The following is a 72,089-nucleotide window of genomic DNA, read 5'->3' as shown; positions in this document are numbered from 1 at the left end:
CTCATAAAATTCATACAAATTACCCGGCCAGAATATAATTTACATTGCTGGAATTCTTACAATTTGATGATCATTTTTAATATAAACATCATACATTTTGCATTAGACATACAAATTTTAGATATAATGTTTACTCTGAGTAAATATGTTATCTTTTGTGCAAAATATATGACATTTATATTCAAAATATTCCTGGTCTTACAAGGAATCCAGCAATGTCAATTATATTATCCTAACTTTAATCTGAGGTATTATTTAATACTAAATGTTAAAATCTAGTTTTTCACCCAACATTTCTCTTATAGGGAGGGTTGGTGGGGGTGGGGGGGAGGGTTGGGACGGACCGACCATCTGGCGCGGTTGGAAGAGGGGGGGAGGCAAGGTGGGGTACTTTGATTGACAGATAGTGTCGTGAAGAATATTTTTTTTTTTATTAACTGAAGATATTTGTTTTAGCTCATAATATTCATACAAATTACCCGGCCAGAATATAATTTACATTGCTGGAATTCTTACAATTTGATGATCATTTTGAATATAAACATCATAGATTTTGCATTAGACATACAAATTTTAGATATAATGTTTACTCTGAATAAATATGTTATCTTTTGTGCAAAATATATGACATTTATATTCAAAATATTCCTGGTCTTACAAGGAATCCAGTAATGTCAATTATATTATCCTAACTTTAGTTTGAGGTTATTATTTATTACTAAAAAGGTAAATATTCTGGTTTTCCCACACATCTGGTAGGGAGGGTTGGTGGGGGGGGGGGGGGGAGGGACCAACCGACCATCTGGCACGGTGTGAAGAATATATTTTTTTTATTAACTGAAGATATTTGTTTTAGCTCATAAAATTCATACAAATTACCCGGCCAGAATATAATTTACATTCCTGGAATTCTTACAATTTGATGATCATTTTGAATATAAACATCATAGATTTTGCATTAGACATACAAATTTTAGATATAATGTTTACTCTGAGTAAATATGTTATCTTTTGTGTAAAATATATGACATTTATATTCAAAATATTCCTGGTCTTACAAGGAATCCAGCAATGTCAATTATATTATCCTAACTTTAGTTTGAGGTATTATTTATTACTAAAAAGGTAAATATTCTGGTTTTCCCACACATCTGGTAGGAAGGGTTGGTGGGGGGTGGGGGGGAGGGAGGGACCGACCGACCATCTGGCACTGTGTGAAGAATTTTTTTTTTTTATTATTAACTGAAGATATTTGTTTTAGCTCATAAAATTCATACAAATTACCCGGCCAGAATATAATTTACATTGCTGGAATTCTTACAATTTGATGATCATCTTGAATATAAACATCATAGATTTTGCATTAGACATACAAATTTTAGATATAATGTTTACTCTGAGTAAATATGTTATCTTTTGTGCAAAATATATGACATTTATATTCAAAATATTCCAGGTCTTACAAGGAATCCAGCAATGTCAATTATATAATCCTAACTTTAATCTGAGGTATTATTTAATACTAAATGTTAAAATCTAGTTTTTCACCCAACATTTCTCTTGTAGGGAGGGTTGGTGGGTGGGGTTGGGACGGACCGACCATCTGGCGTGGTTGGAGGAGAGGGGGAGGCAAGGTGGGGTACTTTGATTGACAGATAGTGTCGTGAAGAATATTTTTTTTATTATTAACTGAAGATATTTGTTTTAGCTCATAAAATTCATACAAATTACCCGGCCAGAATATAATTTACATTGCTGGAATTCTTACAATTTGATGATCATTTTGAATATAAACATCATAGATTTTGCATTAGACATACAAATTTTAGATATAATGTTTACTCTGAGTAAATATGTTATCTTTTGTGCAAAATATATGACATTTATATTCAAAATATTCCTGGTCTTACAAGGAATCCAGCAATGTCAATTATATTATCCTAACTTTAGTTTGAGGTATTATTTATTACTAAAAAGGTAAATATTCTGGTTTTCCCACACATCTGGTAGGGAGGGACCGACCGACCATCTGCACTGTGTGAAGAATCTTTTTTTTTTTTTATTAACTGAAGATATTTGTTTTAGCTCATAAAATTCATACAAATTACCCGGCCAGAATATAATTTACATTGCTGGAATTCTTACAATTTGATGATCATTTTGAATATAAACATCATAGATTTTGCATTACACATACAAATTTTAGATGTAATGTTTACTCCGAGTAAATATGTTATCTTTTGTGCACAAAATATGACATTTATATTCAAAATATTCCTGATCTTACAAGGAATCCAGCAATGTCAATTATATTATCCTAACTTTAATCTGAGGTATTATTTAATACTAAATGTTAAAATCTAGTTTTTCACCCAACATTTCTCTTGTAGGGAGGGTTGGTGGGGGGTGGGTGGGAGGGTTGGGTCGGATCGACCATCTGGCGCGGTTGGAAGAAGGGGGAAGGCAAGGTGGGGTACTTTGATTGGCAGAGAGTGTCGTGAAGAATATTTTTTTTTATTAACTGAAGATATTTGTTTTAGGTCATAAAATTCATACAAATTACCCGGCCAGAATATAATTTACATTGCTGGAATTCTTACAATTTGATGATCATTTTGAATATAAACATCATAGATTTTGCATTAGACATACAAATTTTAGATATAATGTTTACTCTGAGTAAATATGTTATCTTTTGTGCAAAATATATGACATTTATATTCAAAATATTCCTGGTCTTACAAGGAATCCAGATATGTCAATTATATCATCCTAACTTTAGTTTGAGGTATTTTTTATTAAAAATCTAGTGTTTTCCAAAATTTCTCAAGAGAGGGAAGAGCCGGCAGTGTAGTGTAAGAAGAAGGGGAGGAGTTGAGTTCCATATTTGAATGGACATTAACTATGCGACTGTATTTCTATTTTAAGTATTAATTGTGTGCATGTACCATCATAAAATTAAGATGTTATTTTTACTAGAACATAGGTATTGTGTCGGAAAAGTAGAGTTTGGGGGTCGGCCAGTCTATTGAATTAATCCCATATGTTATGTTGTTCCATTTATGCGATTTCACTTAACGGTACCCTGTGGGTTCAATTGACCGCAAATCGGGGTACTACTGCATATTAGAAAATGCTGTAACTGTAGGAAAAATCAACATATGGCAACTGATGCGACTGCCCTGGGCCCCGCGTCTACCTCACCCAACAACAGATTTAGTGACACTGTAGTGAATTCTCCCCCAAACGCTGTTTGTCGCTGCCCAGCCACGCCTACCCGCTATTAAGACCTGACCTCGTGATCTGTCTCTTTCTACCACAGCCGCAGCCAGCAACACCTCCTCCGCCGCTGCCTGGCGGCCTCGCCTTCCCTCCGCTTGCCTGGCGGTACTTCTGCTGGCGAGCATGGCGACCACAAGCCGTCCTTTCCTGAGCGTCCTCACCAAACCACAGCTCTCTACATCACGCTTGTAACCATGCTGCCTTCCCAGCACCAAGCTGCATTGTACATCCAATACAACATGTATATAGAGAGACATTGTGAGTTTTCTCCATCCCATCCTGAGCGGAACCAAACATCTTGAACCCCACAACACTGTTAAGCTGACCTCACCTTACCACCCAGATTCAGGATTAGTGATCAGCACAGTTAGTTAATGCATCTGCTGACATGAGGTCAAAGGTAAGATTAAGCCACCCCATTTACCACCCAGACTGAGAACAATGTCATTCTTTACTGTGCTCTGTAAAAGAAAAGTGAGGACGTTGCCGTAATTCTGAATCTTCAGTTGTCCGTGATTTGTTTTGTGAAATTGTTGATATACATTATTTTACTCTCGCACTCAGCCCTCGTTTTTTATTATACCATGGCCAGCAGGTCAGAAAAAAGGTTCTAAATATTAATGTTGTTTTCAAGTATGACTCAACCATTACCAATATGTTAATAAGGAATAGCCCAAGTTTGAATGTAAATGGAAGTGTTTATTGTATTCCATGTAGCAAATGTAATTGCAATTATGTAGGTCAGACAGGAAAAACACTGCAGCTCAGAATCAAACAACATAAGTATAATATCAGAACAGCATCTGAAAGCAGTGCCTTGTTCGTTCATGTTAGGAATAATAATCACCCCATTGCTTGGGAAAAAAGCTTAAAAGTATTCAAATCATCTTGTGTCACAGAAAGACTTCTGGTTGAAGCTAGTTTGATTAAGGAATTAAAATCAATAAACCTTAGTGATGGTCAGTTCAAAACTGATATGTTACATAAATTTATTTGTCAGTGGCCCAAGGTTAAAAATGCTTTGAAAACCTTTGATCTAGATGTATGATAGTTTTTTTTGTGGGTCCCTTTTTCTGACCTGACCTGGCTAGTCACGTCACCACCCTTCTCTTAAGCTCCTCTACGTGTGTGTTGGTGTGGGGATTAGTGGATGTCATCATTTTGACCTGACCTCATGTTTTTAGGTCACCCTGTATATTTAAGCCTCTCTCTGTCCATGTAATCCAGTTGCCTCTGAAGATGTCTTGAATAAAGACGAAAGCTAAGGTACTCCGTTGTTTCCATTTTCCCGTGTGATTTTATCAAGATTTATCTTATCCACGTTTCATTGTGGATACATGATATATATATATATATATATATATATATATATATATATATATATATATATATATATATATATATATATATATATATATATATATATATATATATATATATATGATAGAGAAAATTGAAAAACATAATTATAACAGATATGTAAGATAGACAGATAGCATTTGCAAATTAAACATCTAGTTTAAGTCAATACACATTATGGATGAATGGGAACAGGGTTACTACCACAAATCAATGTATGTCACTTGCATCCATGAATGAAAAACGGGAGAACATGCCGCGAATGATCCCAGTGGATGGTTAGTGACTCATACGTCTGGCAGAGCTGTTCTGTTCGCCATTGAGGGATATTCACGGGCCGAACCTATGATCCCTTGGAGGAAGTCCCGAGGGCGTATGATTACCACTATTGAGGTTACGGCGGCTTGCCAACGCTTCTGCTCCACCGGGCACTACATCTTAACTCCCGCTCATATCTCAGGCATTCTCCTTTAATCAGCGTATCAACTTTTAAATAAACATACCCGTTGGTGACGAAGTTCAAGGTCTTGGGGAAAAGTAAATATTACCGGGAAAATTAAATAAAAGATTTAATCAAAGAAATATTTTTATTTTGTTTATTTTCTTCTAATCTTTACTTTCATGAAATTTATTTCACCAGAAACTTTAACCAGGTAGGCCTACCTCGTTCCTTTTCGAGAACTTAGCAGCTATTGACCTACTAAGCCCAACTACCTCATATTCGGGTCCCTGATAAGGTCCTCAAGCGAACCGAGAAACATTATAACACTTGAGCATTCTACTCATATTACCGCGTTAACGTACTTTTCAAAGTTCCGATGCGGGCAACTCAAAGAGGTAAATTTTCTAATAACTAGAATCTAAGCGTAATTTCGACGTCATTAAGTATTTAATAGGCTACCTAAAAGTTCTCCAAAGACTATTACAATATTCTGAAATTCCCTGTTACAGAAAAGATTTGACTTGCACATTATCAAAAAACATCCCAAGGTCCTCATTCTGAAAGACTCTTATACTGAATTTTGCCCCTAAATGGATGGTTGATGAAACATCTAACTGGCTCTCATGAGTGCACGTTGCACTAAGGCTATACCACTACTGAATGTTTTCTCTTCTTATTCTTAGTTAGGGAAATAACAACACGGAAACTTTTTAGCGTCTGATCCCGATTCGTAGACTGCTAATTTTGTCACGTGTTTCCACTATGAGCCACACCAACTGCCGCCGCCTTGAGCATCAACAGAGGGTGGCGGACGCTGTCAGGTGTCTTTCTCTTAGGATAAGATGACATATTTACACAAATAAATTTATACAAAACATACATTTTAGTGTGCTACAATACACACAATTCAGTAAAGCACATATTATTTAACATTGATAAAATTCACTGCAAAGCTATAAAATATGACCGAGTTGTCGAGGTTACAGCATAAAACGCCTTTCACAACTCCCCTCTCATCACAAACACGTCAAATGAGCCACAATTAGCAACATTTAGTGATAAGTCACTCCAAAGGTTAATTCATTCATTAAAGAAGAATTATTTAGTAAAGGCCATCCTACACATTGGAAGAAAACGAGAAAGAAAAAGAGTGAGGACAGAGAGAACGAATGAAGAAGCGGAGCAGTGACAGGAAGTAATGGAGACAGAAAGAGCATATAAATGAGGTGTGAGACTCAAAAAGAAAGGAATAAAAGACAATAGTCCTATGAGGTAATAAGGATGGAGGGGAAGAAAACAAAAAGGAAAGTATTTATGGAGTCAAGAGATGGTATTGAGAATAAGTTGGGGAGAGATGGAGAAGTGTGTGTATAGGGGGTGGTGTCAACATGTTAAAAAGCAGGAAGACAGTCCCAGTGAATATATAAAATAAATTTACACATTCACAAGAATACTAACGAGACAGGTAAGGACGGAACGTTACACACATTGTACCTGTAAAATAAGTCTTATGGAGGTCAATGCTGTAAATTCTTGCATTAATTCACTCTCAGTGTGAATTGCGTCTTCCAGCACCATGCCTCAAAAACTGAGGGATCGGTTTCACTAACAAACTGCCCTCGGCATAGTACCATCTTAATACATGTCATCTAACGTCAAAAGTAGTAGTATTTTAAAGTCACTGGGAAGATCATAGTATATATATATATATATATATATATATATATATATATATATATATATATATATATATATATATATATATATATATATTATATATATATATATATATATATATATATATATATATATATATATATATATATATATATATATATATATATATATATATGCTTGACTCATCGTTGGTAGTGGCGTCATCAGGAGGTCGTACGCACAGTCCAGCTGCTCACTGGCCGCGCCTCACCTCCTTAACAGTAAAATATCTCTTACGGTTTTAATGAAGGAAATATCTGATTACCCATAAGATCTAAGCACAAGAGGCCAATGCCCAGATGTCGTGCAGGTTTCTTGTTAAGGGTCAGAGAGAACCTCCGCTAGATGGTGTCAGCAGCGACACCACGCAGTCGACGTGGCCTTCTCACTGAGTGGTTCATGTTGTCTTTAGCACGGCGAAGCGTAAGAAAGTTGTACGATGGACAGATCAGACTTACAAGGGAAATAAAAGAGAACACCAGAAATGAGGAGAGGGAGGTGATAATGTGGTATGGAGTGTCAGGCAGGGTGTGTTCTCGGACCAGGCGTCAGGTGACTAGTATGCGGATGTGTGGCTGCTGACATTCCTATGTGTGCTACGGACAGTCTGTAGGAGGGGCCTGTAGAGGACTGCTAACGGAGTCTCAACTACATATGCAAATGTAGGTCGGGAAGAGTTTTTCCTACATGGCTAACAGAATAAGCGTCTCTGTGAGTTTAACTTTGTCAATAAAATGATGGGTGGCAGAGTAAAACACTGAGGTCTGATAGTAATAACCTTATTTGGCTGCGGCTGGTCAAGATTGCATGCCGGAGAGTGAGAGCTGTAACTATTCTTGGATATATATACATAGTAAATAAGGTTCAGATAAATTTGTGTGATATTCAAACGCTGAGTGTATATTGATGACAGTAATTAGGTCCATGAATTCCACACAGCCAGCTAATATCTCATCAACACAGCTTATCGGTGAATCCGCAGGTTTTAACTCCGTCCCTCCCTGAGGTCTGTAAAACCTCTATACTACAGTACAGTATTTGAAAGAACTTGAGTCATGAAGGGGAGACGCCATGTATTTTTTCTCCAGTTTAATATTTAACTTACCTACAACTATCAGAAACACTTAACTTACAATAAGATTAGGTGGTGAACGTCATGTCAACACTTTCCTTAACTGTTACAGACAGATACTGTTCGGAGACCCACACCACCACTATACAAACTTGCAGGCAGCATTATGATCATGTTTGGTAATACTGCACCAGGTGGAGCTGGTAGTGAGCACTAGGCCAGCTTTCCCTTCTTCCAGGATAAACCCGCCCCTCATTCTGTACCTGGAGACACAACTCACAGTGACGTCACTGACTCTAAACCCTCCCCTCCCCCTCACAATTGATTCTGAGAATGGGTCGCCCCGGATGTTATACTTTCCGTCAATGAGAATAGCATGGTACACCTGGTGACAGGAAGAGAAGTAATACGGCGTGACGTAGACGAGGAGTGGAGAGGCAAAATGCTGATCCGTGCCCTCTGGGGGCCCGGGTCACTGCCCCTGCTGGACATGATCTAAACTAGAGGCTGGTCGTAAACCCGTAATAACTCAGCCATTTCTTCTAGGTTTCAACTGAGTTGCCTTAACTTGTGGTACAGATGCTCAAAAAACTATTTTTACTGGGGGTAGGGGGGGGGAGGCAATGAATTTCAGAATGAACACTGTAACTCCCAGTTTTTTGAGCGACTGTACGTTCTATGTATATCACCCCTTTGCTATGTCATGAACAAAATATGAGGAAAAAAGCGTCAAAGCACTCGGTCACGATTGTGTCCAAATTTCAGCTTTCCAGTTAAAAAAGTGCCTGAGATATAGCTCGGACAAAAAAATAAGAAGGCAAACAAAAACATATAAAAAACGGAACAACCACTGAGTACCTCACTTTCCTAAGCACTTTCCGCGGCACCTAGAGATAAAATGGTGAAGGGGGGCTGTGTTCAATAATAAAATATTAAACCAAACGGTAAATATCTCAAACACATATCATTGACTCAAATATATGATACCTGCTAAGGACAGCTCGTACCTCACATGGGGTCCAGTAGTCTTACAATGATAATTTTAAGCACAATATATAGCGGGAGAATTAACAGCAATGTGACTCACAGTAGCTATGGGTGGTAAAATATTGTTAAGAGATAATATAAATGTAAACTTCCTGAGTTGGTAAGTCGAAGCCTAATTACGACTACGAATACAAGCCGACTGAGGCAAGTTAAAGGGTGGAAATGAACCTTTCCACGAGAATAATGTTTAAGAGGTTGACGAGAACACAGGCTGCTGAGATCAACAAGAGAAACTGTCAAAATGGATTCCTCTGGAGAAACTAAACAGATTTATTTGTTTGAAAAAATTATTAGACCACTGAGTACACCAAACTATCCGTGACTTATGGGTGAAATTTAAATTTTATGTTTATTTAACTAGAATAATAAAGATACATAGTAAACCACATCAGGGAGGTACTACCGCCTGGGAAGATATTGGAAGCATAATGTGTTGTCTAATGGTTGACCCTGCTGCCATATGGCATCACAAAAATTGTGACCGAGTCCCAGGTTGCTGATCTGACTTTCTGCCTCATTTACACACAATTGCAGGGTCTCAATTGTTTCTCTTACTTTGACAACACAACGTACATAATGTATATCGTTTCTCATTCTTGATTTATTTTTTAGTTTTTGTAATTATTTATGTTTATTATTATTTTTATTATTTTATTTTTATTATTTTGTTATTAATCTTTATTAATTATTATAATAATAATAGTTATTATTATTATTATTATTATTATTATTATTATTATTATTATTATTATTATTATTATTATTATTATATTTTCGCCCCCCCAGGCCCTGATGTGGGTTAGTGACCTGTGCCCGGGTGGGATAATCCCCGTAAAAAAGAATGACGTAGACACCCATTATATAAATAAGTCTGTGTTGATGAGAATATCAGATCTACGATTAAAGTAAAGGATATTATTGCCAGTGTTAAGTATATGGGTAAGGATGAAACTAGCCAGACCACATAATTTGTCCTGGAGAGAGACCGTGAATTACACGAAAGCGCTTGGGAACTTCGTGTTTTCTTCTTTCCTTGTGGTTATCAGCACACACACACACACATATATATATATATATATATATATATATATATATATATATATATATATATATATATATATATATATATATATATATATATATATATATATATATGTGTGTGTGTGTGTGTGTGTGTGTGTAACGTGAAAAAATACCTGCTCAATTTGGCCTATTATACAATATGGTGTGCAAATACTAGTCGTCTTACGCAAGTTATAATAAAGTTGACTGGTTCCTTACAAGTAACACAATTACATAACGACTTTCCTCGTATCCTACGTAGTTAATGCCTTACCTCTAGCACCTCCACATTTTTCTAAAGGTTCTTTTCGCCTCCCCCCCCCTTCTCAACCCTCACTCCCATCTTTCTCGCCCTCTTAATACTGCTGGCCCAGTGACCGAACCTTCCGGGTTGACTGCCACCACGCTGGATATGATCACTTGCCAGTTCCTGTGTTTCAAAATATTTCATCTTTGTACAAAAACCAACCTCTCATATTCTGTTTACTTTTTTATAAATTCTTCAGTATAATTTAGTTTTCCTCAAATCATAAAAGCTTAAGGAGAAAACAAGAACAAACTAAAGTCGCTAAATGATATAATACAGAGAACCAATTCCCTGGAGGTTGAACGCTCGGTGAGGAGCGGCAGGAAGTATGCTCCTGTGGGTCAGAAGGGGGTAGAGGTTCTTCTCTGACGTATACTGTTATGCTCTCCCTCTGTTTTGTTTATGTTTCTTTACTCCACTCAGATACACACGCAATATTACCCGAACAACAAAACATAGAAGGGTATAAGAGGTGTGGGTATCATTACTGTAATATTAATGATGGTGTGAGAGGTGGATGGTAACCGGTGGAGGTTGTGGTCAGTCGGGAGTAGGTCAGCAGGAGCCGTCGTGAGACCTCGGCTCCAACCTCCACGCCAGTAGCCAACTTACTACGGCCCTGAAAGAACGCTTCTCAAGTGAGTTTCCTCCGTTTGGTTGCCTGTTATGCTGTGGGTTGTTACACCTCAGTGATGTTGCTTTTCTGAAACACATTACTCTGATGTGACTCATTTTTATTTAATCAATTTAACATTTTCAACACATGTAAATATTATTTGTCAATCATGTCATAAAATAATTATTAGTTGACCCAATCCTGTCAACAAAACCCGTTCTGGTGACAGCACTTAGTAAGATTACCAAGGTTATTTGGTGCTCAAGGTCATCGTGGCCTTAGACTGTGTTTATATTAGATACACATATAATATTTTTACGCATTCCATATAGATTTGGCTTTCGTGGAACTGTGTTAGGGTGATGTAGCATGATTGGCATTTTCTTCTTTGGTCCTCACATTTCGTTAAGCCCCGAGTCTCGCCAAGGACTGTCGTAGTGGGACATACACAACATAGCATCTACACCTCACACTCGCAGATCAAGCAAGGTACAGTCAACAGAGGCGCGGGTACTGGGAGACTCCAACACTGTCAGCATCGCAAGTAGTGATCAACCAGGCCCGTCCTCCCCTTCATATGTTTCTTGGTACTTCTCTAAATTGAAGGCTGTTACAAAAAGATAAATTTATAGCTTTATCACACTGCTTTTATATTTTCTTTTATTGTCATTCAGGATATAGCTATAGTGTCTGTGGATGTTATATGATAATCAAATGTAGATATAGACACAAACGTTAAACATTTAAAGACTTACATGAATGAAATATCAAAAGTAAAAGTTTACCTTAAAATAATATCTGCTCACTGAGACATAGTGATGTGTGACTTTGCTTTTCAAGTATTCTTTACAGCCATTGACAAAATTCTTCTGCACGTTAGAGGTTACGATCGAATCTGAATAAAATATAATGCCAACACTGGTTCCGACCCAATCAATAATAAGTAACGGCGTTGTTGCCTTACTCTCCTTGTGTCTTATCACAACAACATGCCATTGACAGCTTGGATGTCTCTTTTTAAATTAATCGTAAGAATCTGTTGCTATATATCACCATTCACAAGTCAAATGATTGTCAATTTGAGGAGCGCTGACAGTAACCAGAAAATCGTAGCTAAAAGGAAAGTGTTCACTATTGTCAAAGGCATATTTTTTTGTGAAATAGATTGTTAAAGGTGGTATTGTGGGTCTTATTGAGGCAGTGACGGTTATTGAGGTTAGTTACCTGTTATTGCTGTTCGTGGTGATGCGTCTTTTACAAGCGTATGGTTGGTACTTGTGAGGGTAGTAAACTATAATCGTAGCGAGGAAACGGAGAAACGATGGGGTGTTTATGCTTATATAAACGAGTGTGTATCTGTTCGCGGAAAAAAATTGTAATAATGACCTTTACTTGTGATAGCTGTAGTCTATTTACCTCCTACGATGGTACAAATTACGCGTACAGTACTCAGTGATTTATTTTCTCAGCTGCGAGAGAAAATCCCAAGGCAGAAGTGAGGAAGCTGACAAGTGATCTCTCATGTTTAATGCCACCACAAGGTATACTTTCATAGGATGAGACTTCTGACTACTGACCTTTAGGAGACGTAAAAAAAACTTACCAATTAGAAAGTTACAGATCGCCAGGAAAGCCAAAAAAAAGTGATAGTAAGAAGAGGATCAGTGTGGGTGTATGATAATAATAGGGGATATATCACTGGAGTAAAACCATGAAAAGAAGAATACTGAGCGACAGACATAACAGGGAGAGCAGATGAGGTTTGATAAGACACTCCCATTTAACCCATCCAGCACGATGACTAACACATTGAATATGACAACACTGTACTCAAGGGACTTACGAAATCGTACTCAAAGGGTAAAGTTATCGTACTCAAGGGTTTATATCATAGTTCTGAAGGGGTTAAGTCATCTCACTGAAGGGGTTATGAATGCACGTGACTACCACAAAGTATAAGACCCTGCTAAGAGATGGGTGGGGACCTCATGAGTAAAGCTCTGGGAAAACACCCTGGAAATTGGTCACTGATATACAAGGAAAATAAATTAAGGGAATAAATTCAATTCTGAGGAAAATATTGTTTACCTTCGATAGAAATACAGTCGTTTACTGAGAAAATTAATGCTGTGCTAAGGGGGTTAAGTTGTTGGGCTAAAGAGGTTGAGTGTCGTACTCAGAGGGTCAAGTCATCGTACTCAGGGTTAAGCTTCCGTACCTAAAATGCATAAGGGGTCGACGTAGTACTTAAGATTAGAAATAATGATTATGCATTAAACTATTGTATTCATTAGGATAAATTACCGTACTCAAGGGTCACTTAGTACTCAAGACATACAATCACTGCACTGAAGACTAAGGGTACTCCAGTTGCTTTTTTTTGTCGTACTCAGGTGGATGACTATTTGTATCCAAGGAATCCATTGATTGTTCAAAGACGTCTACACATCTTATTCGAGGGAGTTAAGTTGATGCCTTCAAGTGTACAGAAAGTTGTCCAAGTGACCCTCTTAGAGTTTCATTTTATTGCAGTGATCCCAGTGTGTTCCTCATGCTGTAACCACAATGTGTTCCTCATACTACACCCGGTGTGCTCCTCATACTGTAGCCACAGTGTGTTCCTCATGCTGTAACCACAATGTGGTCCTCATGCTGTAACCACAATGTGTTCCTCATACTACACCCAGTGTGCTCCTCATACTGTAGCCACAGTGCGCCAGCCTCTCAAAACCGTTGCTTTTCCGCCTCTTCCCTGCCAAGCAAGTCATATACCTACAGGGTCCATAGAATAGTGCACAGAAGGCGACCTCATAATCTTAAGCAGTCACACCTGGGCCTCCGAGGAACAGGTTCCTGGGAGGTGACCTACATGTGGTCCTCGCGACCCGCAACACCGTTCTTCCGAGCACCTACATAACTGACCTCGTGTCTGGCAGTCCTCAATACTTTCAAAACCACCAGCAGCAGCAAGTAAGAATAACTGGGTTCACCTGAGGAGGTCACTAAGGCAAGGTTGTTAAAGATTCACATCAGCTTATTTTGCCAGAAACCTGTCACCGAAATATCGTGACTGGCTACCGTTTAAATATGTTAAAAGGTGATGCTGTGTGTCAAATAAACATCAGAAGGTGAATAGTAAAATTTTTCGTTCAGGACTCACGTGTTAATTTACAACAATGTAAACTAAGAATTTAAGAAATGTTGAGTTGTGTTCAGCTGCAATTGGAAAAAATCCGTCAATTGTGACAGACGTTTTCGGTCAGGCCGAGAAAAGGCAGAAATTTGGTTCGTAACGCATCAAATAAAATATTTTGATGAAAATCACAGACCAAAGAAATATCAGGAACGACAGCAAGAGGGACAAAGATTCTTATGCCCAACATGTGCACTCATGACAGTTATTATGAAAGTAATACTTATCTACAGTGTAGAAATATGGAAGCTGTCCACAGAGACCACGTAGGGATCCCTTTTGAGAAAACGGAGTTCTGCAGTGTAAGAGTTCTGTACGACAATGTTTCCAGTGTTATGTTGCCGGCGGCAGAGCAGGGTGGTACCAGACATGGCGTTCCGCGTTCCTCCAACGTTTTCTAGGTCACCCAGAGTCAGGACGCTGACCCCAAACGCACCAAGCCGGCCGGGGTTGGTGAAGAAGTATGAGGGGTACGGAGGGGGGGGGAGGTGTTCAAAGGATGCGTAGGAGTGACCTCCTTCCCCAGATTCCTTGTGAGAGGAAGTTCTGCCGCCGGGCATTTGGTCATCTACTTGTTCATCATTTTATTTTTAGACTGTCACTCTGTAATACAATGACTCAGTACATAAGAACATAAGAAAATAAGGAGTCTGCAATAGGCCGGTTGGCCTGTGCATGGCAGCTCCTGTCGAGAGTTACTACCACTCTCTATCATCCACGAATCTATCTAGCCTCCATTTGAAACTTTCCAGTACAGACTAGTCTGTACTCACCCCTGAAGATGTGAATTACACGAAAGCGCTTGGGAACTTCGTGTTTTCTTCTTTCCTTGTGGTTATCAGCATATATATATATATATATATATATATATATATATATATATATATATATATATATATATATATATATATATATATATATATATGTATATATATATACGCGAGTATCTAAGGGGTGCGGCCACCTCTGGCTGGTAACGTTTAGGACAGTGCTACTCAAAGTGTGGTCCGCGGACCGGTGCCGGTCCGTGAGCCATCGTCTGCCGGTACGCGGAGAGTTTTCAGAAAAGAAAGAAACAATAGTCACGTTCCACACCACGTGACACTGCCGGGACATCTGACTCGGTCTTTTTTTTTTTACATTTTCATTGTAGTTTTTTTATTTATTATGGCTATATTATTCATTACTCACTCATGTTAAAAGTCATTGCTATGCAACTAACGAATGCGATATAATGAACAGCAAAACAGCGAACTGAAATACGTATAACAACACCTTCATGATGATGTGGCGTTTGACTCTGTGGGAACCACACCTGAGGATATCAATAGGGCGCATCACCTTGTGTTGCCAGAATTGCCACGTTTCTCGGCCACCAGTTACGCCATATCCACCCAAAACATAAATCTTTTTATTTTAAGTATGGTAGTTATTTAATTTCGGATAAAATAAATGTATGCATCCCATTAAAAGAAATGGCCGATTTTTTACTATGCGTGCCAGCCGTGAAGGGTGTCACACAGCTGGCAACCCTGCTATTCCACACGTGTGGATCAGCAGTCTGTGATGTCAGGTCACAGGTCAGTGGTTAGTTACCATCAAGAAGTGGAACAGAGAGCATCATACGGGTATCTGCGTGTTTGTCATTTGGGACCCCATCCCAACCCACTGATCTGAAAATGTAAGTACTAATAATCTTAAAGGCCAGTTCACACTATTCCTGTGTAAATTTGAAAAACAAAAAAGTATTGTGGACCGGCCTTAACATTCCACCAATTGGCAACAGTCATAGTCGAAGCAGGCGAAGACCTTAATGTTGTGTCTCTGCAAAATGTCATCAAAGAACACTTGAATAATTTGGCAGATCGTTTTAAGCATTACTTTCCAGCAGAAGAAGATCCACGGAAAGGGACTGGATGGATCCGAAATCCGTTTATGCCACTGAGAGATGACTTTTTCTTAAGTGTCACTATGGAGGATAAATTGTTGGAGCTGGCTGCTGACGAAGGATTGAAGATAAGTTTCGAAACTTCAACATCACTTGCATCTTTTTGGATAAAAGTGAAAGCAGAATATCCTGAGCTTAGTGAAATTGCTCTGAAAACTCTTCTCCCCTTTCCTTCAACCTACCTCTGCGAGACTGGCTTCTCAACAATGAGTGTCATTAAGACAAAATACAGGAATTGTATGGATGTTCATTCTCCATTGCGCGTGGCACTGTCCTCAATTGAACCACGATTGGATAAGCTGACAAAGAAGAAGCAGGCTCACTCTTCACATTAGTAAAGGTTAAGGTTTTGACATGAATATTATTGTGTTAATTGTGTTATTGTGTTAATTGTTATTACTGTGTTAAGTTGTTTCCAAAATCAATATAAATTAAAAATGTGTCAACTTTTATATTCATTATATTTTTCCTGTATAAAACAATATTACTACGAATGTTCAAATAATATTTTCTCTGATCGTAAACAATTAATTGTATGGCACAAATATGGTACTGGTCCCTGGCACACTGGGAAGACTTGTTACGTCAATGATGATTGGCCTTAGAATGAATAAGACATCATGTCTTCATGTTTAGTACAGATAGTCTCAAAATGCCCCTGAAATAGGACATATCTCAAAAGATTTTCCTGGGGAGGGGGGGGACCTATAGGCCCCGGGATTGGCTCGCTTCGCTCGCCGGTCCGTGGCACATTGAAAAAAAACCATGCCGGTCCGCTACATCAGATAGTTTGAGAAGCGCTGGTTTAGGAGACCCTTCGCCTCAGAGAAGAGAACATAGGGGGTGTTCAAGGAAAATTGGAATCATTTTCCTAAAAGTCTAGGTGGATAATGTCTTCTCCTACCACCCCTATTTAGTCTTTATTTTTAATTATTTTACACCGTTTTTATTTATTCGTATTTACATACGTATTCACATCACATTTCGGAGACTCCCTCGACCTCCTCAGGTGAAGGACGATCTGTAGTCTCTGGAACCCAACTCATTCAGCTCAATGACAAAAGATGATCCTTTCAACCATCACTTCCACAAGAGATGCAAAGGCTATTATCACACTCTTAGAGCAGAAGAGAAGTATCCAGAATCCATAAATTATTTGGTGGTAAATATGCCGAATTTAACCAAAACACTGCGGTTTTATCTGTGGGTTCTTATAAGAGGCATTGATAACTTTAATAGAGAAATCATCCTGGTGATTGTACAACCAATCTTAAGAAAGTACATCTTGTCTCACATCAACCTTGATGTGACACACACACACACACACACACACACATATATATATATATATATATATATATATATATATATATATATATATATATATATATATATATACCTTACATACATACATACATACATACATACATACATACATACATGCATACATACATACATACATACATACATACATACATACATACTGATAATCACATAGAAAAAAGAAAACACAAAATTCCCAAGTGCTCTCGTGTAATTCACATCTTCAGGGGTGAGTACAGACTGGGTAGTAGTTTATAACAAGACCAATATATACAGTAAAGGAGAGTGAGAACAAGTCCCCATGGTAATTTGAGCCGTTGTTCTTAAAAAAATTCCTCTCACGTGCACCGCTATGAGAAGATAGGGTCTCGCCAGTTGTTTATTTACATTTGATTGGTGTCCGGCGAAATTTACTTCTTCGTTTCCTGCTGTCTCTCAATATGATTCATAGCAGTTCACAACAATGTCGACAGGAACTTAAAAATCCAAAGTACTTGAAAATCCTATCATTTACCGTCTATGCTTTCCGGGTTTCCTTTGGCCAATCTATGGTAGGCAGGAGGTTGAGTGAGCAGCTTGGTGTGTATAGATTCAGGACTTATGTGTACAGTATATAGATTTGTGTTTATGTGTGCGTATTATGTTTGTTATAATTTATCCTTTATTTTCCTCTCTACAGGATGAGGTTACTATGGTGGGTCCTGCTTGCGGGACTCGTGATGGCAGCAGCGGGGCAAGCCGAGCAAGGTAAGTGACCACCACCATCACCGCCCCTACACCTCACTGCCCCACTTACAACAATCCTTACGCTCACAAAAAAAATAAATAAATAAAATAATGTTAATATTACTAATAATAACAAAATAAATAAATTAAACCCTCACTAAACTAGCTCAATCAATAAATCAACGTAATAATCATTATTCAACATAACAAGCAACCAAATTAAAGTGTTGTTAGGTTAGTGTGATTATTAGCCGTAGTTACTGTATTCTGCTACTTAAAGTAAAACGTGATTGTAGAAATCCAGACACACGCAGCTGACTCCAAAAGTGATGGTGCATTTGATAACCCTGCGACCCTGACCTTTCGTCACAAATAAAAACCTAGCACAGTTTCCAGAAGTTCATAAGGTATATAACGACAGTATAGAAAATATGTTGATGAATATCAATATTACTAGTAACGATGTGCTTAAAGTAATTAACAAACTGAAGCCTCATAAATTGCCTGGTCCAGACGAGGTATATGCTAGAATATTAAAAGAATGTAGAGATGAGTTGAGTAATCTATTAGCAGTTTTATTTCATAAGTCATTAGAATCGGGCCTAGTGCCAGAAGCTTGGAAACTTGCAAATGTAGTTCCGATTTTCAAAAAAGGTGATAAATCAATTGCATCAAATTACCGTCCCATTAGTCTCACGTCAATCATAGCAAGTTGCTAGAGTCAATTATTGCTACGAAAATCAGAAGCCACCTTGAAACATTCAACTTAATTCATTCTTCTCAGCACGGGTTCACCCAGGGACGTTCTTGTCTCACAAATTTGCTTAGCTTTTTCTCAGAAGTATATGAAGCGGTAGATAATGATAAGTCATATGATATAATTTATTTAGCTTTCAGTAAAGCATTCGATAGAGTCCCTCATGAGAGATTGATAAGGAATGTAGAAGCACATGGAATAGGTGGATCATTATTAAAATGGATTAGGTCATTGTTAACTGGTAGGAAACAAAGTCAGCATAAATGGATTTAAGTCAGACTGGGGTGCGGTCAAAACCGGAGTTCCCCAGGGATCTGTATTAGGCCCTCTGCTGTTTGTTATATTCATTAATGATCTTGATTTAGGTATAACTAGTAGGATTAGTAAATTTGCAGATGATACCAAAATGGGGAGAGTGATAAATTCAGACAGTGACTTTGAACACCTTCGAAGAGATCTAGATACCTTACATGAGTGGTCAGTAGACTTGCAAATGAATTTTAATACTGATAAATGCAAGGTACTACAGATAGGGAAGACGAATACAAACGTTAAGTATAAACTAGGTAACACGGAACTAGAAAACTCAGATTGTGAAAAAGATCTAGGTGTATTTGTTAGCAACGACTTGAAACCTAGAAAACAATGTATTAGCGTTCGCAACAAGGCAAACAGGATTCTTGGGTTCATATCTAACAGAACTGCTGACGTTATCTTGAAACTTTACCTAGCATTAGTGAGGCCACACATGGATTATGCGGTTCAATTCTGGTGTCCTTATTATAGAATGGACATAGATTCTTTGGAGAGTACAAAGAAGAATGACAAAAATGATCCATAATATTAGAAACCTTCCATATGAAGAAAGACTGAAAAGCTTAGGCTTGCATTCATTAGAGAGGCGTAGAGTTAGGGGAGATATGATAGAGGTGTTCAAGTGGGTAAGTGGGATTAACAAGGGTAAAATGGAAGATGTTCTGAAGCTCAGTAATAACGAAATAACTAGAACAAATGGCTTTAAATTAGATAAATTCCGATTCAGAAAGGATATAGGCAAGCACTGGTTTGGTAATAGAGTTGTGGATATGTGGAATAGGCTACCGAGTGCTATAGTAGGATCGGGGCCGCTAGGGAGCTTCAAGACGAAGTTGGATAGGCACATGGAAGTGCTGGGGTGGGTGTGAAAGGGACCTGCCCTGTATGGGCCAGTCGGCCTCCTGCAGTATCCCACTTTCTTATGTTCTTATGTTCTTAAACTCATGTGTTGTATGAGGTAGATCTTACTGGGGATTATCCCTATACCAAGTTTAAAGGCGATTATTTCTATTGTGCTAAAAGTGGATAATCGAACACTGTCATCGACCCATTTACAGACTACCAACATATACGATTAGTATTAAAGCGGAGGTTCGTGATTTATGCTCATGATTTTAAATTTTATTTTAGAAGTTTATGAGAAAAAGATTCACAAAAGTAAATAAGTTCATTTTCAATTCTAGTCGTTAACCACATACGTATCATATTGACAGGCTCAGTTTGTTTAACTTCCATTGAACGAGTGATAACTCAGGTAAGATCTGATGATTCACAAGTGTGTTAACCACCAGACGCGGCAGTGATTTGAGTATGCAAATACTTAGAGAGAAAATACAACACGGGATAATCTCCATTGTTCTCATCACTTTCTTTCACATAAACAAACGGGTCTAGGGGAGTTGTCTGGCCGGGCTGGGTAGTGAGATGAGGGAAGAGACAGAAATATAGTGTCACACTCAGACCACTGACACACAATATATATTGCCTTAACTGTTAACACGCTAAACAAAGCAAAAATATACTGTCGGTAGCCTAATAACATAAATCCAAGATGATTAAAGAGCACACTAAAATAAATAACACTACAAAGCTGACCTGTACTGACCATGAGCTAATACTGCTACTAACACACCACCTATAATCTAAAACGGGTTATACATCAAACTCTTCCAAAAATTTTCAACTGTGAGATTTTGGAGACTAATCTCAGCCACTAATGCCAGTTAAAGGCGATGCTGTTGGTGGTTCGTGTTCACTCTCCTGGCAACACCGTATACACAGTCTGGCCTGGTATCACTGCTGATTGGGGGGGGGTGACCACTGACAGTCAATAATATATATATATATATATATATATATATATATATATATATATATATATATATATATATATATATATATATATATATATATATATATATATATCAGAAGAGTAGCGTTTTACCAAATCCGGCTTCGAAACACGCGGTTCCATATATATTTCATTAGCCCATAAAGCACGCGGACTTCTACATATAATCAAAACCTCCCCGCCAGGACTCGGAGCGGATTTGGTAAAACGCTACTCTCTGATCCTTAAGTGGCACAGAGCAATTCCCTTGGAGGTTCACGGCGCCATAAGCTCGATGAACAGGCCTTGTGTGAAATATAACAAAGTCTAGGATTGCTTTTAGTGTCCTAGTGGTGTAGAGGTAACGTTCCCCGGTCACACACAGATTGTGGGTTTGAGTCCTGGTGGGGTGAGTTGTGTGTTGATTATTAATATATATATATATTTATATATATATATAATATATATATATATATATATATATATATATATATATATATATATATATATATATATATATATATATATATATATATATATATATATATATATTGGGTAGTGGGACTTATCTTGTGGTGTTGTGATGTTTGAAACTGTCCACCAGGCAGATTGATGCCCCGGAGAGTGACTAAATTTTATTATTTTTTTTTTACAGGGATTAGCCCACATCAGGACCTGGGGGGCAAAAATATAATAATAAATAATAGTAATAATATCTATTATTATTATTATTATTATTATAATTACAACAATTAATAAAATTAATACAAATAAACATAAAATAATAATAAAAAAATAATATTAATATTAATAATAATAATAACAATAAATAAATACAAAAACGAAAAAATTAATCAAGAGTGAGAAACGATATACATTATGTATGTTGTGTTGTCAAAGTAAGAGAAACAATTGAGACCCTGCAATTGTGTGTAAATGAGGCAGAAAGTCAGATCAGCAACCTGGGACTTGGTCAGAATTTTTGTGATGCCATATGGCAGCAGGGTCTACCATTAGACAACACATTATGCTTCCAATATCTTCCCAGGCGGTAGTACCTCCCTGTTTGGTAGCTGCTTTCTACCTACTACTTTCACCTCATTTCTTACTCCAATGAAATTTGTCCAGACTTATTTAAAAACTTCTTTACAATTGCATTACTTATACCCCTTTCAGCTGTATACGTTAAGCTCTTTGTTTAAAACTACTGTGCATCTGACAATAGTCGATTTACCTTCTCTTAGTTCTACATTAGTCAAAAGGAAGCATGGGTAATAGTGGCTCTGTTATCTTCTAGCCAACTATTGAAAATCACTGGATCAACTTTGACACAAAACTTGAATCAAATCACAGGGAACCTGCAACCACAATAAACCAACACTCACAATAAAACACATACTGTACTGTCACAATAACACACCTACACTCACAATAACACACCTACACTCACAATAACACACTACACACAATAACACACCTACACTCACACACATAACACACACACTAACAACACACCTACACTCACAATAACACACCTACACTCACAATAACACACCTACACTCACAATAACACACCTACACTCACAATAACACACCTACACTCACAACAACACACCTACACTCACAATAACACACCTACACTCACAATAACAAAACCTACACTCACAATAACACACCTACACTCACAATAACACACCTACACTCACAACAACACACCTACATTCACAACAACACACCTACACTCACAACAACACACCTACACTCACAACAACACACCTACTACTACTAATTTGCTGTCACTCGTAATCGAGTATAAAGATCATGAGTTATTAAGAACGCCACCTTCGTTGGTGAGCTCTGAGGCTCTGAGGCGACTAGAGACGCCGATACAGGACCGGCAGGGTCGTCCACAGATGTTGCACGTGTGGGGGCTACATCTAGTGCGGAAGGGGCGGCGGCAGCGTTTTTCCGGCGTCGGCGCTTGTCTGCCTCGGTATGCAGTCTGGTTAACTCGAAAGTATCGACACCTTCACGTGTGGTGCTCCTCCATGCATTACGGTGTGGAGTAATCGTCTCCCAGGTGAGGGGGTCGATTTGGAACTTTTCAGGTTTGTCTTAAAACTATCCTTATACCTTTTCAGTTGCCCGCCAGAGTTTCGTTTACTATTTGTTAGGTGACTGTAAATAGCTGCTTTGGCAGTCTACTGTCGTCCATGCGAGTAACATGGCCAGTCCAGAGTAGTTGTTCATGGATAATGGTAGTAGCCTCGATGCTCCTACAATTGGTGTCAGCGAGAATACGGGCATTTGTTCTTTTCTCTCCAGAGCGAACTCAGAGGATGGAATGTGAACTACATTGGTGAAAGTTTTCAAGTGCCTTGAGGTGCCTCCTATATGTGACCCATGTCTCACTGCCATACAGCAGGTTTGGGTGGGCCACTGCTCGATACACGTGTAACTTTGTACGTAATTTCAGTTCCCTACAGCTGAAGACGCGGATATGGAGTCTACCAACGGCTTGAGATGCACATCTGATCTAAAGTTGAATCTCTTCATCGATGTCCGCGGTGGTGGACATGTGGGAGCCGAAATACTGAAAGTGGGTAACATTAGAGAGGGTAGTACCGTTAAGTTGGATGGATGGTGGAGGTGTGGCTGAACCTGGGGCAGGCTGAAAGAGAATCTGAGTCTTACGTACATTCACCCCAAGGCTGAAGTGTGCATACGCATCTGCGTAGGTGTTCAGGCAACGGATTTTGGTGAGCAGCCAAAATGGTCTGCCAGAGGGCTTCCCTGTTGACTGAGTCGAAGGTCTTGGTTAGGTCGATGTAGGCCATGTACAAGTCACAACGCTATTCTCTGCACGTTTCCTGTATCTGGTGGGCAGCAAAGATCATCTCAGTGGTGCCACGTGATGGTCTAAATTCAAATTGGGATTCTGGGAGGAAGTTTTCCGCCTCAGGAAGAAGTCTGTTTAGGAGGACTCGGGCGGTAATCTTGCCAGCTACGGACAGCGGCGAGATCCTGCAGTAGTTGCCACAGTCTGAACGGTTTCCCTTGTTCTTATAAATATTGACGATGTATTCTTAAAGACGCCTCGTCTTTAAAAACTTGGGGATTTCCTCCTTTTCCCATATACTCTCCAGGAGAGAGTGGAGACGGCTGGTCAGCAGAGGTCCTCCTGCTTTATACACCTCGGCTGGGATTCCATCAGGCCCTGAGGCTTTGTTTTTCTTCATCTGTTTGATGGCAGTAGCTACCTCATCCAGGGAGCGAATGTTAGTGCTCTTTCTAGTTGAGGGATGCCTCCTTTGTCTTTAATTAGAGAGTTACCATCGGACGAGAGGCGGGGGGGGGGTCTGCGCCATGAGTAATTGGCCCATAAAATGTTTTAGTGTTATTGAAAAATTCGTGCATTGTGTTGATCTGCAAGTTTTTGCATTTCACATGCTTTATTTTTATACCATTCGTTCTTTAGATTGCGAAGTTCGTGCTCGGTTGACACTTTCTACGTGTGGAAGGTGTCCACTTTGGTCCGAGACTGAGGGTTGTTCTGCCAGTTAGTTAATGCAGCACGTTTATCATCGACGAATACGTTGATTACCGGGTCATTTTCATCAAACCAGTCCTGGTGTATTCTTTCGATCTGGTCGAGGGTCTCTGCAGGTTTTTGTCATGACAGTGTCGAGAATATCCTATTCGGCACTGGGATTTGGGTTGTTTGTTGTTGGGTTGTTTATCAGCCCATGTTCGAGCTGCTCTCTGAAAGCATGTGCTACCGCTGGGTCTTCCAGACGTTTAGTGTTAAAACCTCTTCTGGAGACTTTTTGCCTTAGACGTTTTGGGGCGTAATGAAATGAGAGCTTGGTTCTGATGAGCAGATGATCAGTGTCGCAGTAGTCTGAGCCACGCAAGGCTCGGGTGATGAGGACATCTCGGCGATCACTTTCTCTGACAATGATGTTGTCAAGGAGATGCCAGTGTTTGGATTTTGGGTGTTGCCATGTACCTTTGAACTTGTCGGCCTGCCTAAACAAGGTATTGTTGATAGTGAGGTTGTGTGCAGCATACTTGCTGAGGAGGAGTAGGCCATTGGGATTACAATTGCCGAGTCCATTTCTCCCTATGATTCCCTGCCTAATACCAGCATCTCTACCAACTCTGGCAGTGAAGTCATCAAGGAGCACAACCTTATCTTCCCTGGGGACAGAGGTTAGCATTCATGTCAAGGTAGGCGTAAAAGGATTCCTTGATGGCATCTTCTGCCTCCAGTATTGGGGCGTATGCACTGATGAGGAAGGCATGACATGAGTGATTCAGTGGGACTCTGAGCGTATTGAGGCGCTCGTTGATCCTAACAGGCATTTCAGTTAGCCTGTGTAGGATGAATTGGCGAATGGCAAAGCCAACTCCGTAAATATGGTTTCTCTCCGCTGCAGGCTTACCCTTCCAGAAGAAGGTATAGCCAGACCCCGTTCTGTGAGTCGACCCTCGTCTGGGAACCGGGACTCACTAATGGCTGTTATTTCGATATTATACCTAGCCAGCTCTTTTACCACAAGGGCAGTTCTTTTTTCGGGACGATCATTTGTGCCATTGTCCAGAAGGGTACTGACATTCCATGCAGAGACCATAAGAAGTTGTATGGTTTGTTTTTATTTTGATTTGTGAATATGATTAAGTTTTTGACCGCATAAGGATGACCTAACTGGATGCGGTTCTTGAGGCAGGCTATGTTTAAGGCATCTTTTCTAGCCCACTCCCCATGTGGGGTGAGCGGAGTGGCTCTTCGAAAGGACTGCTCAGTCGCACACTCACAATAACACACCTACACTCACAATAACACACCTACACTCACAATAACACACCTACACTCACAATAACATACCTACACTCACAGTAACACACCTACACTCACAGTAACACACTTAAACTCACAATAACACACTAACACTCACAATAACACACCTACTCACAATAACACACCTACACTCACAATAACACACCTACACTTACAATAACACACCTACGCTCACAATAACACACCTACACTCACAATAACACACCTACACTCACAGTAACACACCTACACTCACAGTAACACACTTAAACTCACAATAACACACCTACACTTACAATAACACACCTACGCTCACAATAACACACCTACACTCACAATAACACACCTACACACCACAGTAACACACCTACACTCACACACACACCCACACAACACACCACACAACACACCCACACCTCACAATAACACACCTACACTCACAATAACACACATACACTCACAATAACACACATACACTCACAATAACACACACACACTCACAATAACATACCTACACTCACAATAACACACCCACACTCACACACACACATAGCATCACACACACACCACACTCACACAACACACACTACACTCACACATAACACACCTACACTCACAATAACACACCTACACTCACAATAACACACATACACTCACAATAACACACATACACTCACAATAACACACCTACACTCACAATAACATACCTACACTCACAATAACACACCTACACTCACAATAACACACATACACTCACAACAACACACCTACACTCACAACAACACACCTACACTTACAATAACACACCTACACTCACAATAACACACCTACACTCACAATAACACACATACACTCACAATAACACACATACACTCACAATAACACACCTACACTCACAATAACACACATACACTCACAATAACACACCTACACTCACAATAACACACCTACACTCACAATAACACACATACACTCACAATAACACACATACACTCACAATAACACACCTACACTCACAATAACACACATACACTCACAATAACACACCTACACTCACAATAACACACCTACACTCACAATAACACACCTACACTCACAATAACACACCTACACTCACAATAACACACCTACACTCACAATAACACACCTACACTCACAACACACACTCACAATAGCACTCGTACCGACATACCAATACCAACAACTCAACATAGACTAACACAACAATCTCCTTTTGTAACTTTTTACGGAATATAGACATACACAGCAACAGCAGGTCTCTGTAACACAGGAACACAGCAACAGGTACAACACACTGGCATGGCTCAACACCTACGGTTAGCACTACTAAAAGTTTTGATTTTCAGGGCGTAGCTCCAGCAAATCCACAGTGATACACCTGGTGTCAAGCCCCTTCCGACAGGTGCAGAGTCATCGGGCACATCAGGAGCGCCTTGGTACGACCCTCTTCCTCCCTCCCTCCCTCCCTCCGTGGCTGCCTGCATGTGCATGCCCCCCTCGCCCGTTCCTTCCCTCGTTACCCACTCCCTAACCCTTCATTCATTCCATACCTCCACATCCTTTCCCTCCTCACACTCTCTCTCCATCCCCATCTCCTCCCTTCAAAGTCACCTTTTCCCTCCATCCTCGCACACTCTCTCCATCCTCATCACCTTCCTCCAATGTCCTCCTCACCATTTCTCTCTTTACCCCGCACCGCTTGGCTTCCTCTGCTTTCTAGGACTATCACTTTCCGAGTTTCTGGCGAAAACGAACACTAATAACACTTTAGAAGTTCTTTTTCTTCGGGTTTCTGTTGGTGTAGACCATCTGCTCTCCAAACTTATTCTACTTGATAACCAGAGCAGAAATAAGCTTTGTGAGTTGTGACGCTGCATGTCTTTACTTTACTCACAAAAACACAATTTTAGTATAAGTGACGTAGTACGTAATGAACTATACAGTACGCTAGCTGACGACCTCACACACACACACACACACACACAAAATGCCACCCCGAAGACCGTGTCTTGAAGTGCTCACCAAAAAGAAAACATGAAAACGACCACTTTACGTATGATTTAATTTCTGTTGACTGAAGGTAAACGCTCGTCAATGTATTGGTAAACCCTCTTCTTCAAAGGTTGTAAATATATGACTTCAACAAGGACCAGTTTATCACTTCAGCAGACTGTCCCGTTTACCTTGTAATAGTCTCCCCCTGACCACAAACTACAACATATGGACACGAACTCTATTACCTCATCTTAATATTCTGGTTATTCTCAAGCTTGCATAATACCTAACCATCTTTGATAACATAATCCTCAAACACAATACAAAAACACGAATGACTACTACCTGTATATTGAGTAGGGAAACGTATAGTATATCGAGATTCAGTTGATAATTATGAATAACATGGAACAGAAGGTTTAAGTACTCTAGTCCAAGAGGATGACCAGATTGTCTTACCTCTATGTACACCTGCGTGATACAGAGGTCCTGGCCGAGCTGGCGTCCATGGCGGTGGCTGCATCTGAAACCGATTCCAGAGACCCGTCTGTGAAGCCCTCAGAAGAGGCCTCTCAGGGAGTCCTCGATGCCGTGGAAGCTGTGATAGCCTCCATAAAGCCAGTGAGTATACTGTCACACCATCATCATCACCCCCTTGAGAAACACACCGTCACCACCACCTCCTTGAAAAACACACCATCATCATCACCACCTCCTTGAGAAACACACCATCATCATCACCACCTCCTTGAGAAACACACCATCATTACCACCTCATTGAGAAACACACCGTCACCACTACCTCCTTGAGAAACACACCGTCACCACCCCCTCCTTGAGAAACACACCGTCACCACCACCTCCTTGAGAAACACACCATCATCATCACCACCTCCTTGAGAAATACACCGTCACCACCACCTCCTACAAGTCCTCTACAGCCGCGATAATTCTCTATTTACTTTAAATAACAAATTGCAGCCATTTCCATTCACCCAAGTCGAAGTCTTTTATTCAAGAAATAACCAGACGCTGAATTTTGTAACCTTGAGTTCTTTTAATACGTTGACGAAAAGGTCCATGTATGACGTTGTCTTCCGGTGAGTAATTATTCTTGCAAGCATTTACTTTTCTCTCTTTTTTTGTTTTTTTAGCAATCCGAGGCAGAGACACCAGCTGGTACTGATTCTAGTAGCCAGGGCGGTACTAGTGCAGGCGCTGAAGGTGATGCCGATGGTGACAGCGAGGGTGATGCAGCTGAGACAGGCAATGAAACCACGAGGAACGACCAGGCCAGCGGGACTGCGGAAGTTAGTGAGGCCGAAGACCCCCCCAGCAGCAACACCTCCACCACTACTACTAATTCACCAATCGAAGCGGCAGTCGCTGACGAAGGTGATCAGGAGACCTCTGAAGAACCAGACACGAAGGAACCCGAGGAGAGTAAGTAAGAGGAAGGGGAAGGAGGAAAGGAGGAAATGGGGGGAGAAGAGGTGGAATAAGAAGAGAAGAAAGGTGGTGTAAAGGAGAGTTAAGGAAAGAACGGGAGAAGAATAGATGCGTTGGAGAAAGAGGAGAGTAAGAGAGGAAACAAAGAAGGATGCGGTGTTTGAGAGGAAAGTAAAGATGACCGTAAAGATTAAGATACATAGAAGATGAAGGGAGAGAACAATGGTGGGGAGGTACATAGAAGAAAAGAGAAGGGTGAAACGTGAGAGAGTCGGTATGCAAGAGAAGTAGGACAGGAGGGTGAAAGAAGGAGGGAAGGAAGGTGGAAGAAGGAGGGCAAGGAGTAACGTAGCAGGGTGGTGGAGAAGTTATAACTGTGGACATTAGATTCTGGTCATCTGTGTTGCGGACCAAGTGTTACTTTTGTACTGCAATACGGGGTCATTACTGTAATTATGTACTCAATACGTTGTTGGTTAGATTTCCTATTAAATTAAACCCACACACTTTAAATGTATTAATATAGATGTAAAACCAATGGAATAAAAAAGCGTATTACATTAAATTTCAACGAATAAACCTACATGTCTGGAAATGAAACTTATTGCCATCTCCTTCACTTCACAGAGAAACCCCTGACCAAGGAGGAGCAAAAGGCTGTGGAGAAATACAACGGCGTCACCGACAAGCTCGTTCACGTAGTGTCGGAGTCCCTGAAGAAGAAGGTGGACTCCCTGCCCGTCACCCTGGACGAAGCGTGAGTCCTCCATATTAGACACTTCTACACATCTGATGTTATTTGACATTTACACTGAGAAAAGTAACCATTTTATACAGGAGTCAGATATCATTATTATTATTATTATAATTACTGTTATTAGCATTGTTACCACTGCAGTACTATTACCATTACCGCCATCGTCATTAATCATCATAATCATCATCATCATATTTATCACACGAGAGGCAAATACCGTGCATTAATATCTTATCTCCCTCTCCGCCTTCATCCACTAGGGCCCTGATAACTCTGGAGGAGGTCGACGTTGAAGCTGAAGCTGAACCTGAACCTGAAGTTCCCATTCCTCAACCTAATGACAAAGGAGATAAGAGGAGGAGGAAGAACAACAACAACAGAAACAGGAATGCGAATAAAAAAACTATGCAAGGATCTGAAGACGATGACGAAGTTGTAGAACACAACAATAAGAGAAAAATCAACAGTGGGGAGGTAGAGAAAACTGAGAAACGAAAGAGAAAACAGAAGAACAAGAGGAAAAACAAGAACAATAACGCACAAAAAACAGAAGAAGGAGAAGAAGAAGGAGAAGTAGCTGATGAATCGAACGATAACAACAAGAGGAACAGGAAAAAAAATAAGAAGGGCAAGAAGCAGCAGAGGAAACACAACAAGAACAAGAGAAAGAAGAACAAGAAGAACAAGACAGATGAGGAGGAGATTACGAGAGAAGCCAAGGCTCTGGAGGAGGACCAGGAGACTCGGGAAGAGGTAAAGGAAGCTATTACTGACGGAGGACAGACAAACGTTCTTCTGTTGTATAACTTTTATAAGGTGTTGTACAGTAGGTGAAGCGGACCTCAGTCCCAATAATACCAATCTAACCTAAACATCAAGGTTGGAGCTTATTAGGATTGAGTTCCACTAGATAGGACAGAAGTCCGTTAAAACTGGGACCTATAACGACTTGGGCCCATTAGGAAAAGGGTTTAGTTTCAGTAGTTAGGTTAGGCTGGGGGCTATCTAGGACGGGGCAAATCTAAGCAGCCAATCTTCTAGTCATGTCACTGTACGGTGTATACAAACGCCAGACGCTCTTGATTTCCCTTACTGGCACTGTTATCGAAAAACAAAGTCTAAAAATTCAGTCCGCAGTTGACGGTCAGCATTGTCCCTCTCCAGTAAATGCAGGAGAATGCCCCCCCCCCCCAACCCACACACACATAGTGCCTCTTGATTGTGGACAGTAATTAAGAGATATTGACACGATGTTTCTTGTCTCAGGAGAGTAAGTGACAGTTTCAAACGTGAAACTTCTCTCTTATAAAAAATGTTAGCCAGTCCTTCTCAGACAATCTAAGTTGTAATAATATTAATTTCTCATTTAGCATCTTAGTCGAAATTTATTGAAAGTTATTAGATAAGTCTATATTCAATAACTAAACCAGTTGTACCTAAAACGTGAAAACTAGATGTTTATCATACAAATTTCTTTAAAGATTGTTCTTTTTTTCTGACAGAGTGATGCTGAGGTCACCGCGGCGGAAGGTCGCAGGAAGAACCAACCCAAGAGAAATAATAAAGAGGGTAAAAGAGGGAAGAACGGGAACAGGAAGAACAAGAATAAGGATAAGAACAACAGCAAGAAAGATAAAAGGAACAGAAACAAAAAGAACAGGAAGAATAAGAATGATAACCCAAAGAGTCGCTCGGAAACGATAGAAGTAGAAGGAAGAGAAGAGTAAGTAGTCACGGCCTGTTTGTTGGCGTGTGTTGCTCTACTTCTAAACAATATATATATATATATATATATATATATATATATATATATATATATATATATATATATATATATATATATATATATATATATATATCTTGATAAAATCACACGGAAAATGGAAACAAATACCTTAGCTTTCGTCTTTATTGTGGATTTATGAATATATATATATATATATATATATATATATATATATATATATATATATATATATATATATATATATATATATATATATATATATATATATATATATATATAATCAACGACCTCACCAGCAAGGAATCGAACCCTCGACCTACTGGGTGTGACTAGGGAACGCTTACCGGCTGGATTCGGTAAAATGCTACTGACACCACATAAGAGGCACGGGCAGTTTCCCATTGAGGTTCACGGCGCCATCAGCTCGATGAACAGGCTTTGTGTGAAATATAACAGAGTCTAGAACTGCTTTTAGTGTCCTTGTGGCCTAGCCGGTAAGCGTTCCCTAGTCACACCCAGTAGGTCGAGGGTTCGATTCCTTGCTGGTGAGGTCGTTGATTATATGTTCAAAGTCCGCGTGTTATATGGACTAAAAATGAAGTATATATATGTACCTCGCGTTTCATACCAGCTGGATTCGGTAAAATGCTACTGACACCACATAAGAGGCACGGGCAGTTTCCCAATGAGGTTCACGGCGCCATCAGCTCGATGAACAGGCTTTGTGTGAAATATAACAGAGTCTAGAACTGCTTTTAGTGTCCTTGTGGCCTAGCCGGTAAGCGTTCCCTAGTCCCACCCAGTAGGTCGAGGGTTCGATTCCTTGCTGGTGAGGTCGTTGATTATATGTTCAAAGTCCGCGTGTTATATGGACTAAAAATGAAGTGTATATATATATATATATATATATATATATATATATATATATATATATATACCTGTATATATATATCTTGATAAAATCACACGGGAAAAGGGAAACAACGGAGCACCTTAGCTTTCGTCTTTATTCAAGACATCTTCAGAGGCAACTGGATTACATGGACAGAGAGAGGCTTAAATATACAGGGTGACCTTAAAAGCATGAGGCCAGGTCATAATGATGTCATCCACTAATCCCCACACCAGTTTTAGTTTATCATTTATACAGGATTAGATTTATAAATTTCTAGGTTCTCCGTCCCTATCCCAGCGTGTGTTTGCGTGTGTACAGTTAACTGCAGAAGCGCAAAAGGTAAGGTATAAGGTATTCGTAACTAGATAATACTGCTACAGCAGTGCTTCACTGTAACTACAAAGACATGAGTAGCAGCATAACGAGTGTTGTGTCCCACAGGTCAGGGCCAATGTTGCCTACCCAGGAGGAAGTACAGGCCAGTAACGCCCGCGTCACAGGTTTCACCAAGCTGTCAAGAAACGGAGACGTCTCGGTAGACCTATCTGGCAAAAACCCAAAGGTAAGTCCTCATCCTCTTGTTGGTTCTTGTATCTCACTGGTATCAAACGGATGATGGATGAGGTCAACAATATTAGTCCCTCACACCCTCTGTTTTCTGACCATTATTCCCCACTGCTTCAACATGTGTATCTCAGTGCATCTCAGCTGAAACTCAGCCCCCCTTTCCACTCTCACAAACACACGTGTACCTATGCAGCCCCTCCTGACAGCCTCTCCTTTATCTTTCTTCTTCCTTCCATCTTTCCACAACCACCCCTCCACCCTTCATGCCTCAACCATCCCCCCCAACACCTCCATTTTGATCCCCACCTCATTTCTGGGGTCGTGTGACTCATGTATCGTCTCCCTGTGTGTACAGTTCGAGGCAAGCGTCATCGTGGGACCTCTGACCGTACAGTTGGCGAACAACAGTCGAGCCCTCACCAGGTCCGAAGTCTCAGCGAATCTGGAAGCCAAGATCAGCTTCAGAGTCAGGGAGGTGAGTAGCACTCCTTTTAGCTGGAGAGATAACACTAGAATGTTACCGCGACCACCAGTGCTGGTGTTAAATTGGTGAGGGTTTGAGGCAGCGCTGTTAAAGTCAGAGGCAGGGTTTTAGGTAGACCAACTGTTCAACTTAAAGTCACTGGTGTAGTATAAGTCAATGTTAGAGCTAAAGTTAATTTAGAAATCACAATATACTGCAAGTTGGAGTCAGAGTCAAACGTGGAGTCAGATTCAATCAATGTTAAAATTCAGGTCAAATTCGGATCCAAAGTTAAAGTCAGTCAGGTTAAGTTATTTTCAGTTTGAGAGTAAATTTGACGGATAAAATCAGTGTTAAAAACAAGGTCAGATTTACAATTAAGCCAAATTAATTTTTCTGTTGTTATAATACAATGTGTGTGTGTGTGTGTGTTCACAGTGTGGTGTAATGCGTCTAATGAGGCAGCATTATGTTAGTGTTAAGGTGCAAGCACTGCTTGCTTCCTCTCGCTTTCAGCTACCGCCGCTGGCTAGACCCCGTGGCGAACAGGGAAGCAACTTGCATAAGCCTTCCCCTGCCAGTAAACAGCCTGTTCACCATCAATACTTCTGCTGTGCCTCCTCGTGGCAACACACGGTAACTGGGTGCCTCGTGGGCCCAGGCTAGACCAGCAGGGGATCTCGGAGCAGCAGTGGGCCCCAGAGAGACGGTGCAAAGGCCCACTGGCATGTGGACACGTATTGGCGACTACCAACCACTGCCCCGCTGCCTTGTGGATTAACCTTGGGAGGTACAAGACTACTGTAGCAAACCACAAGCGAAAGATCGGCGGTGGAGCCCCGCAACAGGCAGACATGATTACAGAGCTCCAACAAGACCCCAACGGTGGTGTAGGCGGAAGAGGTGACCAACATAGGAACCCAACGACGACACCGGCAAATGAAGGCAATGCGTGATGGACAGGCTATTAAGGCAAAGCCCAACAAACTGGGCTATAGGCAGTCCTTTGCAACTCTCCCTTTCCCCAGTCGTTGCAACTGCTTGCACCACTGGATCAGGAAAATGGAGAACCAAGATGTGTGGTTGCAGCCTGCGCTACCATCTCACCACATAAATCAACTCACGCGCAGCCAGCATCCAGCTCACCATACTTCTCACCAACATCAAAATACTTATACCCCCATAAGTCCTATGGCGACAGACGAATGGCGACGGGGAGAGGCAGAGATGACTGCCAGGAGTCTCTAGTCACAACTCTGCACATGGGCGGCACAGAGAAAATGGTCGTTTATGCACTGGGATCTGGCCAGCAGTGCAATCCGGTCCTGTCTGTGCGACTAAGCAGCCCTTTCGAGGAGCCACTCTGCTCATCCCACATGGGGAGGGTGCTAGAAAAGGTGTCCTAAACATAGCCTGCCTAAAGAACTACCCTGACTGGGAAACCGCACCCAGTAAGATCATCCTTATGCGGTCGAAAACACAATCATAATCACAGATCAAAGCAAAAACAAACTAAACACCCTCTTATGGACGCTAGACGGAATGTCAGGACCCTTCTGGATACTGGCACAAATGAGTGTCCCAAAAGAAGAACCGCCCTTGTGGTAAAAGAGCTGTCTAGGTATAACATCGACATAGCAGCCATTAGTGAGTTCTGGTTCCCAGACGAGGGTCGACTCACAGAACGGGGGTCTGGCTATACCTTCTTCTGGAAGGGTAAGCATGCAGCGGAGAGAAACCACATTTACGGAATTGGCTTTGCCATTCGCCAATCCATCCTACATAGGCTAACTGAAATGCCTGTGGATCGACAACCGCGTAATGACGCTCCGAGTCCCACTGAATTACTCATGTCATGCCTTCTTCATCGGTGCATACGCCCCAACACTGGTTGCAGAGGATGACATCAAGGAGACCTTTTATGCTGACCTAAACAGAGTGCTAACCACTATCCCCAGAGAAGATAAGGTTGTGCTCCTAGGTGACTTCAATGCCACAGTTGGCAGAGATGCTGACATAAGGCAGGGAATCATTGGGAGAAACGGAGTTGGCAATTGTAATCCCAATGGCCAACTCCTCCCCATCAAGTATGCTGCACACAACCTCACTATCACCAACACTTTGTTTAGGCAGGCTGACAAGTTCAAGGGTTCTTGGCAACACCCACAATCAAAACATTGGCATCTCATTGACTACATCATTGTCAAAGAAAGAGATCGCTGAGATGTCCTCATCACCCGAGCCATGCGTGGCTCAGACCACTGTGACTTAGATCATCGGTTCAGCAGAGCCAAACTCTCCCTTCACGTCGCCCCAAAACGGCAAAGGCAACAAACCTCCAGAAGAGGCTTAACACTAAGTGTCTGGAGGATCCAGAGGTAGCACATGCTTTCTGAGCAGTTAAAAATTGGGCTGATAAACAACCCAACAACAAATAACCAAACTCCCTGTGCCGAATGGGGACGCATCAAGGCTGTCATTGCAAAAAACCTGCAACGAGACCCTCGGCTTGATCAAAAGAAATCACCAGGATTGGTTTGATGGAAACGACCTGGAAAACAACGTGCTCGTCGGTGATAAACGTGCTGCCTTAACTGACTGACAGAATAACCCTAAATCTCAAATGAAAGGTGATACCTTCCACAAGCAGAAAGCGACGGCCCAGTGCAAACTTCGCAATCTAAAGAGCGAATGGTTGAAAAATAAAGCATGTGAAATGCAAACATTTGCAGATCAGTTCCTCTAAAACAATATAAGGCCCAACTACTCATGGTGTAGCCCCCCTCCACTCACCCAATGGTAAATCCCTAATTAAAGACAAAGAAGGCATCCTTCAGCACTGGAAGGAGCACTCCCATTTGCTGCTCAACCGAAACACCGATGTGGATGTCCTGACTACCCAGCAGGTCCCTCAGCATCCAGAGCTGACCCATCTCAGCTGTCTTACATCCCTGGACGAGGTAGCTACTGCCATCAAGCAGATGAAAAATAACAAAGCCACAGGGCCTGGTGGAATCCCAGCTAAGGTGTATAAAACACGGGGACGTCTGCTTATCAGCCACCTCCACTCACTCCTGGAGAATATATGGGAGGAGAAATCCCTCAAGCTCTTTAAAATGCCACGATCATCAATATTTATAAGAATAAGAGAGACCGGTCAGACTGTGGCAACTACCGCAGGATCTCACTGCTGTCTGTAACTGGCAAGATTATCAGCCGAGTATTCCTAAACAGACTTCTTCCTGAGGTGGAAAATTTCCTCCAAAATCTCAATGTGTCTTTAGACCATTACTTGGCACCACTGACATGATCTTTGCTGCCCGCCAGATACAGGAAAAGTGCAGGGAACAGCACTGTGACTTGTGCATGGCCTTCATTGACCTTACTAAGAACTTCGACTCTGTCAACAGGGATTAACAGGGAAGCCTTTTGGCGGACCCTCAGTCGTTTTTGCTGCCCACCAAAATTAATTGTTATTGTGAGGCAACACCACGATGGCATGAATGGCAGTGTCCTGTACAATGGCACCCAGTCTCAGTTCTTTTTCACCCAGACGGGGGTAAAACAAAAAGTTGAGCCAGTGCCAATTTAGCCGGCGGGTGGACACCCATTACCAGATGATGGGACTATTCAACATAAGATGACTCCAAGCAGGAACAAAGGTATCAGGAACTTCCATCACTGAACTTCAATATGTAAAAGACCTCACGCTCATCACTCACTCTGAACACGACCTACAGTAGATCCTGAACATCTACGCATATGCGTATGGACACTTCAGCCTTGAGTTGAATGTATGTAAGACTCAGATTCTCTTTCAGCCTGCCCCCTCGTTCAGCCACACCTCCACCATCCATCCAGCTTAACGGTACTACCCTCTCTAATGTTACCCACTTTCAGTATCGGCTCCCACCTGTCCACCACTACAGACATCAATGAAGAGATTCAACATCGGATCAGATGTGCATCTCAAGCCTTTGGCAGACTCCGAACACGTGTCTTCAGCTGGATGAAGCTGAAACTATCTACAAAGTTGCACGTATATCGAGCAGTGGTCCTCCCCACCCTGCTATATGGCAGCGAGACATGGGTCACATATAGGAGGCACCTCAAGGCACTTGAAAACTTTCACCAATGTAGTCTACGTTCCATCCTCCGAGTTTGCTGGGAAGACAAGAGAACAAATGCTAGTATTCTTGCTGACACCAACTGTAGGAGCATCTAAGCTACCATTATTGATGAACAACTACTTTGGACTGGCCACGTTACCTGCATGAACGACAGTAGACTGCCAAAGCTGTTACTTTATAGTCACCTAACAAATGGTAAACATAACGCTGACAGACAACGGAAAAGATACACCATAAGGAGTCTTAAGACAAACCTGAAGACGTGCCAAATCGACCCCCTCACCTGGGACATGATCACTTCACACCGTAACGCTTGGAGGAGCACCACACGAGAAGGTGTCAATATTTTCGTATTAGCCTGACTGCATACCGAGGCAAATAAGCGCCAGCACCGGAAAGTCACTGCCGCCGCCCCTCCCACAAAATCTGTGGACAGCCCGTGGATCCCGAATCAGCCTCCTTAGTCACCTCAGAGCTCACTAACGATAGTGATATCCTTAATAACTCCTATCATTGTATCATAGCTGGATGATCGTATACTCGATTCCGAGTAACAGAAAAGTAGTAGCGGGACCCCGTTGCAATGGCAATGTATGCAATTGGCCTATCAGTGCTCCAACAAGAAATAAAATTTGAAACAACTGGGGTCAAACAAGTGGCATATGCTGATGACCTTACAGGAGCAGGAAAAGTGGAGTGCATCAAAAAGTGGTGGGACCTGGTAACATCGCGAGGTCCACAAATAGGGTACCACCCAAACGCTAGCAAGTCCTTCCTCATCGTGAAGCCAGAACATTATGAACGGGCTTTGGAGGTTTTTGGCGGAAGTGAGGTCAAAATAACTAAGGACGGCCAAATACATCTAGGCGCAGTAATTGGCACTACGGACTTCAAGACCGAGTACGTAGCGGGAAATGTGAATGAGTGGGTTAGCGAAATCCAAGCTCTATCTGAGATTGCTAACACAGAGCCACATGCGGCCTTTGCAGCATTCACCCATGGAGTCAAGCATCGCTGGAACTACCTGATGCGTACCATCCCTGAGATCGGACCCCTCCTCCACCCTCTGGAAGAAGCTATCAGTGTCAAGTTCATTCCCAAACTAGTGAAACACCCTGACTTAACCCCAGCAGAAAGAACACTTCTTGCACTTCCACCAAGACTGGGAGGGATGGGACTAACTAATCCAGAGGAGATTGCTGACACTGAACATCAAAATTCACTTAAGCTCACGGCAGCCCTCACTGACCACATAATAGCCCAGAATGCAACAGGGGAAGTGGACACCAGCGAAGTAAATAAGATCCGTAGGTCCATTACAACAGATCGGCAGCACTGCCAAAATGACATGTTGCAGCAACTATTGCTGCAGGTTCCAGAAAATTTGACAAAAAAAGTAGCTATAGCGCAGGAGGTGGGCGCCTCGAACTGGCTAACTACGTTACCGATAAGGGCAAATGGTTTCAGCCTTAACAAACAAGAATTTACAGATGCCATTGCTCTAAGGTAGGGTTGGCCAGTAGATGGTTTGCCCTCCCAATGCGTGTGTGGCTCTTCCTATGATGGCGATCACGCCATGGTCTGCAAGAAGGGGGGCTTCATATGCATGAGGCATGACGAGGTAAGGGATCTCACAGCAAATATGTTGAAGGAAATCTGCCGGGACGTCATGGTAGAACCGACCCTCCTTCCACTGGATGGCGAGATCTTCCAACACAGGACTTCAAACACATCTAACGAAGCCCGTGTGGACGTCAGTGCTCGAGGATTCTGGACGCGGGGACAGCGAGCTTTCTTCGACATCAGGATTTTTGATCCCATGGCCGCTTGTCACCGTAACCTAGCTCTCGATGCTGCACATAGGAGGAACGAGAACGACAAGAGAAGGGCATATGGGGAGAGAATTCAAAATGTTGATCAAGGCAGCTTCACTCCTCTAGTGTTCACAACCTCTGGTGGGATGGGCCCAAGTGCAAGATGTTTCTACGCCAGACTCGCGGAGTTGATCTCCGAACAGAAGCAGCAGCCCAGAAGTTATGTTACAGCCTGGATGAGATGTCGACTGTCCTTCTCTCTCCTTCGGTCGGCTTTGCTCTGCCTCAGGGGAACGAGAGCTTCTGCCCCTACTCAGACAACTGCTGCAGATATTGACTATGAGGCTACAGTCACTGAATGCCGCATAGATCTGCGGCTCAACTAATTTAACACAGATAGGATAGCTACTTATGCATTAGGATATTTAATATTAAGGTAATAAAATGGTGGCGAAGGTATGGCTATTGGGGGAGGCTGGAGGCCATTTTATTTTTTTTATTAAGTAGTAGTCGTAGTAGTAGTAATAGTAGTCGGAGTAGTAGTTGTTGTGTGTGTGTGTGTGTGCACGCTCATGTGCAGGAGGATTAGTAATTACGGATGCAAGACACCCTAATGCATGATAAGGAATTTTGCACAGCGTATGTAACTTGACGTCCAAACATACTCTAATAACCTCCTCTTCCAGACTCGTGGCCGTGAGAAGCTGAAGCTGATCAGCCTAGACATGACCAAGATGACCCCGAGTGAGGTCAACGTGCTCCACTCTGGCCTGGAGTTGGAGCCTCAGCTGGTTACTTTAGTCCGGGAGCAGGTCAGTGTTCCACAACCACCCCGATGGTTGTTGTGACTAGTGATATCTCCTGTCTCTTTTGGACCCGAATTCAGAACAGTGATTTGAAACCGCATGAAGGTTTAAACCAAGGATCGAGCGATGATTGAAGATTGTTGGCATTCAGAACGCTGGCTTGAGCTAACACAAAGATCGGAATTGTCGAACCTCGCGTTAATCCAGCCTGGAGGCAGATTTAGCAGTTGATCTTTCAAGCAAGTCAACATGAATTTTGACAGAGCGCGGTTTTCGGCGATATTATCAAATTGGAAATTTTGTAGAGAGAAGACTGGTAGAGAGGCAGAGTCCTATCAATTTTTATGATGACACGCAATTTAAACAACGATATAGGTTCAGCAAGGGAGATACTTTCCGTGATATGGAGCATCTACTTGACAGACCTGTTGGCTATGGTTCACCTCTACCTTCCATTCATCAGCTGATGATTGCTTTGAGATTCTTCGCAAAGAATAGTTTCCGAATAAGAAAGATTCTGGTTACTGAACGAGTTATGGTAATGCGCTACAACACTTTCGTGTTTAGGGTCCATGAAGATCAAGCAGGTAAATGTAAAGAACGCTGACGCTTCTTTATTTTGAGTGTTTTTCTTTAGGAAAACTAGTTTGATCTATTTTCAATATAATTGAATCAATGCTGAGTGCATTTTGATTTTAATGTATTAACAAAGGAAAGTCTTTTCTTAACATTACTAATCAGGGGATTGTGGGGTTAAAGGAACAGAAAGAAACCTAACCTAACTGAACCTAGCCAGGTTACTACGCCCTGCATTGATTCATCTTGTTTTGGTTATGAATATTGACACCTGTCCCGGATTATATCTACAATTTGAATGTAATTGTTCTTCCTCTATGAATTTCTTTAGCATATAAAAACACAGCCACGTTCTAACACAGTACCATAAATCATTATAATTTGATCATAATTTGATTGTAGTTATAGTAATAAAAGTAACTTATGATGTACAAGGAGAGAGTTCTCCACCTCCGTAAAAATTCGTCGAGTCATAGTTGCCGCCATAATCTTGTAAACATTACTCTCGATGGTGACTGGCTTTCGTAATGGTGTAGATGAAACGTGATTGGCTGGAATTTCAGTGTTCGAATCCTTGCGTGGAATTGAAGAAAATGCAACAGATTACCCGATCCGGGATTCAAGTCGATGTTCTGAATATGGGTAATCCACTGCAGGAAATCTCTGCCCCAGGAATCCTGATTCGCACGCCTGAGCCGAGCTCAAATCCCGGGCTCAAACTACCGTTCTGAATTCGGGCCTTGGCGACTTGCTTATAATTATCTCTTGGCTAGTGGCTAGTACTGTCCCCTGGCTAGTGGCGAGTACTGTCCCCTAGCTAGTCGCTAGTACTGTTTCCTGGCTAGTGGCTAGTACTGTCTTTTGGCTAGTGATATTGCTTGGCTAGTAATGTCTTTTAGGTCAAGCTTCTTTCTTCGTTAAAGCTCTCGAACGAGCCGAAATTCTCAGCTAGTTGTGTGCAAAGTTAAGCCGTCAACGCCTACTAATTTGCCTCATGGATGGTGATCACTGAAAAAATACAGCTTGTGTGTTTTGACATTTTGAGATATAAACATGCAACTAGGATTTTAAATTTAGCATTCATGGGAAAATGCACCCAAAAGAGTAGTGTAATCCCACTATACTTCATTTTCTAACTAGGTTAACTTGTGGGGTTTTGAGATATTAGTTCACACTCAGGATGGGTTGGAGAAAGGAAACTCACAATGTGCTCTGTGTATACATACTGTATTGGATGTACAATGCTTGGTGCTGGGGAGTGGCAGCGTGGTTACAGGCGTGGAGTACAGTAGAGAGAGCTGGTTGGGGAGGGTGCTCAGAGGAGGACACGCAGCTTGTGGGGCGCCATAGTCGCCGGCGAGAGCGAGAACCACCAGGCAGGAGCAGAGGATGTGTTGCTTGCTGGTGGCTGTAGGTAGAAGAAGGCAGGTCACGGCGGGGTGAGGTCTTATATAGCGGGGGTAGGCGTGGTTTGATAGTTGACCTCCGCCTTGTTAGGCGGCGCTAGTTGCCGACCTAGACCACTAGGGGTAAGCTGGGGAATTCGAAGAGGGTCGGCTAGTCAGTGACAAACGGCAGTTGAAGTTGTAGGAGAGATATCCACTACAGACTCAGAGATTATGCACCTAGGCTCTGGTCTAGAGCTTGCGGGACGACTTTACCTAAGTGTGAATCAGATTATGTTAGGGTTCGTTGTATATACAGAATTTTTTCTGGATAGTATTAAATTACAGTATTGTGAATAGGGATCCGAGTCTATTTTCTAACATGGCAACCGAGATGGTAATGGCGGAGGAGACGGTTAACACCAGAATCAGTGGAAAAAAAAATGCACGAAATATAAACACTGTTTTTGGTGTTATCCGTCTCCTCCACTATTACCCCAAGAATTTCTGGCGTATCAACAACTATCATGAACCTAGAGATGTGAATCTAAACTCACAGACCTACGGGTTATGGTTGTTTTAACTGTTGAGTTACCCCGAACACAAAATACAGATTTCTTTCTCAGTAGCTCATCATCACCAAGCATATGGAATAAGACAGTAGTAGGGCAGACTCTCATGTAACGTAGCTTCTACTTTTTTTTCAGTTCAGTTGCCTGTTTCTTGCAAGAACATTATCTAATTGCCATATCCTTTACTTCACAATTCATGAAATGACAGAGAAACATTTCCCTCTTTGCTCGATCTTCGCTCATCAATTTCACTGTTTCAGATGACTTGGTATTGCTCACGTCCTGAGCTTGGTACTTATGAGCTATAGGTAATCAGTCATCCGGTTCATCCATAGAACAATCTATCTCTCTTGCCAAATTCAATTTTAGTATTTCCACAGCACATAATCAATACAAAGCGCTCAGAGTTCCCTTCTCTCCGTTTAACACTCTTGACATCACAAGCCATATAAAAAAGTAATAATTTTTTTTTGATACTTGGAACAAATCTGTCTGTTCTGTAAAATTTGATACCCAATAATCCAGTTTGTGCATTTAAGGTGATATAACAATTTCGTAGATAAATACTAATGAAGTATAGTACTTAATGTCCCTTTCTCCCTGACAGATGGTGCTGGCTGTGGATGAGGAACGCATAGGCCGCATCGTAAGTAACGAAGTGGAAACCGTGCTGCTCAAAGACAATGTCATCCAGAACCTGGAAGATCATCCTTCCCTCAAGCAGTAACCTTCTACTCTTTATGACATACATACAGACCTCATGAGTCTTATTTTTCACTTTATCAGATATGTTACTTAACTCTCAAGTTATGTAAACTGCACCTACATACGTGCCCACATGTGTCCCCCACTGAACCAGTTTAATGAAGCTAATCCTTCATGTGTATATTCTACCAGCACCCCATATCCCGTCCAATGACTGATGAGAGACCCAGATATGCAGTGTTAACCTTACGAATTTTTTCTCGTTGCTCAACTAATGCATCTATCTGTAGCACCTCTACAGTGTAAGGCTTCGCCGGCGGTGACCGGTGAGCAGACAGGAGAGGGGTGCCTCCACCACTAACGAAGTCATTATATTATACTCCCGCTGTTGTGTTTCATCCTTCTTGACGTCCGAAAGAACAAGACCTCTCATACTGCACAACCACGATAGTATCAACGTTGAAATATTCCCCGATGACGATAGTCACGCTGAAGCTGACGATGTTCGAGCTACTGGTCCTGAAGCTGAATAGGTCAAGTTTCGAAGCTGAGGTAGTGGATGATACAGCGGGCAACACTGAGGGCGACGCTGCCCCCCTGTGTAACACTGTCTTATCTGGCGATGGAAATACTTTGGCTGCCGGTCACTATTCAGTCAGGCTAGACTCTTTACTATCTATTTCCGGGTCAGATTTCTACTATTGACAATGTCGACTCGGGCAACCATTAAATGTACTGTACAGTCAATTCTTCTTGGAAGATCCTTAATACCGCTTTTCTATGGCGGAAAAAAATATACATGTAATAAGGACACAAGCTTAAAACATAAGTGCATCACATTCTCATTATAATAACATTTTCACATAGGTCATCCCTATTGCCACATTCTTACTTTGTGTAAATAGTGTGACAAAAACCATTATCATGTGTATTTTATTTAATATTTATTTATAAGTATTGTGTGAAAGCTTTTACACGTACGGGCAATTAAACGCATAATAAATACTTAATAAAACTGCATTGTGTAAAAATTTTCTTCGTAACCATTGTAACAGGGTTTAAATGTAAAGAGGTAATACTGTAGTGACACAGTAAATTACACCGAGAGGAAAAAAATAAAGAAGTACTAAGATCGACAAAAACTTCAAGAGAAAGTACTTAAAATTTATAGAACAAAGGAAAAGGAGATACTTTGGTAATACAATTAGGGACGAGGGGATAATAGACATATAAATGGAGGGCCAGGGACGGGCAGAGACTGGGATGAATGAATGGAATTAAAAACTGAGTCACCAGAGATAGGTAATGTCTAGGAGGTCTCGTAAAACAGCACATACACGTTTAGAGTGGAGGACTGTGGTCGCCAACCCTCAGATATGAGGATGGCAGACACTTTTGATTGCTTGAGTGATTGATACCAGCGAACAGAAGTCACCAAGGTGGAGGGTATAAAAACAAGGTATTTATACCCTTAATTTTCCCGAGGTTTAGGGTCTGTGCATTATACATATCCCAGTTCCTAAAGTTGACTAAAACACGATTCACAGTACATGTTAAAGAATGAGTATTTGAATGTACCACACACAAGGGATACTGGTGTCCCCAAATATAGCTGTATACGGCATAAAAAATATAATTTACTTACTACAATAACAATGCTGATCAAAGAGTAAAGTCATTAACATATTACACAGTGGGAGAAACGACTCAGCTGGCGGTCATAACGTAAGACTAGGCCCTAGTGTTTTGGTGTAGAGAGTAAGATGGTGTAGTGAATAATATTAGAGGTTATCGTCTATCTCCCTCTCTAACATTTATTCTACTTCTTTGTGCCTCCTTTCTTTCATTTCCTCTTTCTGTCTCTTTCTACCTTTCTTCTCTCTGCTCCTATCTACAGGTCTTCCTCGGATATATCCTCTCATCTGGGTACGTGACCATATAAGGCAGCTTTTACACTCCCCAGCAGGCGTCTGAGTGCTGGTGGCCTCCCGCTCTTCTTGGCCTCCCACTCTCCCTGGCCTCCCATCCTCTCTGGCCACCCTCTTCCCCCTGGCCTCCCGTCCCCCATCTTCCTTGGCCTCTCGTCCTCCCTGGCCTCCCTTCCGCCCTGGCCTTCCATCCCTCTTGACCTTCCATCCTCCTTGGCATCCCGTCTATCACCGTCCTCCCTGGCCTCCCATCTTTGTTCGAGCCTTCTTCAAACGGAGTTTCCAGTGTGTGTGTGTGTGTAATAATAATAATAATAATAATAATAATAATAATAATAATAATAATAATAATAATAATAATAAACGGTTTATTAATCGAGTTGCAGTCGGTGGCTGAAAATATACAAACTTACATGTGATTTAGACATAATAATATACGTTCAATACATTTACAGGGCTGTACAGTGCATAAATCAGGAGCTGTTTATTATTTTAACAATAGATGGGATGGTGCTATTCTTATATCTATCAGTGCGGGCTCTTATGGGCTGAATTTTGTTGTAGTGGCGGACTGCGCGAGATGGGCGGGGGATTGCAGGTGGCAGGAGGTGGCGATGGCGAGGATGGTGCAATAGTCCACTAGCAAACCCTGCTAGTGCGTGGTGGTGGAGGTCACTGAGGGATGGCATTTCCATGGTGGAGAGAGCGTTGTTGTAACCGGAGTAGTCTGCGCTGAGCATGATTCTGTAGGCCCTCTTCTGTACCTTCTCTAGCTGACGTTGTTGGGTAGAGTTGAGAGAAGACAACCAGGCTGGTGATGCATAGGTTAATTTGGGGAGAATAAAGGCGTTGTAGATAGTCCTCAGCTCTGGCGTGGGTGCCCCAAGTGACCTGAGTCGTCATAGCATGTAGAGTCGGTACGAGGCTGCCTTGATTGTGTTGTTTACATGGGCATTCCAGTCCAGTTTGTGGTCTATAGTTACACCCAGGAGTTTGGCAGACTGCACTAATTGGAGATGATGGGCACCCAGTGTAACTGCCGGAGCTTGCACTGGAGTGGTGGCGGTATTGATGTACATGACTACGGTTTTGGTGTGATTGATGGTGACCTTGTTCTCCGTGGTCCATGCCTGTAGCCTGTCCAGGGTGCCTTGTAGCAATGAGTAGTCCGGTGAGGTGTTGTCCACTGTAACCCCCCACAGTGCAGTCATCCACGTACTTCCACCTGTGAGGAGTGTCCGATAGAGCGTCGTTGATCAGGATTAGGAAGCACAGTGGTCCCATCTTGGTCCCCTGGGGAACACCGCAGGTGAGGTGTTGGAATGTGGAGACAGAACCCTGGTACCTCACTGCCTGACGACACTCACTCAGGAAATCAGTGAGCCATGAGACCAGGTTGGTGGACAGCCCTAGTGCAATGGCCTTGTTGATAACAGTGCAGTGATCAACAAGGTCAAAAGCCTTCCTGAAGTCAACAAGGGCAACGGCCAGTGATGTCTTACATACGCCTGCGTGTGTGTGTGTGTGTGTGTGTGTGTGTGTGTGTGTGCGCGCGCGCGTGCGTACTTCATGCATCCTGATGAAATTGTCTACGTATCCTCAGTTTCTAACCAATGATAACTAATAACACACGTAAGACATTATCTTTAATTCATGATGTGAGAGCCAAAACAAGCTGTCAGACACACCTTTACTAACAACGACCCCTAAGGTAAAAATGGATGAACCTGAATGCGGTAGTTGATTGACTTGCAAAACGGTTCGCTGAGCCCCGCCACCAGTGTTGTCTTGACATGTTTCTTAAGCATTCACCTTGGAGGTTAATGTCTCATAAACAGAGTAAGAATAAAGTGTCATGACCCTACACCATCGACTCTACCTACTGAGTCATGACCCCTAACACAGATAAGTCAGCCAGACCTGAGTTAACAAGCTAAATTATCCAGACTTTTTATTCCATACACATTCTATTATCAGGTATGTTATAAAATTCTAGAAAAGTAAAAAAAATAAATCGATAGAAATCATTAATATCGACAGAACCGAAAATACTACTGGAATGACAGAATACACAGGTCCCATGATTGATACTCTATAGTGGAAGAGAGAGGAAGCAGCTGGTACTCTCTCAACTCAGCACTATTGACACACAACTCCAGTTTACACTACTAAAGTAGTTTACAAAAAAAATTCTGGGTTGGATAATCCAAACTCTTTGAGTAGTCTGGAAGCCAAGCTCTCTGGGGAAAAGTTTAGAGAGTGGGAAGGCATCTTCATCACACACATAAATAGTATACAGTAACTTGTCCTCTCGATCTACCCAAGGCACCCGTTAGATTTCTTAGTCAAAATGTACATAAATACACACGAACAAAATAGTAAATAAATAAAATCAAGATAATCAACAAAACAAGTAACATAGAGGGAGTGAAACATTACCACTGTGTGTACTGTTGGTACATAATGGCTGTGGTGAGGAGCAGTAGAGGGAGCAAGTGGTGGTGTTAACAACACGAGATGTCCACCACAGTCTACACAGGTCGCTCATCGTCTCTGAGATAATACTAATGGAAAAAAGCTTAACCCTTAAACAGTGGATATAAGGATTCCCTAATCCTCCCCACTAGGCACAATAACTGGAACGGAAGGAACATGAAACATTCATTTATGTTCATCGTTGTCCCTAAAGCCAATAGTCCAGTAGAAATTGACACAAACATGGCCGAACCCAGACATTTGGTACAACAAGCAAATTTTTTTGCCAAGTCTTTCATATTGATATCTTGGTATTGCCAAAGAAATTCAACCTCAATCAAGCTTTGGGAAACCTGTGTTTTGACCATTTAAACTCCGAATTCACAGGTGTAGATGGGAGATCATTTTAATAAGGATCTCAAAAGTTATGTAATTTATATCTAGGGCTATTAACATTGCGGAATAATCCACATACAAGATTTGCAGTATAATGCCCTTAATATAAGATTATTAACTCCAAAAATATATAGGAAAATCGGACATGTTAAGTATATTGTATATTTTTCACAGTATTTTTTTTCGTTAAGTACCACTATGAAGACAGTATGTAGGTAACATGCATGAGCATAACCTTGGGTAGGTCAGTGACTAAGTACCAAGTCAGCGGCAAGCCGCCTGCAGTGCTGCAGAGTTGACAAAGGTCGCTCACTCGCCCCATGCAGTCCTTCTCCCTCAGTTGAGAGAGGACTAGAAACTGAAGGCTTTACCTAAAAGCTACACAGCTGATGCTTCCATTTTTTGTTGCAGCGGAACACAACAACTACATAAAATGCTGCCGTCTCTACTTTCAGGATTGTCAAGAGCTATGCCAGTCTAGAATCCTTCATGGAAGATGATGGTTTTTCCACAGTACGCAGGAATGATCAAATGTTTTGGAGTGGAACATGGTCTGATATGGTAATCGAACAGTGCCTCATGAGGGCTGGCAAAACCCAGGGTGAACTTATTAATATAACTCAAAGAGTCGGCCAGGACAAAATGGCTACTCGCGGCACATGTTGTTGCCCAGTACAAAGATGCTCTACGCGCCTTGACAAATACCTTCACTGGCACGTGGTCAGAACAGCACAAGGATATCCACCCAGGATGCATCAAACGTGATCAGAAGATCCTCTAGACATTTGTAGACTTCCTGCAAACTCACAGACCATTCACTATTTAAAAGGATCATGAATTTACAATTATTGCAACAGGGCTAATAGCCGAGCAACGGGTTAATGCTGAGGATTTTCTCAATAATGGTCAGACAATTCATGACCGATTAACGGATCAAATATTTGGAGACACTATTCAAAGGAATTCAGATCAGGCAACCTTTTCAGTTATGCGGAAGGCCATCGGAGTAGCTGGTGAGGATGTGAGGATGTCTTCTGTAGAACTGTACCACCGTCTGCTCTCTTCCACTTACTTAGATGGACCTCCAGACCCAAGTGTATTTGCCCATGAGCTGGCAAGACATATACAGATGATTCCAGATATCACTGCAAAAAAATAACAAAATGCTGCCAGAGTGATTGATGGTTGTGGTATGCTGCACCGCATAACTTGGCCAAAGATAGTCACCATTGCTTTAGTTTGTGATTCATTTGTCTCTGCATTTACTCGTGAAAAATACCTGGAGTACATGTATGGGTAATTTTTGATAACTATGATGTCGTGACAACCAAAGACCCAGAACAAAATGCCATCGGTTTCAGCATCTATCATTTCATGATGGATTGGTTGAAGACAAGACATCTGTTCCACAAAACAACACAGCTTTCCTTTCCAACCAAAAAACAAGCATAGTTTGATAAGACTTCTAAGTTTACATCTGAAAAATGCTAGTGAATATGTGAAGCATACTGAAGATGAAAGAGATGATGATGTTGTGATAGTCAAAAAGGCCCTGGAACTGGCACACAGTCAGATACCCGTTATTGTCATTGCATATGATCTGACATTCTGATCCTCCTCCTTCTCTATCATGCCAAGTGAACAAGTGATGTCTTCCTTGGCACAAAGAAATACACAGTCTCCATTAGAATTGCTCAGGTTTGGGGAGGAGAACTCTGTATGTGGCTCTTGTTTGCTCATGCTATGTCTGGTTGTGACACAACCTCAGCTTTGTATGGCATGGGTAAGCTCAAACAGTTTAAGGCCTTGAAATCATCACAAAAGCTAAGGTTAGATGTACTTATTTATGTTGATACAACAGCATCAAAGGAAGAGCTACGAATTGTTGGGAAGCAGTTTCTGGAACCCTTGTATAGTGGTCGAGCATCATCATCCAGAGGGTTAAATGAACTACGTTATATGTATGTAATATCACCAAAATATGTGTCTGTGGAACGAATGCCTCCAACAAGTCGTGGCATGTACCTCAACAGTATCAGAGTACATCAACAAGTATCCACCTGGCGACACCTTGGTACACTGCTCAACAGGGAGGACTATGGTTTTTCAGTGGAATCTGGCCATATTCTTCTAATTATCACAAATAAATCACCAGCACCCCCTGACCTGTTTCGTCATGCAAGGTGCTCTTGTAAGAGCAGTGTTCGATTATATGTGTCTTGCAGCTGTTCCAAGAAAGGAATCCCCTGTAGTGTTCATTGTAAATGTGCAGGACAGTGTGAGAACTCCCCGCTTAAGTTGCAGGTTAATGACTCTGTGTAAGACATCGTTTTGAGTTCAGATTAAGTACAACATCTTCCGATTCATAGATACGCATATTTTGCAATGTATCATTTTGTGTTATAAATTGGATAACATGCACTGACAATAAACCCATCCAACATTCAAAGGCCTGTGTGTGTAATATATAAAAATGTAGAGTGCAAAGTAATGGGAATACGGTTGTAAATTGAAATAAATATTTAGTGTTCCATACATATTTTCAAATGTGATAACTCCTTATGAAATATGGGTCAGTTTTCGTTATTAAAGAAACTGTTTAGTTACTTTTACATTAAGCTTGTATAGTCAGTATGCATTATTTACAATGCCATAGACATTGATATATTTAATTATTATTTCAATCTTTTGAAGCTAATGAAATGCAGTTTGAGAAATATGTACTACATATCATTAAACCATTGATAAACTTTCTATACCATGTGACTTATATAAAAGATAATACTCCATAATTTTTGTTCATATTCTTGGTCGTTATGGTTCCCAAATTGAATTGAATTTAAAAAATATAGTTCCTCAGTGGTGAATTTGGTTGAATTTGGGGGGAATGTTTGTGTGCATCTATACAAAGCACTTTCAACATACATTATCTTATTAAACCAAATGTCCGGGTTCCTGTCAGTTTCTCCTATAACTTCAGTTGCTGCTGGCTGCCGTTTAAGGTTATGTATGACATCCTCCGTGTTCGCTGGAAAGACAAGAGAACAAATGCCAGTATTCTCGCTGACACCAACTGTAGGAGTATCGAAGCTACCATTATCCATGAACAACTACGTTGGACTGGCCATGTTGCCCGCATGGACGACAGTAGACTGCCAAAGTAGCTACTTTACAGTCACCTAACGAATAGTAAACGTAACGCTGGCGGGCAACTGAAAAGGTATAAGGATAGTCTTAAGACAAACCTGAAAACGTGCCAAATCGACCCCCTCACTTGGGGGACGATTACTCGACGTCGTAACGTTTGGAGGGGCACCATACAAGAAGATGTCAATACTTTCGAGTTAGCCCGACTGCATACCGAGGCAGAAAAGCGCCAACGCCGGAAAGACGCTGCCGCCACCCCTCCCACACTAGATGTAGCCCTCCACATGCGTAACATCTGTGGACGATCCTGCCGGTCTCGTATCGGCCTCTCTAGTCACCCCAGAGCTCACCAACGAAGGTGACATCCTTAATAACTCATATCATTGTAGTAGTAGTAGTAGTATGACATGTATTGAAAGAGGTTGTACAGTGTTGCATTCTCATAATTTGAACACGGAATGAGTGTAAAACTAAACTAGACGTCAACAATATTATGATAATGGAATAAGAGACAGCAACATTTCAGAGCATTAAAATAATTAACCCTTACGGTTGAGAAAATTATGGCAAAAAACAGCCCAAACGATAATTTACTAGGTCTTTTAATAGTAATTTGCAACATAGAATTAGTTACTTAACGACAGAAAACATTAGCTTTCTTTTGTCAGAAGGAAGCCAACACTAGTGATGTAAAAGCACCTTATTGTTAGCTGTGTGAGACGTTAAATAAAAATTACATGACCCTTACCTTATTTTGGAATAAACTTTGCATTTGATTAAGAAAAATACACTGTATAATATATGTATCTGAAAAAAAATTAGTTTGTATGTGTTCCATTAAAACACATATGTATTTTATCCGTACCTGAAGAAAAAGACTACCGGTATTTGTTTTGCTCTGAAAAGTATGAACTTTAACTTCATATCAAATAAACTTCACATATCTGGCGAATAAAAAGATAATATGTACTTCATTTGCATGAGAAAAATACATTTGTGTTGTAATAAAATACATGAACCTTACCTGAATCTGAAAAACAAACACTACACTACCTCCATAAACTACATTCTAAAAGTCAGTTATACTTTTAATTAAACCTAGACTTTCTAACCTAACTTAGCCTATCCAGCTAACATTGTTAACAGCCTTGATTCACCTCAGTACCTGACGTTATGACCGCGAGGTTTCCAGTACTGAAGGGTCAACAGTGTTAATAAGATACAGTACATGCAATAAAAAACATTAAATAATATCTGCTCCCGGACAAAGCATGGCTCAGGAATCAAATTAATTTACTATGTAAAATTATGAATGATACAGGTACGATAGTCTTTTTGTATTTCTTATATCAAGGCAACGTTAAATAGTGTATAAGTTGATTTTCAATCCCTGAAACGATTCATAACTTAAGATGTGCGTACTTCAAAACTGCACCTTATTATCCTACATCTGTAACGCTGACAAAATGTGTACTTACCACAGGCACTGATGTCTGGACCTGTATAAACATCAACAAACGTTAGATACAAGGATTTATTGAGCCCATTGAATTAAATGTTGTAAAACTATTGCCATGACAAAGAGAAATCAACATGGATTAAATTAAATTATTCCACAAAATTTTAAGGAAAAAAAAATTGACTATTTGTTGACACCTGGTTCTTCACTTGTAAACCGTCTCCAGAACAAAACAGTATGAACCAATCAACAGAAATGGGACGGCGGGAAGGAGCGGATCTCCTCCAGAATTTGTCTACAGCACTGGCATATACAGGATTTTCTTTGGTGGACAAACATAGAAAGATTTACCTTAAATTGTCAATACATTTCCATGTATGATCAATAATTTTCCCCATTGCTTCTCACAGAGAATGCCTAGAAAAGTATGTACAGTACCCTGGGGTCAACAGTCACAAGTGAAAGAAATTCAAACTCTTAATTTAAATATCTCAAATATTTGATTGGTGCAATTACAAATACATAAATAAATAAATTGAAATTGACTTTATACAAGATATTTTAACATATTTCACTACTAAATTATTTACAAAATTATTTACATCTTAAAAAGTGCTGTAATGAGAAAATAATGACTGGATAATGGCGGACGGTGATTAAACCCTGAAGCATGAAAAACTCAAATGTTCCCAACAAATTTTACACTGAACATGCCATGTAAGCATAACTTACAATCACGAACGAAATACGTCTGAAAATTTATAACTTACAATTGTATTACGATGAAGTATCAATAAGCAGCACGCCAATCTCATATATACCTGAGCTCTACACAACTCATTCAGGGAACCTCTGCACCTTCATATTCCAAAAGTACATACTGTACTGTACTTAGACATGAAACTAATATTACTCATATTATCCAAAAAACAGAATACAATAATCACAGCACCCAAAATAAAACATGAAACACATGTTATAAACTTATTAAACATTATACTCATTAATAATAAGAAAATTAAACTAATAACGGAAACTAAACTAAATCCATTTCACAAAGTCGAACTCTGTGTTGAACCCAAATAAAGCAATCTTGCATAACCCTATATCCACAAATTTCCTAAAAGATAAAAAAATAAAACTCCATTTTTAAGAGGATGTCATCTGCCCCTCCTGCCCCCCCCCCCCCATCCTCTAGAATCTAGATCAACTATTAGTCTATAGACATACAGACATGCGTCCTGCCCACCTTCCATCCTAAAAATCTGCTATTAGTCTACAGATAAACAAACAGACATGTATTCTCATCTGTAGTCTGCTTCAGTGTACAGAATTTTTTTTAAATCTGTGACATGTTTAAGGTTTACTTGGTTAAAGGGAGTTTTAGTGTGAATAGAAATTTCTGTGATATGGACGGTGAAAGGGGTTAAGACAGTGTTATCTCGGAAGATATACATACAATTACGCTTCAGGACCCCAGTGCCCAGTAAGGTTGTGGTCACACACACACACACACACACACACACACACACACACACGGACGCACACACACACACACACACACACACACACACACACACACACACACACACACACACACACACAGTATAAAAAAACCCTGTAAAGCACAAGATAAGGCCAAAATATAACATCGATGAAGTGGTTCGGTTGAGGGAGCGACAAGATAACCTCACTTAATGATTTACCTTTCAGCTAAAGTACAGTGACCTTCCCTCATCCTCTCTGACGTGTTTCCTGGCGTAATCTGCCCCCCCTCTCCCTCCTCACACCTGTGATATATAACACAATCGACCTTTCTCTGCTCTTCATGATCGAACTCCAGCCGGATCTCCCTCAAGTATTATGACTGCCTTTATCGCTGTCATAAATACGTGTGTCACTGTGTCAGCAACCTGCCTACCCTTCCTCTCCCTCCCTCCCTCCTTCCACCCTCACAGTAAACTCTGTCTCATATCTATCTATCTATCTATCTATCTATCTATCTATCTATCTATCTATCAATCTATCTATCTATCTGTTGGAATGAGTTGCGTCTTGAAAATTTCCCGGGAGTAATGGAGACAGAAAAGTTTGAAAAGGCGTGTATAGTATAAGACAAATTTACAAGATCTGGGAAACTATGTTCTTCAGTAGTAAACAAACTTGATGTCCGAGTCGCGATGTTTGTTTTGAATGTGTGACACCAGGGACAACACAGTAACAAAATCACCGTTGACATAGAACGATGGGTTTGGCATAGAGTAGAAGGACTGGCGCGGGACTGCAGAATATAGAGAATATCTGTATCAAGAATCGCGGTCCCCGGAAAGAATAGAGTCAAGAATTGTTCTCTTGTTTACTCCTCCTACTGAGAAGACATACTGTAAAATATGTTATAGTTCTTCATTCTTTCCTCCAGCTGAAAAGTATTATAGCTGAGTGTTATTCTTTTGTTTGTATCACCATTATATTGACTATTGTTGGAAAATATCGATTTTGAAGAAACGAACAAAGCTTTATTAGTAGTAGTATTAGTATTAGCAGTAGCAGTAGTAGTAGTATTAGTTAATGCATATTGTATTATTAGTAGTAGACATAGTAGTAGTAGTATCAATAGTAGTAGTAGTAGTAGTAGTAGTATCAGATGTCAGTGACAGACATCCTGTGAAATGGCAGTCGTGGCCCGTATTGACCAAGTGTCCTGAGGTCATAATTGCCCTCCATCTCACCACATACCTGTACATTGGAGATCCGAGTCACTCATGTATTTGTCTCCTCATCCTCCCTTAATAGTTACTCCTGTTACTCGAAGTGTGGACCATTATGTTGGGTAACTGTCTTTGCATCTGTGCGAGCCGGAAGCAAAACTGCACAAACTGTGAATGTGTGAGAAACAACCGCCGTTGTGTGGGATGCAGGAAGGGGAAACAACTGTCAGAATCCCCCAGGGCAGGGATCTGTCACAGTGGATATCGCCTGGACAACACCGCGAGACGATATCCTGAATGATAACAGTGACACCACTCAGTTTGAAAATGTAGTGCCAAGAAATGCTGCTCCAACATTAGCAGATGTACACGAGGTTAATAACAGACAGCCACCACATTAGAAAGGCATGTGGAGGGAAGATGAAGAGAAGTGGGTCAAAGAAACCTACTCAGAAGTTGTCAGGTGGTCTCCAATTAACCTCTTTGAACCACCAAAGAAATGATCCGGCAGATGACTCGCTTCATACAAAATTACACTCATGACAATTCCCTGGCCCCAATAGCTCTCCACATACTGGCAATAATACCTCATCAATTCTGCCAGAGAACACAGGCAAGGAGTAAGAGTAAAGAAAATGTAGCTGCAATGAAGAGAAAACAAACAATGTGGAAGAACAGGGCTATTGATGATCTAAGTGAGACAAGAACACTGCAACACAGACTGAAATGTACAGGAGATGGAAGCAAACAACTGAGGATGCTGCCAGAAAGTTTGGTAACACGATGCATATGGGAAAAGTGTCCTTGGTGGTAAGATCTCTCACAGAGGAATCTTCCGCTGGTGTTCTGCCAATAGACAGAGAGACCTTACAACAACTGAAGGAAAAACATCCCCCAGCAAGTGCAGAGGAAGGCATCAAGGTTCCAGCGTGACTATGTCCCCCTGTCATGCTCGATAAAATAACAGAGGGATGGTGTGGAAAAAAACACTGAAGACACATGGAGGGGCAGGCCCTTCAGCTGGATGCAGACGGTTGGAGAGTCATCCTCATCACTAACAAGTTTGGTGAAGCTACAAGTGATTTCTGCAATGCCACCGCCGCCCTTGCAAGAAAGCTAGCAACCTCATGTTGCCATCACCTACAAACTCTGACGGCCTGCCGCCTCATCTCCTTGGAAAAAAATCCAGGATGTAGGCCTATAGGGGTGGGAGAAGTGCTGAAACGGATCATTGGAAAATGCATAATGGAGGTGGTCATTGATGATGTCAGGGCAGCTTCAGGGAACCTGCAAGTATGTACTGGCTACAAGGCTGGGGGTGAAGCTGCCATTCACGCCATGAGACAGATATTTGAGCAGTGTGATTGTGAGGCAGTACTCCTGGTTTACACTTCCAATGCATTCAACATAATCAACCGCAAGGCTACACTACACAACATTAAGATCAAGTGTCCAAGCTTTGCAATGTATGTTAAAAACACCTATAGGAACCAGACAAACCTCTATATAACAAGCTTCAAGGCTCTATGGGGAGATACCACCATACAGTCAACTGAGGGAACTACGCAGGGGGATCCGGTCGCCATGACAATGCACGTAATATATCTATCCGTGCTACAACACTCAATAAACTATGAAACAACCGAGGTCAAGTAAGTGGCATACGCTGATGACCTTACAGGAGCAGGAAAAGCGGAGGACATAAAAAAGTGGTGGGACCTGGTAACATCACGTGGTCCACAAATAGAGTACCACCCAAATGCCAGCAAGTTCTTCTTCATTATGAAGCCAGAATTACATGATCAGGAAATAGACGTGTTCTGCGGAAGTGAGGCCAAAATAACAAAGGACGACCAAAGACTTCTAGGTTGCGGTAATAGGCACGAACGATTTCAAGACCACATATGTAGTGGTAAAGGAAAATGAGTGGGTGAAAGAAATTCAAACTTTGTCGGAGATCGCTAAAACTGAGCCACATGCAGCTTTTACGGCATTCACTCATGGAGTCAAGCATCGCTGGAATTACCTGATACGCACTATCCCTGATATCAGCCCCCTCCTCCACGTTCTGGAAGAAGCCATCAAGGTCTCTTTTATCCCAACACTAGTGAAAAACCCTATTTAACCCCAGCAGAAAGGTCATCACTCCTTGCACTACCACCGAGACGGGAAAAATGGGTTTGACTAATCCAGAGGAACTTGCTGCCACCGAATATCAGAACATAGTCAAGCTCACGGCAGCCCTCACTGAGCACATAACAGCTCAGAACGCAGCAAATCGGGTGGATACCAATGAACTAAACAAGAATCGACGATCCATTACAACAGAACGGCAGTACAGCCAAAGTGAAAAAATAGCTATAGCACAGGAGGTGGGCACCTCGAACTGGTTAACAACGTTACCGATAAAGGCAAAAGGTTTCAGCCTTAATAAACAAGAATTTACAGATGCCATTGCTCTAAGGCAGGGGTCACCAAACTACGGCCCGCGGGCCGGATCCGGCCCGCGACGTCAGTTCATCAGGCCCGCCGACGTCAGTGAAACGTCAGTTTCACAAATCTCACTAACCTTTTTTGCTGCTTAGTTTGTGAGATTCGGATATGAGCACACTAGGTCTGATGGAACTATCTTTTTGCTAACGTCGCCTTCTTTGATAACTTTTTAGTAAATAAATATGTTGGTTGTCTTTGTTTTTAGTGCATTGCACGCCACTCACCCATGATTAACATGGAATGCTAAACTTAGTTTTTCGTCTTTTTTCCCAGAGCTTTCGTTCTGGCTTGCAAGTATTGAACAGAATGATTATGCGGCCCGAGCTCGTCATTCTTTCAGTTATCCGGCCCACTGTGAAAAAAGTTTGGTGACCCCTGCTCTAAGGTATTGTTGGCCAGTAGAAGGTTTGACCTACCAATGCATGTGTGGCTCATCCTACGACATCGACCACGCCATGGTGTGCAAGAAAGGAGCCTTCGTATGCATGAGGCATGACGAAGTAAGGGACCTCACAGCAAATAAGTTGAATGAAATCTGACATGATGTCAGGGTGGAACAGACCCTCGTTCCGTTGAACGGTAAGAAACTCCATCATAGGACTTCAAACACACCCAACGCAGCTCGTGTGGACGTCAGTACTCGAGGATTCTGAATGCAGGGACAGCGAGCCTTCTTTGACAAAAGGATTTTCGATCCCATGGCCGCATGTCACCGTAACCGAGCTCTTGACGCTGCACATAGGAGGAACGAGAATGACAAGATGAAGGCATATGGGGAGAGAATTCTGAATGTTGATCAGGGCAGCTTCACTCCTCTGGTGTTCGCAACGTCTGGTGGGATGGGACCAAGTGCAAGATGTTTCTAGGCCAGACTTGCGGAGGTGTTATCTGAACGGAAGCAGCAGCCCAGAAGCTACGTTACAGCCTGGTTGAGATGTCGACTGTCCTTCTCTTTCCTTAGGTCTGCATTGCTTTGCCTTAGGGGAACGAGATCTTCGGCCCCAAAGCCGACGACGGTCGCAGATATTGACAATGAGGCAACAGTCACTGAATGCCGCAAAGATCTGCAGCTCTACTAACTCAACACAGCTAAGGTAGCTACTTTTGTATTAGGATATTTAATTTTAAGGTAATAAAATGGTGGTGAAGGTGTGACTTTTGGGGGGAGGATGGAGGCCACTATAAAAATAAATAAAAACGAGTAGTACTGTAGTAGTATTCATTGTAGTTATTTTTTTTTAGTATTATTTCTACGGTTACAATTCTTGTCATTATGTTATTATTACCGTTCTCACTAATATAATCATTTTAATAAAACTTGCTTCAATTAGCTTCTGACCTTTAAAAATATTTAAATATAAATACATTTGTAACAGTAAACATGTACAGTAAACATGATGGACGCATTTTTCTTTCCTCTCTCTTCATCTACAAGGGTGAGTCTTTACTGTGTTGTGGTCCACACCCTGTACAGCCACTCAAAAAACTATCTACACAAAATTGTGTTAACAAATATGACAAAACAGAAGAATTTGGGCAACCCTATCAAGACAACAGGAGTCGTAGTGTTCATTCTCAAATTCATTGACCGCCGCCCCCCCACACTCCCAAGTAGAAATACAGGGTGAGCAAAAAGTCTTTCCCTGATTATGAAAAATCATATCTCGAAGACCATTCTAGATAGAAACATGAATATTGTAGCATTGTGTAGACGAATTCATAGATTTTTTTTTCATGCATATTTTACAGACAGTTCTTGAACGCAACCTTTCCAAACCGATGGATTGGGAGAGATGGTCCAACACCATGGCCGCCACGTTCACCAGACATTACCCCTCTTGATTTCTTTTTATGGGGGTATACGAAGGACAAAGTGTACAGTTCACCAGTTCCTGATCTTGAAACTCTGAAGGCAAGGATAACGGAGGCAATAGCGACGGTGACTGAAGAGATGCTGCAGAAAACATGGCGTGAAATCGAGCATCGCTTAGATGTGCTCCGGGCAACAAGCGGAGCACATTTTGAAGTTCACGAGTAACGAAAAAAAACTTCTTGAGATAAGGTATACAGTAAGCTGCAAAAAACTGTATGTTTGTACCTAGCATATGTTTTGTGTAATAAATGTTTGTAATCAGGGAAAGACTTAAACTTACCCTGTAGTTTTTTTCAGTGACTGTACTTAAGCTGGTCCACGGTACAAACTCCCAATGGTTCATGTGGTGAATATTCCTCATAACTGACAATACTAAAATGATCGGTTGACTGACTTAAGGTATACCCCTAATATAACGACTGATAACAGTATTAAAGTAGGTAATGCTGTCTTAATTTTAACTAAATAAATTCATTTACCACCAGTTATATCTTTCCAGAAATTATGTGTTAATTTTCTTTCCAATTTTGTGTTAAATGAAGTCTCTGAATAATTATAAAAACAAATTTAAGTTATGTTTCACAAATTAGCTAAATTCAACCAATGCATTCTTACATCCTCAGTTAGTAGGGATATTTAATTTATGAACCTTTGCAATTCTGGACTCTAATCTCTCATAAAGGTTATGTTAATTGTGTTTATTAAATATTTATTCTATTTTTCTAGTCAAGAGTATGAGAATAACGTCAGCACAAGGTCAGAGTACGAGAATAACGTCAGCACAAGGTCAGAGTACGAGAATAACGTCAGCACAAGGTCAGAGTACGAGAATAACGTCAGCACAAGGTCAGAGTACGAGAATAACGCCAGCACAAGGTTAGAGTACGAGATTAACGTCAGCACAAGTTCAGAGTACGAGAATAACGTCAGCACAAGTTCAGAGTATGAGAATAACGTCAGCACAAGTTCAGAGTATGAGAATAACGTCAGCACAAGGTCAGAGTATGAGAATAAAGTCAGCACAAGGTTAGAGTATCAGAATAACGCCAGCACAAGGTTAGAGTACGAGATTAACGTCAGCACAAGTTCAGAGTACGAGAATAACGTCAGCACAAGTTCAGAGTATGAGAATAACGTCAGCACAAGTTCAGAGTATGAGAATAACGTCAGCACAAGGTCAGAGTACGAGAATAAAGTCAGCACAAGGAGAGTATCAGAATAACGTCAGCACAAGGTTAGAGAGAATAACGTCAGCACAAGGTCAGAGTACGAGAATAAAGTCAGCACAAGGTTAGAGTATCACGAATAACGTCAGCACAAGGTCAGAGTACGAGAATAAAGTCAGCACGAGAGTATAAAGTCAGCATCAAGGAATTAGAGTATCAGAATAACGCCAGCACAGGTTAGAGTACGAGATTAACGTCAGCACAAGGTCAGAGTACGAGAATAAAGTCAGCACAAGGTTAGAGTATGAGAATAACGCCAGCACAAGGTTAGAGTACGAGATTAACGTCAGCACAAGGTCAGAGTACGAGAATAAAGTCAGCACAAGGTTAGAGTATGAGAATAACGCCAGCACAAGGTTAGAGTACGAGATTAACGTCAGCACAAGGTCAGAGTACGAGAATAAAGTCAGCACAAGGTTAGAGTATCAGAATAACGCCAGCACAAGTTCAGAGTATGAGATTAACGTCAGCACAAGTTCAGAGTATGAGAATAACGTCAGGACAAGTTCAGAGTACGAGAATAACGTCAGCACAAGGTCAGAGTACGAGAATAACGTCAGCACAAGTTCAGAGTATGAGAATAACATCAGCACAAATTCAGAGTATGAGTCAGGTCAGAGTACAAGGTCAAGTCAGTACGAAAATAACGTCAGCACAAGTTCAGAGTACGAGAATAACGTCAGCACATGTTCAGAGTACGAGAATAACGTCAGCACAAGGTCAGAGTACAAGAATAACGTCAGCACAAGGTCAGAGTACGAAAATAACGTCAGCACAAGGTCAGAGTACGAAAATAACGTCAGCACAAGGTCAGAGTACGAGAATAACGTCAGCACAAGTTCAGAGTACGAGAATAACGTCAGCACAAGTTCAGAGTATGAGAATAACGTCAGCACAAGTTCAGAGTATGAGAATTAACGTCAGCACAAGGTCAGAGTACAAGAATAACGTCAGCACAAGGTCAGAGTACAAGAATAACGTCAGCACAAGTTCAGAGTACGAGAATAACGTCAGCACAAGTTCAGAGTATGAGATTAACGTCAGCACAAGTTCAGAGTATGAGAATAACATCAGCGCAAGGTTAGAGTACGAGAATAACGTCAGCACAAGGTCAGAGTACGAAAATAACGTCAGCACAAGGTCAGAGTACGAAAATAACGTCAGCACAAGGTCAGAGTACGAAAATAACGTCAGCACAAGGTCAGAGTACGAAAATAACGTCAGCACAAGGTTAGAGTACGAGAATAACGTCAGCACAAGTTCAGAGTACGAGAATAACGTCAGCACATGTTCAGAGTATGAGAATAACGTCAGCACATGTTCAGAGTACGAGAATAACGTCAGCACATGTTCAGAGTACGATGTTACGCTGGTTAATTCCCCAGTTAACCAGGTTGGTACACATATAATATAATTGGGCTTTTGGTAACGAAACCCAATTGAAGTTTCTTGTTTTATTATAAAAGTATTATGTTTATAATTCCTGAGTGTATGTGAACCGTAAGTTCCACTATTTATGAGTGAATGAGAAAGAGGACGGCGTTTATGTAATATAAACGTGGATCAACGTCCGTTCGATATTAGTTGGTGTGAGTGACTGCTGAGTAGTGACCCATCGAGGGAGGACGAGCCATCCACTGCGGCCCTCAAATAACGTCTTCCTCTAGTCAAGGATATCAAACTACTGCTCACTTTAGGTGGCCAGAGAGCCGGCTACTTATGCCTTTACTCAGCATAGTATGACGCAGCTTCCCGTGGGCACACCTTATCATGTGCATTGAACATGTCACCTCATAGCCAGTGGAAAGTTACAGAGGATGAATCTGAATATAAATCAGATGTAAGTAACCCATTTATATAATACTTCTGTTGATGAGACAGGGGCCATTACAACGAGAGGCAAGAGGGGGGAGGCGAGGGGGAGACGAGAGGGGGACGAGAGGGGGAGGCGAGAGGAGGGGACGAGAGGGGCAGACGAGAGGGGGAGAGGGGAGGGGGGAGGCGAGAGGGGAGACGGGGGAGGAGAGGAGGCGAAGGGGGAGGGGGGAGGCGAGAGGGGGAGAGGGAGGGAGACGAGAGGGAGGAGGAGAGGGAGGGGAGGCGAGAGGGGGAGGCGAAGGGGGGAGGCGAGAGGGGGGAGGCGTGTGTTGTCCTCACTGCACTAACACACAGAGGCAGCAGCTAGGAGGCATTGAGACGCGAGGCTTTATATTAGTACCATAAACAAAACTGTGTAAGACCCTTAAGACTTGACTCTCCTTGACTCGAGTGTTTATATTGTGCCACAGTTGACCAGGTGGCATAGATACAGTATAGCCATAACTTCATCTTCATTATTTTTTTGCATATAACTGAAGTATAAGGTAACGTCATCTTCTCAACACACAGAGAGTAATGGGTTAGATTTATTTATCCTGCATAAAAATTACACTCGATATTTTGTAATGTTTTTAGTGAAAATTTTGCCTACTCTCTCTCTCTCTCTCTCTCTCTCTCTCTCTCTCTCTCTCTCTCTCTCTCAGGGTACCTCCTCTTTACCAGCATACCTGACAATAACACGCTATCTACCAGAATGTGTGTAGGTATGGCTTTGTGATGTGTCTGTTTACATGAGTGAGTGTGTAGGTGTACTTGTTTCAACGAGAGAGAGAGAGAGAGAGAGAGAGAGAGAGAGAGAGAGAGAGAGAGAGAGATAATATCGTATAGTAAGAATTAAAACTACAGTCAAGGTAACATGAATACTCCGTTTGTCTCACCTTTATGTTCCTTGAAAAGAACGATCTGGCGGATGTCACCAGGGACGCTGTTTCCTGTTGGTCGGGAGACAAGTGTGTACCTCCGAGCGACACACACACACACACACACACAGAGTCTCTGTATAAACAGACTAAGGTGATGTTCCTTATTACGTTCTATGGCAATGCTCTTAGCACAAGACAACCTCAAGACCAACAGACTCCGTCCTCCTTGTTACCAATGTTATTAACGATTATATGTGAAATGTAATATCATAATAGCATGTTGGGTCATGCTTTCAATCCTCCTATGTTAACCGTGAAAAATATTAAATTTTTGTCAACAGTTGATGTTTGTTAGAATGTATTAATAAACTTCAATAACTACTGTAATATCAGTAAACGCATATGTTAGGTCAGTAAATAGAGCCTGCTACTAATCGTCAACATTTAGGATGTTTAGTCTCTGCTGTGTCAGTCATGGAAGTCTGAAAGCTGAGGAGGGGAGAGGCGGTATGGTGTCACTCACTCTACTGTAACAGCACTGTTTTTATCCCGTCCAAGAGATGGTGACCCTCAAGACATAGTAAGGAGATACTCGGGCCTTAGGAGCGGCGGTTAGGCATCAATGGCAGTCCAGCACTGAATTTGGCTCGTGTATACATTCTTACTCTTTTGTAATCCTTAAGAAGCGTGCACGAGGGTAAAACAATCTCGTCTCCTGAGCCACAAGTTCCTGTGATCTCCTTCTCCATCAACTAGAGGATGATCGAACGATAAAGCGACTAATTATATCAGGTTAACACTGAGGTACCGTTTCTAAGCAACAAGCACTGATACCTTGATATCAACATGACCACTGAGACCAGCGGGTCAGAATAAAACTTAGCCGTCTTATTCTCATGTTGTCACGTTAATGTCAGCGTAGAGACCAATGGCATCACTGAGTGCAGGTCCGTTTTAGCGCGGTCTGGGGGTCATACTTCCAAAGAAAAATTTAGGTAAGAAGTTACCAGAAACTAAAATAAGATGTAAAGATTGCAGACCCTCAGGTCCATTAAACCAAGAAATTCTTTTGTAACGGACGTGATGAAGACAGTTTTCTCGGGAGGACTGAGGAGAGGGTTTGAGACTGGTTTATTTCCGATGCCACTCACAAACACACACCCCTTTGGACAGTACGGTGGACTATAGCATTAGACATACCTGAGGATGGTGCTGCTGCTCCATATCAGAGAATGAGTCAAGTGAAAAAGGTAAAAAAAAAATATTTTTTCTCCTTTCAAGAGATATAAATTAAGTCTGTTCATGAAATTTCAGATATGGAAAAGAGATCACCAGATGTAGAAAACATACTCACCTTAAATCCAAAATCATAGAAAAGTCAAGACACCTCCCCACACCTGTATCACCATAAGGTGACACCTACAGTGTAGGTGGACCAATCTAGCATTCGTCCACACTCTTGTTGTGCTCATTCATGAGAGAGAGAGAGAGAGAGAGAGAGAGAGAGAGAGTGTGTGTGTGTGTGTGTGTGTGTGTGTGCGCGCGCGGCATAGATAAGATGGTCGTTTATGCACTTGGATCCAGGCAGAAGTACAATCCGGTCCTGTCTGTGAGACTGAGCAGCCCCTTCGAGGAACCACTCTGCTCACCCAACATGGGGAAGTGACTAGAAAAGGTGCCCTAAACATAGTCTGCCTACAGAACCAACATAACTGGGAAACTGCACCCAGTAAGGTCATCCTTATGCAGTCGAAAACACAATCATAATCACAGATCAAAACTAAAACAAACTATACAACCTCTTATGGTCGCTGCATGGAATTTCGGGACCCTTCTGGATACTGGCACAAATGAGTGTCCTGAAAGAAGAACCGCCCTTGTGGCAAGAGACATAGTAGCCATTAGTAAGTCCCGGCTCCCAGACGAGGGTCGACTCAAAGAACGAAGGGGGGGGGGTGGGTCCGGCAATACCTTCTTCTGGAAGGGTAAGCCTGCTGCAGAGAGAAACTGCATATATGGAGTTGGCTTTGCCATCCGCCAATGCATCCTACATAAGCTAACAGGAATGCCTGTTGGGATGAACGAGTGCCTTATGCCGCTCCGAGTCCCACTGAATCACTCACGTCATTCCTTCTTCATCAGTGCATATGCCCCAACACTGGATGCAGAGGATGCCATCAAGGAGTCCTTTTACGTCGACCTTGACAGAGTGCTAATTATCCCCAGAGAAGATAAGACTGTGCTCCTAGATGACTTCACTCCCAGAGTTGGCAGAGATGATGACATTTGGCAGGGATTCATAAGGGGAAATGTACTAGGCAAGTGTATTCCCAACGGCCTACGCCTCCTCAGCAAGTGTGCTGCACACAACCTCACTATCACCAATACCCTGTTTCGGCAGGCCACCAACTTCAAGGGTTCGTGGCAACACCCACGATCCAAACACTGGCATCTCATTGACTACATCAGTGTCAGAGAAAGAGATCGCCGAGATATCCTCATCACCCGAGCAATGCGTGGCTCAGACCACTGCGACTCTTATCATCGGCTCATCAGAGCCAAGCTCTCACTTCACGTCGACCCAAAACGGCTAAGGGAACAAGCCTCCAGAAGAGGTTTTAACACTAAGCGTCGGCAGGATCCAGCGGTAGCACATGCTTTCAGAGAGCAGCTCGAACACGGACTGATAAACAACCCGACAACAAACAGCCCAAATCCCAGGGTCGATTGGGGTATTTTTGACACTGTCATGACAAAAACCTGCAGAGACCCTCGGCCAGATCGAAAGAATACACCAGGACTGGTTTAATGAAAATGACCAGGAAATCAATGTACTCGTCAATGATAAACGTGTTGCTTTAACTGACTGTTAGAAGAACCTTCAGTCTTGGACCAAAGCTGATACCTTCCTCAAGACTAAAGCGGCAGCCCAGCGCGAACTTCATAATCTAAAGAACGAATGGCTTAAAAATAAAGTATATGAAACGCAAAAGCTTGTACATCAACACAAGATGCGCGAATTTTTCAATTCCACTAAAAAAAATTTTGGGTCAAACACTCATGGCACAGCCCCCCTTCGCTCATCTGACGGTAACTCCCAAATTACGACAAAGAAGGCATCCTTCAACGCTGGAAAGAGCACTACCATTCGTTGCTCAACCGAAACACCGATGTGGATGTCCTGACTACCCAGCAGGTCCCTCAGCATCCAGAGCTGACCCATCTCAGCTATCCTCCATCCCTGGATGAGGTAGCTACTGCCAACTGTTACGAGTTGGGGATTTAGAATATAGTTAAAAGTCTACCCAGATCCCAACAGGTAACAACAATAAAAAAAACAAAGACAATCGGACTATAAAAGGGTAGACAAAGGATGCGAGTTTTCGTTGTGTATAATAAAGTACCATGAATTCCTTAACAAAATAATCAGCTTCCTATAAATTACCCTTAACCATACTTAACCTAAACATTAACAGTATATACATATTAATACAACATAAAACAATCGTGAAGCAAGGTGGAGGTGGGGGAGGCAATACAAGATTACAAATACTTAAGTGAGGAGCTGAGATGGCTGACGAGTAAGGCTGAGTATTGTAGAAGACGGTAGGTAGTCACTGTGCCGTAGGTTTAGAGGATAGGTGATCCTGTGGTCACTTCCCAGAGTGTAGTGCTCTCTCCTCGAATTGGAGCTCACAAAGAAGACTTGGAGGAAGTGACGCAACAACCAGGATATGAAAAATCCCAGCCGAGGTGGATAAAGCAGGAAGACCTCTACTGATCAGCCGTCTCCACTCTTTCCTGGAGAATAGATAGCAAAACGAGGAAATCCCCCAAGCTCTTAAAGATGCCTCCATTGTCAATATTTATAAGAACAAGGGAGACCAGTCAGACTCAAACAACTCCTGCGGGATTTCGCAACGAATCCTTCTAAACAGACTTCATCCTGTGGGGAAAACTTCCTCTCAGAATCTCAACGTGGCTTTAGACCATTACGTGGAACCACTGACATGATCTTTGCTGCCCACTAGATACAGGAAAATTGCAGAAAATAGCGTCGTGACCTGTACATGGCTTTCATCGACCCAGCCAAGGCCTTCGATTGAGTCAACAGGGAAGCCCTCTGGCAGACCCTCAGCTGTTTTGGTTAACCACCAAAATTCATCGCCATTGTGAGGCAACTCTACAATGGCATGAACGGCAGTGTCCTGCACAATGGCACCCAGTCTGAGTTCTTCCCCACCTAAACGGGGGTAAAACAAGGATGTGTACTAGCACCAACTCTCTTTTCCATTTTCTTGGCTGCCTTCCTTACTCGTCCCTGTGCCAATTGAGCTGACGGGGTGGACATCCAGTACCGGATGAAGGGTCTTTTCAACATAAGACGACTCAAGGCAGGAACAAAGGTGTCGGCAGCTTCCATTACTGAACTTTAGTATATAGACGACCTCACTCTAGTCGCTCACACTGAAACGCGACCTACAGGAGATCCTGAACACTTACACAGATGTGCATGCACACTTCGGCCTTGAGATGAACGAACGTAATACTCAGATTCTCTTTCAGCCTGCCCCTGATTTAGCCAACTTAACGGTACTACAATTTCTAATGTTACCCACTTTCAGTATCTCGGCTCCCACCTGTCCACCACTGCGGACATCGATGAAGAGATTTAATATCGGATCACATGTGCATCTCAGGCCTTTGGCAGACTCTGTACCCGTGTCTTCAGATGTAGGGAGTAGAAATTATCTACAAAGTTGCACGTATATCGAACAGTGGTCCTCACTACTCTGCTATAAGGCAGCGAGACATGGGTCACATAAAGGAGGCACCTCAAGGCACTTGAAAACTTTCACCAACGTAGTCTACATTTTATCCTTCGAGTTCGCTGGGAAGACAAGAGAACAAATGCCAGTATTCTTGCTGACACCAACTGTAGGAACATCGAGGCTACCATTATCCATGAGCAACTACGTTGGACTGGCCATGTTACCCGCATGGAGGACATTAACTGCCAAAGCAGTTACTTTACAGTCACCTAACGAATAGTAAACGAAACTCTGGCGGGCAACTGAAAAGCTATAAGGATAGTCTTCAGACATACCTAAAAAAGTGGCAAATCGACCCCCTCACCTGGGAGACGATTACTCCACACCGTAACCCTTGGAGGAGCACCATACGAGAAGGTGTCAATACTTTCGAGTTAGCCCGATTGCATACTGAGGCAGGCAAAGGCCAACGCCGGAAAGACGCTGTCGCCGCCCCTACCGCATTAGATGTAACCCCACAATTGTAACATCTGTGGACGACCATGCCAGTCCCATATCGGCCTCTTTAGTCACCTCAGAGCTCACCAACGAAGGTGACATCCTTAATAAATCATATCATTGTATCATAGCTGGATGATCATCATACTCGATACCGAGTGACAGCAAAGTAGTAGTAGTAGTAGTAGTAGTAGTATGACGAGGCATGACAAGGTAAGGGACCTCACAGCAAATATGTTGAAGGAAATCTGTCGTGATGTCATGGTAGAACCGACCCTCCTCCCACTGGATGGTGAGATCTTCCAACACAGGACTTCAAACACATCTAACGAAGCCCGTGTGGACGTCAGTGCTCGAGGAATCTGGATGCGGGGACAGCGAGCTTTCTTCGACATCAGGATTTTTGATCCCATGGCCGCATGTCACCGTAACCTAGCTCTCGATGCTGCACATAGGAGGAACGAGAACGACAAGAGAAGGGCATATGGGGAGAGAATTTAAAACGTTGATCAAGGCAGCTTCACTCCTCTAGTGTTCACAACCTCTGGTGGGATGGGACCAAGTGCAAGATGTTTCTACGCCAGACTCGCGGAGGTGATCTCCGAACAGAAACAGCAGCCCAGAAGTTATGTTACAGCCTGGATGAGATGTCGACTGTCTTTCTCTCTCCTTCGGTCGGTTTTACTCTGCCTCAGGGGAACGAGAGCTTCTGCCCCAACTCCGACAACTGCTGCAGATATTGACTATGAGGCTACTGTCACTGAATGCCGCATAGATCTGCGGCTCAACAAATTTAACACAGATAGGATAGCTACTTATGTATTAGGATATTTAATATTCAGGTAATTAAATGGTGGCGAAGGTGTGGCTATTGGGGGAGGCTGGAGGCCACTATCTTGTATAAAAAAAAAAAAAAAAAAAAAAAAAAAAAAGTAGTAGTAGTATGTGGCAGCAATGAAGAGAAGATTGACAATGTGGTAGAAAGGGGCCCTTGATGATCTCCTATGAGAAGCAAGAACACTGCAGGAGAGTCTATAATTCATAGGACACGGGGAGCAAAACACCGAGGATGTTGCCAGAAAGTTTGGAAACAAATTTCATGTGGGAAAAGTGTCTTTCAACCATGGAGTCAAGTATCGCTGGAATTACCTGATATGCACTATCCCCGATATCGGACCCCTCCTCCACCCTCTGGAAGAAGCCATCAAGGTCACTTTTATGCCAACACTAGTGAAAAACTCTATTTACCCCCAGCAGAAAGGTCACTCCTTGCACCAACACCGAGACTGGGAGGAATGGGTTTGACTAATCCAGAAGAGCTTGCTGCCACCGAGCATCAGAACTCTGTCAAGCTCTCGGCAGCCTTCACTGAGCACATAATAACTCAGAATGTAACAATGAGGTGGATACCAGCGAATTAAACAAGATTCGACGGTCCATTACAACAGATCGACAGCACACCCAAAGTGTTAAACTTCAGCAACTGATGCTGCAAGTGGCAGAGAACTTGAAAAAAGAGTAGCTGTAGCACAGAAGGTGGGCGCCTCGAACTGGGTAACAACGTTACCGATAAGTGCAAAAGGTTCCAGTTTTAATAAAAAGGAATTCACAGATGCCAATGCTCTAAGGTACGGTAGGCCAGTGGAAGGTTTGCCCTCCCAATGCATGTGTGGCTCTTCCTATGACATTAACCACTCCATGGTGTGCAAGAAAGGGGGCTTCGTATGCATGAGGCACGACGACGTAAGGGATCTCACAGCAAATATGTTGAAGGAAATCTGTCATGATGTCAGGGTAGAACCGACCCTCCTTCCAGTGGACGGTGAGAATTTCCATCAATGACTTCAAACACATCCAACGAAGTCAGTGCTCGAGGATTTTGAACGCGGGACAGCGAGCCTTCTTTGACATAAGGATTTTCGATACCATGGCCGTAGCCGAGCTCTCGACGCTGCACAGAGGAGGAACGAGAATGACAAGATCAGGGCATATGGGGAGAGAATTCTGAACGTTGATCAAGGCAGCTTTACTCCTTTACGGCGGCGGCGACGACGGCGGCGGCGACGGGGACGACGGCGGCGGCGACGGGGACGACGGCGGCGGCGACGGGGACGACGGCGGCGGCGACGGCGGCAGGGACGGCGACGGGGACGGCGACGGGGACGGCGGGGACGACGGCGGCGGCGACGGGGGCGACGGCGGCGGCAGGGACGGCGACGGGGGACGACGTGGGGACGACGCGGCGGGGACGATGGCGGCGGCGACGGGGCGGCAGCGACGACGGTGGTGGGGACGGCGGCGGTGACGGCGGGGGACGGCGGGGACGACGGCGGCGGCGACGGGGACGGCGACGGCGACGGCGGGGACGACGGTGGGGACGGCGGGGACGACGGCGGCGGCGACGGGGACGACGGCGGGGACGGCGGGGGACGGCGATGGGACGGTGACGGGACGGCGGGGGATGACGGCGGCGGCGGCGGGACGACGGCGGCGGCCGGGACATTGAGGCCAGTATGCCACGAGGCCACCATGACACGAGGCCACCATGCCACGAGGCCACCATGACACACGAGGCCACCATGACAGGGCTACCATGACACGAGGCCACCATGCACGAGGCCATGAGACGAGGGCCACCATGACACGAGGCCACCA

The 72,089-nt window shown here is 42.1% G+C and overlaps 2 protein-coding genes and 1 long non-coding RNA gene across 3 annotated transcripts in view; 2 read left to right on the top strand and 1 right to left on the bottom strand.

The window, feature by feature from the left end:
- Positions 1-15,689: 15,689 nt before the first annotated feature.
- On the top strand, positions 15,690-44,738 carry LOC121862381 (myb-like protein X). Its single transcript, XM_042360646.1, has 12 exons — positions 15,690-15,777; positions 18,047-18,114; positions 27,204-27,293; positions 28,337-28,473; positions 29,007-29,295; positions 29,929-30,058; positions 30,319-30,811; positions 31,561-31,781; positions 33,142-33,262; positions 33,623-33,742; positions 40,361-40,486; positions 43,621-44,738. Coding segments are annotated over exons 1-12 (1,917 nt in total). The 5' UTR covers positions 15,690-15,775; the 3' UTR covers positions 43,741-44,738.
- A 1,844-nt stretch (positions 44,739-46,582) lies between these two features.
- Positions 46,583-65,703, top strand: LOC121862547. Its single transcript, XR_006088254.1, has 3 exons — positions 46,583-46,676; positions 58,649-58,651; positions 65,676-65,703. It is a non-coding gene; the product is annotated as an uncharacterized LOC121862547 (long non-coding RNA).
- A 5,757-nt stretch (positions 65,704-71,460) lies between these two features.
- LOC121862518 (serine/arginine repetitive matrix protein 1-like) overlaps positions 71,461-72,089 on the bottom strand; it is a 675-nt gene continuing 46 nt past the window's right edge. Inside the window, exon 1 of the mRNA XM_042360823.1 lies at positions 71,461-72,089. This exon is cut by the window's right edge and continues 46 nt beyond it. Within this exon, the coding sequence (XP_042216757.1) occupies positions 71,461-72,089 (629 nt within the window).

This window comes from Homarus americanus, unplaced genomic scaffold (genome assembly GCF_018991925.1).
Source record: "Homarus americanus isolate GMGI-L3 unplaced genomic scaffold, GMGI_Hamer_2.0 scaffold31037, whole genome shotgun sequence".
Taxonomy (NCBI): domain Eukaryota; kingdom Metazoa; phylum Arthropoda; class Malacostraca; order Decapoda; family Nephropidae; genus Homarus; species Homarus americanus.
Note: the sequence above shows the minus strand (reverse complement) of the source record. Positions and strands in the feature narration are given on the sequence as shown.

What these genes read in the sequence shown, in the direction of transcription:
- LOC121862381 (XM_042360646.1), top strand. An exon ending in TCAGCTTCAGAGTCAGGGAG is followed by an intron (nt 33,743 to 40,360) that starts GTGAGTAGCACT and finishes CTCCTCTTCCAG; the next exon opens with ACTCGTGGCCGTGAGAAGCT. An exon ending in TTACTTTAGTCCGGGAGCAG is followed by an intron (nt 40,487 to 43,620) that starts GTCAGTGTTCCA and finishes TCTCCCTGACAG; the next exon opens with ATGGTGCTGGCTGTGGATGA.